Below are 72,089 nucleotides of genomic sequence, written 5' to 3' on the forward strand. Positions count from 1 at the left end.
ATATACTCGGGAACATCGACTCCCGGTTTAGAAATATGTTCACCTTTTATCCCCTATACTAAGGGTATACGCAACTACTTGCTTATTTCTAGCATAGGTATTATGCAACTATAAGCATTGAAATCAACAGATAGATAACCAGATTATGAAACAGACATGCATATATACCATATCAGCATGCTCCAATATATCGCAAAATTTGCTAATAACAATCATGCACTATCACAAGATAATGCATATACATATATTTACATCACAACAACAGTATATCGGGTAGAAAACTTGCCTGAGCGACTGGGGGTTACGAATGGCTCGGGAAGAGTCTGGTAACCTATAAGCAACAAGTAAGTTGGAATTAAACCAAAGTCACTTGTAAATCTATACTTTAACTAACTTAGACTCTAACTCTTGTTTTGCGCTTACTAATTCTCTTAAGTCACTCGGGTACCCTCGGCTCCACCATTTTTAATAATTTAACCTTTACGAGTTTTAAGGCGATTCCTTCGCGAGTGTCTTACTAACTTCCTAACACACTTACCATAAATGTTTCATACATTAATTAACCCTTTTTGGTCTTTAACCTATGTTTCAAAGTAAGGCGAGGGGAAAAGTTTCGTTCGCGAAACGCCGTTACTTGAAACGGTCGTTTCTCCTAAACTGTGCATCGGAATCGAACAAACTACATATCAAAACGAAGCTCGTAACACGAGCTATCTAGTCATGGAAATGGTCACAATCTAGCAGGGGGTTCTCGGGTCCTAATGTTATGCACAAAAACAGTCTAAAGAAAATCGGACGTTACGACTGCTATGTTTACGCGATTTCCTAATTTAAAACCATTCAAAACCAACCCAATTCAACCTCAAATCAAACATACAACCAACATCCATCCTTATCACATCATATCAGCACCAACCAATTCAATTTTAACATTCATACTTATGCCTAAGCTTGAATTTAACTATACTACAATCTTTTAACCAAAACAACAACATTTACCATTCCATTTCAATACCATTTCAATCCCAAACTCTAAATCACAAACATTAAGCTACAATATCACCATAATAACCAAAATCATCTAATAATACATAGGAATCTAGGGTTTGGAGATGATATACCTTCCTCGAAGTGGTGGGAGGAGCTAGGAAGCCTTAAGAAGCCTTGAGAAGTCTTAGGAATGCTTGGATCTTCAAGGAAATCAAGAAAAATTTCAAGTTAAAAACTTGAAAACACTATTCATTGTCTTCTTCATTGATTAAATGAAGAAGATTGAGAAGGAATTGATGGCTTAAACTCATGATATAGCCCTAACTAAGCATAAAGATGATTAGGGAATTAACTCACCAATTTAGGAGGCTTGGATCTTGAGTTTTGAATTTCTTGCCTTTTGCAATAGTAAAAAGCCGAGAGCTATGAAGAACAATGCCTTGGTTTTTTTTTGATTTTTTTTTTGATGAAGATGATATGCTTGGCTTGGTTGGTTTGATTTTGTGTTTGATTTAGTTAATTACCTATTTGCCCTTGATTTTGTGTGGTTAAAAAGCCACCACATCTCCTTCCTTCCCATGTCATGCCTATGTCATGTGGTGATGTCATCTTTCCCTCCTTATCCTCTTCTCATTGGTTGGGTGACATCACTCTCTCTAATCCCTTTGATTAACTTCCTAATTGTTTGCCTAATGACCGCTGATCTGTTATACGGTTCGCTTAACTTTCATTTTCGTTTATCGTTTGAGGGATCATACCCGGGATCTTATTACTTAGGTTCCCTTAACCATTCTCAATACATTATATTCCTTTTTATGATCCTCTATTATAATCCTTTAATTTAAATCCTTTTATCCTGTTACCTTATACTCAATTCTTTCTATATTTATTGGATTTCCGGGAAAATCAAAGTGTTCGGATTTGGATTCTGACGATCTTTACATACACTTATATCCCATATAAAGTACTAATAAAATCTCAGAATATCCATATCAGAACCCCTACATAGTGTGGCATGATAAGTTTTCTCATTCAGCATAGTCTGCATAATCACTGTTCATAAGGGTTTCAAAAATTTCCAAAAATTGGGTTTATTACACAATGAGGCTCTTGTCCAAGTTTGTTTTGCATATAGTGATTAATCCAAATTCTTGATCGTCAAAGGCGAGTCATTGAAAATGAGTATGTATCTATAGTAAGTACATTTGAAATCCTCGGGTAGAAGAGTCTACTTGAAAACCAGAGTCAGATATGCTTGGCAAATATCCTCACTTGTGTAATTAGATTAGATTCTGAGGACAGAATCTTTTTAAAGGGGGAAGGATATAACGACTCGTGTATTTTTTTTTGAATTATTTAAATATGTGAATATGGGAATTATTAAATAAATAAAATATTTGTATTGGTTTTGACCGCTATGTGTTGTTTGATTATTATTTATATGTGATTTATGATGTACCAGGTTGTCCGCGGGATTAATTATGGAGTCGTGTTGAATTATTTCTAATTTCAAAAGTGGATTTAGTGCAAATATATTTCCATAAATACTTGGAATTTCTCTAAAATTGTTTTTATGAGTTTATAATTACAATAATTATTTTTAGGATTTTATAAAATTGAGAAATCAATATTTTATTAATTATTTATCTTTAAATGATTTTCTGATTACTTTTATTTGTAAAATCCATATTTAATCATAGAATTCTTCAAAAATTATAAAACTTATATTTATTTAAGTTTAGAATATTCCGAGAATTTTAAAATTATTTTGGAAATTTTCGGGATTAATTTCACCCGCGCGTTATTTCGTTTAATTGATAAAAGCGGGTACAAATTGTGTTTCAGAAATTATCTTAAAATTTCAAAATTTATGTTTTCATAAACTTTGAGATATTCGTAACATTTTAAGACTATCTTCGTAATTTTATGAATTTATTTTAAGTGCAACTCAGCTCATTAATTGTGAAATGCGGGTATGAGTTGCGTTTCAAAAATACTCTAAAAATTATGAAAATTTTATTTTTAATAACTTTGAATTATTTGTGATATCTTAAAACTATTTTGATAATTTTTGGGTTTATTTTACGTGCAACATGGTTCGATAAATCGTGAATTTTCGGAACAGATTAGTAAGGCAGGACACGTGTTAATCAGAAATAGGGGTGTGGCAATGTGTTGTATACGTGCCATGTGTATATTTTTCCCCCCTTTTATTTTTCCTCTCCTGGGTTCAACATCAATCTCTTACTTCTCCTCTTGCATCTCTCGATTTCTCTGACTCTCTCTCTGTTCTCTCGCGAATCATCTCTCTCGTTTTCCTTCCTCTCCCTCCTGTTCTTACGCCTCTCGCGGTTGCTTGCCGTTATTTTCCGGCTGTCCCTTTTTCTGGTTGGTTCTGTGCCTCTCAGTTCAGTTTCATGTTTATATATATATGTGTGCTATGTGTGTAATGGTGTGTGAGTAAGTGTGTGATGTGTGCGTGCGTTGGTGTGTGTTAGTGTGTGCGGCGCGGCCGTGTTTCGACCGTGTTTCAGCTGTGTTTGTGGTTGTGCTTCACTTCTGTCTTCCCTGTTCTTTGTTGGGCTGTGATGTGAGGCCCGTTATTGGGCCTGGCAGCTGGGCCTCTAGTATTGAGGTCGATTATTGTACAGTTGATTTTGATGTGATTTATTTGATTTTATTTGCAGGAATATTGTTGACTGATTTCGTGAAATAAATTATTCGTGCGGGAAAAACGATTTCAATAATCAACGGAATTCGCGTTGGAAATCCAGATTTCATCAGGTACCCGTGAATTTTGCCGCCGTCGACGATGACCATCGGCGAGTCGACGGTGGACCGTGATGATTATATTCTGAGTCCTAATTTAATAAATAAATATAAAATGTGAATAATAATTAATAATAGTATTGGATTAGCGTTTGGGAAATTGTGAATGGTGGTTGTTGTGAAATGTTGTGGTGAAGTGATGTCGAATTGTTCGACATGTTAGTCCGATAAATAAAGGAGGTGCTGCCCGATTTCCGGGAAACTGAACTACGTAAATACGGGAACGTATCCGATGATTATCAAGACGTCGAGTGACTATATATATATGTGTGTGTTTTATACGAAACTTGATTTTACGATGTGATAAATATTTTGCCAAATCGATAACCCTGATTTCGTAAAATAAAGAGTATATGTATTTTCCAAAAACGAACACCGAACCGATTTCCGAGATTGTAAACCCTACTTGTTGCATGTGTTATTATGATATACATAATTACGAGTCGGGTTTGAATATCGTTGGGTAAAAATTAGTATCGAGAATATGTCAAGCGTACATAGACGTCTAATGTAGGGTATTTCGACCTTGTAGGTTATAATCGGGAACCTGAAAGTGGACGATGGACTAGAGATGACTTAGTAGTCAGTCAACGAGCTCAATAGAGTTTCAACAGAAAACCTGAGCGTCGGAGTCGAATCTAATGTGGTCTAGTGGTTGAACGTTAAAACCTGAGCGGCAGAGTCGGCTCAGAGTTGATCAGTAACAGTTGTAAAGCCCTGTGAGGCAAGTACTTCTAAACCTTTTTCAAGATATAATGCAAATGTTTCTAAATTCTCTCGTGAAATATTGTTAAGTATTCAAAATAGGTCTATTTTATACTGTAAGTACTTTGAATCATACAACCTTGAACCCGAATCACCTCATTTGATTCTTGAGCCATAAGCCTTAAGTTTTTCGTAAACCATTTTTTTTTTATTTTCAGATACCAAATCACACAAGTATGACACTACTCCCCAAATGTATAACTATCAAACACCAAACACTGGAACCAAATTGGTTGAAAACGCATAAACTTTTATACTCCAACCATTCTTTATAACATCAAAGAACTATACCTTGAAAAATCAGTATTCGCCTAATACCTGATCATTTTACAAACTGAAAACCGTTTCCTATACATACCCTGATACACCCTTGAGATATCCATGAGTTTCCTTACGTTTTTATTCAAATGTTTAACCATCATTGATTATGATCTTGTTTTATCGAATTATATTATTTATCATATTGAACTGCTTTAGGATTGGATAGTTTTATATATATGGACCAGATTCGTGGTCAGACCATACCAATGGTCAAGTTAGGCCAATGTGTGCATTGGATCCAGTAATTAGAGCAATGCTGTGTGCTTGCTCGGGGTTAGTGCGTGACTGATCAGCAGCCTAACCTTGGTTTCTAAAACTTAAAATGAATATCCAATTCTAATGATTGTTTAGCAATAAACTTGATTCTTTTGAATCATCTCGTTTGATCATTGATTAGCTTCAATTATTGTAATTGTGACTTGCTGAGCTAGTTAGCCCACCCTTGCGATTCTTTTTATATATTTTACAGTTGAAACAGATATGGATGATAGTAAAGTTCCTCAGTCCAAAGTTCGGGCTAAGGTTCCAGTTTGAGTCGGATCGAGCTAGCAAGGAGCTTCATACATTAGAGAGATAGTACGATTGTAAAAATAAATTTTATTATCAGTTGTAAGTTAAATTAGTTGGGATTTGGTACGTTGTAATAAAAGTTAAGGTTGTGGCTTGTTTTCATACTCTAACCTGTTGCGATCCGTGGTTATGTAAAGCAAGTCATTGAAAATAGTATTTCTTATATAGGTTTATATATTATGTATGTGTTGTGGACCCCAAACTTCTGACCCGGGTTTGGAGGGCGCCATACTATAGATGCAGAATCAATTACTTGTCTTTTCAGCAAAGCAAGCCAGATGAAAGTTGGCTATGGCACAAGAAGCTGTCCCATTTGAATTTCAAGACAATGAATGATCTAGTCAAAAAGGACTTAGTTAGAGGAATGCCTCTAGTGGAATTCTCAAGGGATGGACTGTGTGATGATTGTCAGAAGGGAAAGCAAAAGAGAGCATCATTCAGTAAGAAGCTTGAATCAGCAATTGATGAACCATTACAACTGCTACACATGGATCTTTTTGGACCAGTCAATGTATTGTCAATTTCAAGGAAAAGATTTTCCTAGTAATTGTAGATGATTTCTCAAAGTTTTCATGGACCTACTTTCTTGGATCAAAGGATGAAGCTAGTGAAATCATTATCAATCACATCAAGCAAGTCAACAATCATCCAGATTTCAAAGTAAGGAATATCAGGAGTGACAATGGAACTGAGTTCACGAATTCTACCATGAGGTTGTTCTGTGAAGAAAATGGGATCATGCATGAGTTCTCAGCTCCAAGGACTCCATAACAGAATGGTGTGGTGGAAAGGAAGAACAGATCACTAATTGAAGATGCAAGAACAATGCTTGAAGAGTCAAAACCCCCAACATATTTTTGGGCTGAGGCTGTTAACTGTGCATGTTACACTCAAAATATTTCTCTAATCAATCAGGCAAAAGGCATGACTCCCTATCAATTGTTCAAGAGAAGAAAACCAACTTTAAACTTTCTTCATGTCTTTGGTTGTAAATGCTACATTCTAAGGAATCAACCTGATCACAAAGGGAAGTTTGATGCAAAGGCTGATGAAGGAATATTTGTTGGTTATTCTGCTGGAAAATCATATAGGGTCTACAATCTAAGAACCAACATTGTCATGGAATCTGTGCATGTTGTGTTTGATGATAAAAAGATTGATGGACTAACAGATGAGGGACATCATGAAGGACTCAAATTTGACAACATTGAGATATATTGTGATGATAGTGAAGATGTGATGGAGAAGCACCTCGAAAAGGATTCAAAATCTGCCTTTGGATAATGCACAAAATGCTGCATCAGTTGAAAGTCATAATTCAGCATCCGTTGATAGAAGTAATGCAGCATCCGTTGAAAGACAAAGTGCATCATCCGTTGAAGTACATAATAAAGCATCCGTTGATCATAGTCCATCAACGGATAATCAATTTACTTCATCAGTTGATAGAACTCCCAGTTCCTTTCAAAGGATCAGTAACTCAGGGGGAGTTTCAACCAATCAACACTCTGTCTCATATCATGACAATACTGAGGCAACCTCATCTAGAGCTAATCTACCACCTCAAAGGAAATGGACCAAGAATCACCCTTTCGAATTGATCATTGGTGATGCAACATCTAAAGTGCAAACTAGAAGGGCTACTCAAGATGAATGTCTATATAGTAGTTTTCTATCACAGGAGGAACCTAAGAGAGTGGAAGAAGCTCTATTAGATCCATATTGGATTTTAGCAATGCAAGAGGAGCTAAACCAATTTGAGAGGAACAAGGTATGGAAGCTGGTACCCAAGCCAAAGAACAAGAGCTCTATTGACACAAAATGGGTATTCAAAAACAAGATGGATGAAAATGGCATTGTCATAAGGAATAAAGCTAGATTGGTTGCCAAGGGCTATTCTCAACAAGAGGGAATAGATTTTGATGAGACATTTGCTCCAGTTGCAAGACTTGAAGCCATCAGAATCTTTCTAGCGTATGCAGCCCATGCCAATTTCAAAGTCTATCAAATGGATGTTAAGAGTGCATTTCTGAATGGAGAATTGGAGGAAGAAGTTTATGTAAGCCAACTCCAGGATTTGAAGATCCAAATTTTCCAGACTATGTGTATTATCTGTTGAAAGCACTCTATGGACTGAAGCAAGCACCTAGAGCCTGGTATGAGACTTTGTCAAAATTTCTTCTAGATAATTACTTCATAAGAGGTACTGTTGACAAAACTCTTTTCTTTAGAAATGTTAATGGCTCTACAATACTTGTTCAAATCTATGTAGATGATATTATATTTGGCTCTACAGATGATAAGCTTTGTAAAAAGTTTGCTAAGTTAATGCAAAGTAAATATGAAATGAGCATGATGGGAGAGCTAACTTATTTTCTTGGTTTACAAGTTAAACAAGTTAGTGGTGGAATTTTCATTAGTCAAACTAAATATATTTATGATCTTTTAAAGAAGTTTGACTTAATGGATTGTTCATCTGTAAAAACTCCCATGGCCACTGCCACCAAGCTTGAATTAAACAAGGCTGAAAAGTTTGTGGACATTATAAGTTATAGAGGCATGGTTGGCTCAGTTCTATATTTAACTACTAGTAGACCTGATATAATGTTTTCTATATGTCTTTGTGCTAGATTTCAAGCTGGCCCTAAAGAATCTCATTTAGTGGATATTAAAAGAATTTTCAGATATCTCAAAGGGACTCCAAATCCAGGAATTTGGTACCCTAGAGAGTCTAGTTTTGATCTAATTGGCTACTCAGATGCAGATTATGCAGGTTGAAAAATAGACAGGAAAAGTACAACTGGCACCTGTCAATTTCTAGGGAATAAGCTTGTGTCATGGTTCAACAAGAAGCAAAATTCTGTTTCTACATCAACAGCTGAAGCTGAGTACATTGCTGCTGGTAGTTGCTGTGCACAGATACTGTGGATGAGGAATCAACTATTTGACCATGGGCTAAATGTTGACAAAATTCCAATATTCTGTGACAACACAAGTGCCATTGCCATTACTGAAAATCCAGTACAACACTCAAGAACCAAGCACATTGACATCAAGTACCACTTCATAAGGGAACATGTGATGAATGGTACAGTGGAACTCCATTTTGTTCCAAGTGAAAAGCAGATTGCAGATATATTTACCAAGCCACTTGATGAATCAACATTCACAAGATTAGTAAGTGATCTAGGTATGCTTAATTATTCATAAATTCATGTCCTTATTATAATCTGCATTGAAGCCTGAAATAAATTTGTTGCAAGAACAAAGTTGGCTTTAAGTAAAGATTATTCTATCAATGGATATTCCCTATCCGTTGAAAGCCAAAATTGTTCTATCAACGGATGTTCATTATCCGTTGAAAGACAAATACATTTCTGGTAATTTTATCCTTCAACGGATAAAACTGTGTTAATCTTCAACATATAACTATTTACCTCATCCGTTGAAGTGTCACATCAGTTGTTTTAAGTAAGTCACAACCGTTGATTCTTTTACATAACCGTTGATACATATATATATACACAGTTGTATGTATTTGTATTAAAGGCAGTTTTTAGAATTCATACAGTTTTCTTTATTCTCAAACGACTGTAATTTACTTAAAAATATTGTTGAATCATTCTCCTTACATTTTAATTTAAGAAAGTATAAAAACCCTCTGAATTCTTATTTTCAATTTATGCTTTCTTGCAATTTTTCAAAAGCTTTTACTCTCTTTCTCTCCCAAAACTCTCAACTTTTCTCTGCAACCTCTACCCACTACAATGGCACCAGTAGTAAAGATAATGTCCCAGTCTGGATTTGTCTATGAGAAAAACAATTTCGTAGCTTTGGTGGAAAAGAATGAAGCCCACTCAGATTATCACAAGATGATGGACTTCATCAAAAACTGCAAACTAAGCTATGCAATGCTGGAAGCCCCAACTATTTACTGTGAGGTAGTTGAGGAGATTTGGACAACTGCAGAGTTCAACCCCACTGATATGACCATCACTTTCTCTCTCAAAGGTAAAGATTATTGTATTAACTGTGATGATATACAGTCCTGTTTCAAACTACCTGAGAACAATGCCATGACACCACACACTAATAATGATGTATCTAGCATGTTAGATTCCATAGGCTATTCTTTTGATTCTGCTAGTTTAGGGAGTATTAGAAGAAAAGGCCTTAGGAAAGAATGGAGTTTTCTTGGTGATGCCTTTATCAAGGTTTTCTCTGGGAAAATTAGTAATTTTGATGCAATAACTTCATCTCTTGTTAATATGCTCTATATGCTAGTTTCTGATAGGTATTTTAATTTTAGCAACTATGTTATGCTAGAATTGGGTACCAGATTAGGTAACAAAACTAATAGACCTCATAACATCTACTATTCTAGATTCTTTATGTTATTGGCTAACCATGTTGCTGAAGGTTTGGTCATAACTAATGAGAGTAATAAACTCAAGTGCTGGGCACAAGAGAAAAGGGTTCTTGCAGACCTTTTGAGAATTAACCTCAACAATCAGGTGCCATTGGTATATTTACCAATAATGAATGCACCTCAGGTAAGTGAGGTAAATACTTCTTCAACTCCTACTACTTCCAACCCCATTATTTCTTTGTCTTCAAGTGTGGCCATGAAATCTGTGTCTTTGTCCCAACAGATTCCTACCACAGCCACCAAACCTAAAGTTTCAAGACCAAAGTCAAAGAAAGCCACCTCTGTTGTTTCTTAAAAGACAACAGTTGTAACAACTACCATAAACCCTGAGGGAGGTGAACAGGGTGTGAGTGGTGAGAGGAGGGGTGAACATCAAGAAACCCCCCAGGATAAGGTAGGAGAGGTGAGAGGTACCCCAGCTAGCCAAGCCACAGTTTCTCAAAAGACTGTGGTGGTTGAAAAGGATTCAAACTCATCCCTAGTTGCATCCTCCCAAAAGGGTGCAGCTATTGAAAACAGTCCCCAACCAGGGACACAGAACAAAAGAGGAAGGGACACTGAAGCCACACACTCACCTATAAAAGCTTTTACAAGAAGAAAGAGGGTCAAAACCTTAGTTTCCATACAGGGTGCACACACTGCACAGATACACCGACCTGTATCTATGCCTTCTCAAATTCAGCTTGATGTGACTCCAATAAATGTAGAGTCACAGCCCCATTCTCTCAAAATTGACACACATCAATCACCAAATTCTCCATCACCATCTCTGGATGTGGACATGATATTCACATCAATTCTTGATTCTCCCTCTTTACAACTCAGGGAGGAGCCCCAATCAAATACTGGTGATCATCATCTTTTAGATGATTTGTTGGATCATCAGCCAATTCTTTCAGACTTAGTTGAAGAATCTGTGTCATCTAAATTAAAATCAATCCACACAGATTTAATAATTATGTTAATTTCAATTTTTACTTCTTTTCCTTCTTCAACGGATATTCCTCATCCGTTGACAAGTGGTTTTTCTTCGACGGATAAGTTTACAGTAGTTATCCATTGATACCATCAGTTCCTACTTCAACAGATACTCCCTATCCGTTGATACTCTCTGCACAAATAACTGAATCAATTCCAAGTGTAGAATACATGGTTACTGTACAATCACTTCTAGGTTTGAGGGAAGGGAGTGAAAATTTGAGTGAGAGGTTGGGTTGCTCCCATGCAAAAGGAGAGCTTGAGAGTCTAAATATGCATGCTATTTCTTCCAGCATGGCAAAAGAAAGTGAGAGGAGTGCCACCTTAGTAGGTGAAGGTGAGGGTGTGAGGAGTGTGAGCCAGGGGGAGCCCCTGATGCAAGAAAAAAGAGAAATTGAGAGAAAAGCAGGTACAAAAGGTATAAGGGTGGATCCAGCCATTGCTAATGAGTCAATAATTGTGGATGATACTGAAAAGGAAAGACAATTTCAGCAATATTACAAAGCTGTAATTGATAACATTTCCTTGGATGCTGACACTTTTACTCATCTTGTGTCAGCCTATCAATTGTTGGCTACTCAGGGCAATTAGGAGGCAGAAAAGACTTTAAATCTAGTACATACTTCAGAATCTCTACAAAGAGATAAAGCTGCTGTCAACTTGATGCCTTCTACAGCTGGTGAGCCATCTGAAGAATTTGGAGTAAATTCTAATGATGATGACTCTGTTTCATTTGATGGAAGCATGAACTTAGGGGGAGATGTAGGCCCAAGTTCTATTCCAGATTTACCTGAATGGGCATCGACAAAGGAGTCAACACCAGGACAATTCAATGTCTCCTTAGTCAAACAAATCATGTCTATCCAAAAAGCCATTCAGAACACCTCCAATGCTGGTACCAAGGCTCTTCTTCAAGCCCACCTAGATTCTCTACATCTCATGAAGCTACAACAAATCAGACAGAATCTGAGTGTGGATGAACTCAAGAAGGATATAGCTGACTTGAAGTCCTACAATTCTGAAAAGCTGGATTCAGTCATGCCCTATGGTACCATGCAGGACTTGTTACTAAGACACAGAAGAGAATCAGATGCTGAAAAGAGGCTGACCAAATTGGAAGACAGGGTTCAAGTCATTGAAAATTATGTGGTCACCATTCTTCAAAATCAACAGTCTCAAACAAGTATACTCATGCAACTGGCTAAAACACAAGGCTTGACTCCTCTTCTTGATGATAACAAAAAGGGGGAGAATAAAGTGGAAGGGGGAGGGGAGCCATCTACATACATCCAAATATCCAAAGTGCTAGTTCCTGCCATCACTACTTCTCCAACACTTCAAATCAAAGGAAAACTTGATGGAATTGATCTAATCCAGCTAGCAGCAGCTGAGATGAAGGTGAAGGAGCAAAGAAAAAGAATTGATGAAAGGATGCAACAAGTGTTTGGCTCTACAACTTCAAAATCATTATCTGTGAAACATAGCACAAAGGTTGAGCCAATCATTATGGAGCACAAGCCAGTAAGGAGGAATAAGGTTGGAGAAACTTCCTTCAGGAATTCGAAACCCATGGTACTCAAGCCATCCACTAGATTCAACAGGGACTCTACAAAGAACCCTCTAAACTTTAGTCAATCAAAAGAAGTAGATTTTCCTCTTCCAAAACCTGATGAAGATAAAGTTTTGGGTGGCAGCATCATAAAGCACAAAGAGACCAATGATGTAGTGGAAAGAATGAATATGGCTATCATTTATAGAGAGGGAAAGAGTATCTGTGTGATGCAAGGACATCCCAAATTCTCTAAAGCCAAGAGGGAAGAAACCATGAGGTTAAAGGAAGAAGCTAAAAAGCTGAAGGCTGACAAAAGAGCACAAGCAAAGCTTGAAAAATAGCTAGAGTCAAGTCAGACTGAAGAAAGGAAGAAGATTGAAGACAAGAGTGAAGAAGACAAGATTGAAAGCAGAAATGTGGATATGGGGAATGTGGTTGGTGAGAGTGTGGAGGAAATAAAGGAATGGCAGAAAGGGAACAGAAAGAAGGCCAATGCAAAAAGGAAGAGTGGAGATGACACTGAAGAAACCCAATCAAAATCTAAACCACTACCTTCCATTCCTGAACCTTTTGTTGCTGATCCTAGTATAAATGTCCATGGTGAACCAATCATCCCTAAAGAGGAACCTATTTATTGGGACACCATCAACTTGCCTACCTTCCTAACTACCTCTCCACCATCAAAGAAACTGAAAAGAATATCCAAATCTACACCTCCCCTAACCTCAAGTAAATTCACTCAGAAATATAAACCTAAGCCTAAACCACAAGCCTCAAAGGATGATTATGTTCACATTTGTGATATAAAGGAGTTTACAGATATTGAACTCTATCTGGATGAGCTGGAGGAAATAAGGGGAATAAGTGCATACAAACAGCTCCCAGAAAGGCTAGTGTTCAAATATAAAGGAAGTGAGGAAAGGACTTGGCCTCTTCAAAGAATTCTGAATGAAGGCTATTCTACCTTAATTAGAGTCTACTCAGCTATCAAAAGGGATTCTGGCTTTACCAGGACTGCCAAAACTGAGATTCTCAACAAGATTGCCAGCATAAGGAAAACTTGGTGGGAGTCTAATTCCTTGCCTAGAACATTACTCATATCTGGGCATGAAATTACAATTCATAAATCACCTCATTGGTTGTTGGAGTTCAGAGACAATAAAGGAGTCAGAAGATTTTTCAGACTTGAAGACCAGCTTAAAATTTCCAGTAATGAAACTCTCAAGGACATGCAATCTAAGTTGGATATCAGTGAAGAAGATGAAACTGAATTCTACAGACAACTCCAACTCCAAGTAGAGGAAAATGACAGGAGGCCAGGGAAGAAAACAAGGGATCAAAGGAAAAGAAAATAATCTGCTCATCCTAAAGGAGCATCCTTGGAAATAATATAATTCTTCAATTCTATCTCATTACATACACTTTTACACCACTTTTGAATTTCTACTTGATTTCAATTCATATATTTGTTAAGTGTTTTGTTATCATCAAGTTAAACCCATATTTATGCCTACAATTCTAGTAGACATAAATAGGGGGAGATTGTTAGGAATATGTGTATTAGTTTGATGATAAGTTAAACAAAACACTTAAGTAGAAATCTAGTGTTTGTATCCTCAACGGATAAGACCATTCTGGCTATCCGTTGATGGAGTAGCTTTACTTAGAAATAAGTTTAGTGTTGTAGCACATTTCAGTTTCTGTATTTAAGTTATAATTCTTAGATGTTTTGGGAAATTATAAGTCATGTTGAATACTAGTGGATATGCAAATAGGAGGGCTAATTGTAAATATTTCATGCCTTGTAATTTTGTATAAATGAAGTAGTATCAACTGATAAATTAAAGGCCTTCAACGGATGAGAAATAAAGCTTTAACGGATGTCTCTAAAGCTTCAACGGATAACATCCATCAACGGATGAGTGCATCAACGGATAAAGCTTCAACTGCTAGTGCATCAACGAATAAAGCCATCAACGGATAAAAGCTTCAACTGCTAGTGCATCAACGGATAAAGCCATCAATAGATGAAAGCTTCAACGGATGCTAAGTTCCATAGCAGTTGACAGTGATAATTCATAAGCTGACAGATGCACATGGGTTGACAGAGACAATTGGAATATGGTAGCCTCTTGGAGGAATCAAGAAAATATATCATTTTCATTCTGGTGCAAACAAGGAAGTATTCAAAGATTCACAGATTATCCTAGATTGCGTTGGATAGAGAAATGAAGAAGAAACATGTGAAGAACCTTTTCAATTGTATTTGTACTTTTGTCTTCACTTATAAACTTGGTGATATATAAACCAAGTTGCAGCTAGTAATTAGAGTGTGAATTTTCCGGAGCTGTTTAGAAAAACATAGAGAGAAAATCATCTAGTTTGTACTAGGACGCAGCTGTGATCAATTCTTTGAATCACAGATTTTCTGAAATACACATCTCTGGTGGAACAACAAGATTTTCTAAGCCGTTGTGCAACTTGCTTGAGAAGGATGTGCCTTTCAAATTTGATGATGAATGCTTGACGGTATTCGAGACTCTCAAGAAGAGTTTGATAACCGCACCAGTTATTACAACACCTGATTGGACAGAGCCTTTTGAGATGATGTGTGATGCGAGTGATTATGCGGTGGGCGCAGTTCTTGGGCAGCGCATGAATAATCTCTTTCATGTGGTCTACTAGGCTAGTAAGACTCTAAATGGAGCTCAAATAAACTACACCACTACTGAGAAGGAGCTCTTGGCTATAGTCTTTGGTTTCAAAAAAATTCGATCTTATTTGCTTAGGACAAAGGTGACAGTGTTCACTGATCATGCGACCATTCGCTATTTGGTTTCCAAGAAGGATTCGAAGCCTAGACTCATTCGTTGGGTGCTCTTGCTACATGAATTTGAGTTAGAGATCAATGATCGAAAAGGTACTGAGAATCAAGTGGCTGACCATCTCTCTAGATTGGAGAATCCCGAGTCAACTTCATATGATAAGACATTGATCAACAAATCTTTTCCGGATGAGTAGTTGTTCTCAGTTCAGGAGGAAGAGCCATAGTTCGCAGATATTGTGAACTATCTTGTCAGCAATATAATGCCTCCTATTATGAATACAGCTCAAAAGAAGAAATTTCTGTATGAGGTGAAGTGGTATATGTGGGATGAACCGTATTTGTTTAGACAAGGAGCTGACCAAATCATCAGGAGATGTATCCTGTTCTGTGAGACGGAGGGGATATTACGAGACTGCCGCTCCACAGTTTATAGTGGACATTATGGTGGTGAGAAGACGGCAGCTCATATTTTGCAAGCAGGTTTTTTCTGGCCTACTTTGTTTAAGGATGCTCATCAGTTCATGTTAAGGTGTGATCGTTGCCAAAGAGTGGAGAATCTTACGAGGAAGAATGAGATGCCGTTAAATGTGATGCTTGAAGTCGAGGTCTTTGATGTTTGGGGAATCGATTTCATGGGACCATTTGTCTCATCCTGCAATAATCAGTACATCTTGCTGGTAGTCGATTATGTCTCAAAATGGGTAGAAGTCAAAGCTCTGCCGATGAATGATGCAAAGGTAGTGTTGAATTTTCTTCATAAGCAGATTTTCACAAGGTTTGGAACACCACGAGTAATCATAAGTGATGAGGGGTCGCAATTCTGCAACCGTAAGTTCACTTCTATGATGCAGCGCTACAATGTGAATCATCATGTTGCTACTGCCTATCATCCGCAAATGAATGTTCAAGCGGAAGTGTCTAATAGAGAGATCAAGCGCATTCTAGAGAAAGTTGTTTGTCCGTCAAGGAAGGATTGGTCTTTAAAGCTCGATGAAGCTGTGTGGGCTTACAGAACAACATACAAGACTCCACTTGGGATGTCCCCGTTTCAACTTGTGTATAGTAAGGGATGTCATTTACCTGCAGAGCTTGAGCATAAAGCCTATTGGGCGTTGAAGAAGTTGAACCTTGATCTAGATGCAGCTGGGAAGAAGCGAATGCTTCAGCTAAATGAAATTGATGAATTTCGACTCCAAGCGTACGAGAACAACAAAATGTACAAGGAAAAAGTGAAAAGGTGGCACGACAGGAAGCTATATCCTAAGTCATTTGTGCCGGGGCAGCAAGTTCTTTTATTCAACTCTCGTCTCTGACTTTTTCCTGGAAAGTTGAAATCAAGGTGGTCTGGACCTTTTATTGTCAAAAATGTGTTTCCACATGGAGTGGTGGAGATTTTTTAGAATGATCCGGGCCAAGCATTCAAGGTTAATGGTCAGCATTTGAAGCATTACTATGGGGACACGGCAAACCGGGAAGTGGTTAGTGCCGTTTTATTGTCAACTTGAGTAAGGTACGCTACGTCAAGGTAATGACGAAAAAGAAGCGCTTCTTGGGAGGCAACCCATGATTTGTTGTTACAGGAACCCTTAGAAGTTAGTAACCTATCCAAAACCAAAAAAAATCAAAGAAAAACCAGGGCAAGAAAATATTTTTCCAGAATGTCCCTGAGCGCCCGCCCAGCTTTGCTGAGCGACCGCTCAGGGCCCGACTTTTTGAATTTTTTTTAGCCTAATAAAAAAAACCAGAAAACATAAAAATACAAACACAGCCCCACTACCCACGAATTATCTTCCTATTACCCAAATTTTTAAACCTCAAACCCACTCCTAATCAAATTTTAACCTAATCTCTACCCTATATATACATACAACTATTCCATATTCTCCCCCATACACTTTCAACCCTTAAACTCTCTCCCATATTCAAAAACACAACTCTTAAGCACTTTTCTCAGTTTCGATGGCACCCAAGAGATCTAGGACCATTGATAGCAGCAGCACTGTTCCTACTGCTGATTCTTCAAGGGGTACTGCTGCGAGGCCTCGTTTGTTTGATAGGGCTGCTGAGGAGGAGTATACTAGGCTTCTGGGTAAGACGATCTTGAAGGAGAGGGGATTCTGACCATTGGGGAGGGATGGTGAGTTGTTGCCAATGATTGCTGAGAAGGGTTTGATCGCTTTCTGTGAGTCACCAGAGGCAGTTCCGATGAGCGTTGTTCGCGAGTTCTATGCGAATGCGAAGGCTGAAAAGAATGGGTTTTCTGTTGTGCGGGGGATGACGGTGGATTATCACCCTGAGGCGATTCGCTGTGTGATTGGGTAGCGACGGAGGAAGCCCACAGAGGAGAATTGGAATGAGAAGACTGCTAACGATTTTGACTTGGATTTGATTTGTGCTACTCTCTGTAGGCCGGGCACGGTTTGTACATTCAAGACTGGGACTAACGAGTATCGTCATTTTCCAGCGATTGCGATGAATAGGTATGCCCATGCATGGAATGCCTTTATTTTTGCTAATATTCTGCCTACTTCACATGCACATGAGGTTACAGTTGAGCGAGCATAGTTATTATGGGGTATTTTGAATGAGGGGTACTATGTGGACCTTGGTGAGTTCATCTACCAAGGAATTCTGAAGTTTTTGAGGGGAGCGAAGCACATGAACATCCCTTATGCATCCACGATTACAAAGCTTTACCGAGCAGTGGGAGTTCAGTGGCCCTTCTCATGAGCAGTTGTAGCTGCCGGCCGCTCCTATTGATTCGGGACTCTGAATGCGATGCAGGAGTGGACTGGTGGAGAGCCCGAGGAGCATGGGCTGGGTTATCGTCTTCCAGGAGGGCGTCCAGCACGCGGTTCTACCATAGCGAGACCAGGGCGTGATGAGGCAGGTTTTTCTAGAGCTCAGGAGGGTGCTGGGATGGCTGATGCCCAGTATAGGAGGCTGTCGAGGAGGATGGATGCTATGTACGAGACGCAGAGCAGGTTTGCTCAGGAGCTCACCCTTGCACTTGGGACTGCTTTTAGAGGCGACATCCAGTGGCCCGTTTTTTGTGAGGACTCTGCATATCCGCCTCCTGATACTCCACCCTCTGAGGGTGATGATGATGATGATCTCTCCGAGTAGGTATACCCTGTGTTCTTTTCTACTACCTTCACTGGGGACAGTGAAGATTTTAAGTTTGGGGGTGGTAGTTAAGGAATATTTTGTGTGTGTGTCATATAGTTGCATATTCCTGATAGTTTAGTTCATATAATTGCATATTTTTGTCATATAGTTTTTATTTTATTTTATTTTATTTTATTTTATAGCTTTATTTATCATGTCATGTAGCTCATGCATATACCATGATCCCTTTTGCGTTGCTTTACCAATTGATTTGTGATGTTGATGCGAGTGTAGTCATAGCGTTAAAGGATGTTGAGACTTGTAGATTGACGTGCATGCTAGAAACACTTGTAATTTCACTAAGTCTTAGAGAATTCTTAAGGACTAGATTGTTGTCATGGTTTGATGGTTTTCAAGGTTAATCTATTGATTATGCTTAAAATTTATAATAGGTTCTTAGTGATAAAAGACATGAAAAGAAAAATTGGAGTAAAAAGTGGAATTCATTGCTAATTGTGGCTAGGTGTCAAATGGCTAGTAGCCGGATCGTATTTTTATGCGAGTAGTCTGGGGTTGAGCAAGATGGAGCGAAACATACTTGCTCAGAAATTTTGAAAAAAATATAGAAAGAAAAAAAAAATAAAAAAAGAAGAATAAAATAAAAAGAAAAGAAAAGAAAAAAATAGAGAGTTAATGCATAATTGATCACGAGTGGGGTCTTTTGTATTCGAGTTATTAAATTCTTAGGGGACTTTGTGCCTAGTGACCTAAGGCTTTTAAAGTCTGGGATCCGCTAACCTAACGCTCGCTACATGGATGCCATTGTATAAGTCTTTTGTGGACCTCACTCATTGCACGGTTAAGTAAGCATTTGTTTATGTGTCAAATAAAAAGCATGATTCTGTAATAAGCTCCAGTAATCTTGAAGTGTTATAAGTCATTTTGTGCCGAAAATTTATTCTTCGTATAATCATGTGATTACCTTGAGGATAGTCAAGTTATGATAATTGATCTAGTTTCGAAGCATATCTATTAAGCATCCGCACACACAACGTTTCCGGCTGTATGTTAGTTTGCATGATTTGATTGATCTTTATTCGCCTAATTGCATTTGTTGAGATGTCGTAAGTTGGTTAGTTTGGTCGTAGTAAGGAGGATCACTGCATTTCATATAGATTGCATTCATGCATATTTTTGTTTTGTTTTTGAGTCTGTAACGCTTGAGGACAAGCATCGATTTAAGTTTGGGGGTGTGATAAGTGGCATTTTATACCACTTAGAACGTCTTATAATGGCTTAAATTGATGTCTTGAAATCAAGTATTTTGTGTATTTGATGCGTTTTTCTAGTGTTTGTGCATTTCAGGGTATTACTTGCATTTGTGGAGAGATTTCATCAAGAATAAGTCTTGGCATGTGTTTGGCATTGCAAGTGGGAAGATAGAAGCAGAATGCAGCAAAGAACGGGAGCAAAAACAGAGTTTTTTCCAGAAGGGGTCTGAGCGCCCGCTCAGCTCTGCTGAGCGACCACTCAGGAAGCTGAGCGCCCGCTCATGGACGGAAATTTAAATTATTATTTTTAGACTCCTAATTCTGTTGAGCTTCCAACTTCTGAGATAGCTGGGTTTTGTGGGACTCCTATATAAGTAGTTTTCAGAGACGTTTCACGTGTGTTGAATCGTAGTATTAATCAAGGAGCGAGGAGATAAGGAAGAAGACCGTTTTAGCACATCGCATCAAAGATTAAGCATATTTTCTTGTGATTCTTTATTTCGTTGTAACGTTGGATGCTAGTTTTCTTTACTTTGAACCTATTTACTCTTGTGACGTACTCCGATTTAATATAAGTAGTTTTAGTTATTATTCTCGTGTGTTATTATCATATTTTCGTATGAACCCATGGTGACGATGAGTTCAATCATGGGCTAATCATGATCATGGGGTCGTAACGGATTTGCTATGGAATTCTTTAGTTAGTTGTTTAAACCCTTAGTGTGTGATGATTGTATGATATCTAGTATTGGTTGTGCTTATTCGTCTTATGTGTGTCGCGAACATATAAAATAGGGTGTTAATCTCTTATGAAGCGATGGTGGATCTTGAGGTTTAGAACTTTCCATGCTAGCATAAGTTCATGTATGTGTATGCATAATTAGTGGGTATCTATAACCGTTTTACTTGCCCTGTGTAATCATAAGGAATAACTTGTGCTTAAATCGTTATATTGTCAAATTTTGTAGACATATAGGGTCTCAACATAATTGATGCCTATTCAACTTCTATCTTAATTGTGGATGCTTGGTAGAATGGTATTAGTACAATGAAAGTTGGCTTTTATCAGTTTAGTGTTGTTCGATTAATATCATCGCTGTTACATGCTAAGGGTAATAACAATAACTATTGAAGGAAGTAGTAATGAAGTTGTGATCTCATGTGTGTTTAATATTGTTAATTCAAGTGTCAATTAAGTGCTTAATTCTTATAGTTAATTGTAGTTAATAATTTGTTAATCAAATCTAAGTGTTATTGTCTTGACATTGAGAAGTAATTATACATTGGCGAGTGAGTGTTAATTGAACATAATTAGTCTGAGTCTCTGTGGGAACGAACTAGAAAGTATTCTATATTACTTGCGAAGGCGTATACTTGCGTGTATTATTAGCGCGTGTTTCCGCCCTAACAATGCTGAAACAAGATATATGTTTATTGGGATAGAGAGGCTAAGTTGTTTGCAAACGCTGCCTCATTTTGTTGTAAGCAAAGACAAAAACTGCCTCATTGGACAACTGGGAGGGTTGAAAAATCTTAGAGGTGAGCTTATACTCTATGACCTAAATGAGGTGGAAAATATTGAAGAAACAAGTAAAGCAAAACTTTGTGAGAAGTCCAATATTCAGAATTTATGATTGGAGTGGTGGAGCAATGGAGATGGAAGGGAAGACAGAGAATACAATGATGAGGATGTGATGGAAGGATTGGAAGCTCATACAAATTTAAAAGAATTGAGGATAAACAACTTTATGGGGAAGAAGTTTGCATCATGGATCAAAATGATGACCAATTTGGTTGAAATCACCATGAGAAATTGCAACATGTGTGAAGTATTTCCAGCACTGGGTCATCTTCCTAAACTGAGGAAAATGTGTATAGATGGGATGGAAAATGTGAGGGTTATGGGGAACAGTTTATGTGGAGGTGTAGACAGTGGTGTCCCGAAGGCAGTTAAAATAGCACTGTATCCATCATTGACAGAAGTCTCTTTGTCGAAAATGTCAAAGCTAGAAGAATGGGTGAAGACAGTTATGGGTAGAGGGGCTAATGGCCAGAGGGTATTCCCCAAACTTGAGAGTTTGAAAATCGAAGAATTCTCAATGCTGAGAAAGATCCCAAATTGTAGTTTTCCATGCTTGAAGAAGTTGGAAATCAGGGATATGGAGAGCAGCATGATACTGGAATCTGTGAGCACAAATGTAAGCTCACTCACCTCTCTAAAGCTTTATAGTATCGGTGATGGAGGAGAAGGGGGTTCACCTACATCATCATCATCATCATCATCATCATCATCGTGTTCGAACATGGAATGTAGAGGTGGTGGCGAGGAGTGAAAGCTACTAAAGGGGAGCAGTATGCAGATGCTTTAGAATGGCAGGGATTCAAGGAGGTATTCTATGATAAATACTTCTCTAATGCTGATAGAGAGGCTTATTTGAGGGAGTTTCATTCTATCATACAACACCATGATGAGAGCATTACTGATTATATGGCAAAATTTATAAGGCTGGCTGGATTTGCCGGGACAGTTGCAGGGACTGCTGCACAACAGACTGATAAATTTAAATGGGGGTTGAAGTCTTATCTGAGTGGCTCCATAATTTCTTTTAAATTTGATAACGTGGCAGAGGTGGCTGATGCAACAAAGGATGTTGAGAAGGAGCGCATAAATTTTAGGACTTCCAGCTCTAACAGTGGTAGTAAGAGGACTAGGGATGATCAGGGTTTTGCACAGGGTAGACAGTGGTATGGAGGTCAGAATGGTCAGCAGGGACAGTGGCACAGACAGAATTAGAATAGGGGTGGTCAGTCATTCCACAGCCGAAATTAGTATGTTGGTCAGAATCAAAATCAGCAGTTTCAGCGACATAAGCAGCCTAGGCAGTGGCAGAATCGTCAGCAGGGGCAGAGCCGTTACTCAGTGTATGGGGGAAACCCCAATATGATTCCAGTGGCTCCTTGTGCTACATGTGGTGGACATCATCCAGGTAGAGCTTATTACAGACAGACTGAGGCTTTTTTCTTATGTGGTAGCATGTCCCATAGAGCAAAGGATTGTACAGTGTTGCGCAAGACTGATGGATGAGGAGCTGGCGGTGGTAATGGCAGTCAGCAGAATTCTAAAGCTAGAGTGTTTGCATTGACTATAAATTAGGCAACAACTAATTCAGTTACCATTTCAGGAACACTTATTGTTGGTAGACGTGATGCTTATGTGTTATTTGATACTGGTTCGACTCATTCTGTTGTGTCTTTATCATTTGTTTATCATCTTTGCATTGTACCTTCATTATTATATCCTCATATGTCTATTGCTACCCCGATGGGGAATTATGTTATTATATCTGATGCATATCGAGAGTGTCTGATAGTTGTGGGAGATAGAAATTATAAGGTTAACTTGCTTCCAATGGAGATGCATGACTTTGAAATTATCTTGGGCATGGATTGGTTGAGTGAACATCGTGCCACAATTGATTGTCAAGGAAAAATGGCGATCTTTGGGGATGCAGATAAACCAGAATTTGTATACCAAGGGTCTCAGCCGAAAGGGAAGGTTAAATTAATTTCTGCTCTAAAGGCGAGTAAATTGTTGTCTAAGGGTTGTGATGGCTACCTTGCTTTCGTGAAGGATACATCGAATGATGAACCTCGCATCGAGGATTATCCAGTTGTCATGGAGAATGAAGATGTGTCCCCGATGAGCTACCAGGTTTGCCACCACATAGAGAGGTGGAGTTTACTATTGAACTTGTTCCAGATGTCGAGCCTATTTCTAAGGCGCCATATCGAATGACACCACTTGAGTTGCAAGAATTGAAGGAGCAGTTACAAGAGTTGCTGGATAGAGGATTTATCAAGCCAAGTGTGTCTCTGTGGGGCGCTCCTGTGCTGTTTGTGAAGAAGAAGGATGGTTCCATGAGGTTGTGCATTGACTACATGGAGTTGAATTAGGTGATTGTCAGAAACATGTATCCTTTGCCACGCATTGATGACTTTTTTGATCAGTTACAAGGGGCGAAGTACTTTTCGAAGATATATTTAAGATCTGGTTACCATCAGTTACGAGTAAGAGAAGAGGATATTTCGAAGACTGCATTTCGCACTCGTTATGGTCATTATGAGTTTCTCGTGATGCCCGTTGGGTTGACGAATGCACTAGCGGTATTTATGGATTAGATGAATCGGGTCTTTCATGATTATCTGGATAAATTTGTGGTGGTCTTCATCGATGATATCTTGATATACTCTAGGAGCATAGAGTAGCATGAGGATCATCTATGTACTGTACTTGAAATTTTGAGGGAGAAGAAGTTGTTTGCGAAATTTTCCAAGTGTGAATTCTGGTTGGAGGAAGTGGCATTCTTGGGGCATATTGTGTCTGGTAGGGGCATTGAGTTGGATCCTGCGAAAGTCGAGGCTATTACTAATTGGCCCAGACCTAGCAATATGACGGAGGTGAGGAGTTTCTTGGGTTTGGCAGGTTACTAGAGGCGTTTTGTGGAAGGTTTCTCTTCCATAGCTTTGCCATTGACTCAGCTAATAAGGAAGGGAATTAAATTTGAGTGGAATGATGATCGTGAGAAGAGCTTTCAAGAGTTGAATAAAAGGTTGATGTTAGCTCCAATACTCGTGTTGCCATCAGGAAGTGGAGGTTTTCAGGTTTATAGCGATGCTTCCAAGAGAGGATTGGGGTGTGTTCTTATGCATCATGGGAAAGTGATTTCTTACGCCTCAAGGAAACTTAAACCTTATGAGGTAAACTATCCTACCCATGACTTGGAATTAGCAGCTGTGGTTTTTTCTTTGAAGATCTGCAGACATTATTTGTATGGAGATACTTGTGACATCTTTACTGATCACAAGAGTCTCAAATACATCTTCACTCAAAAGGAGCTTAACATGAGGCAGTAGAGGTGGCTTGAACTTCTTAAGGATTATGATGCAAATATTCAGTACCATCCAGGGAAGACGAATGTAGTAGCGGACGCTCTTAGTAGGAAAAACTTTGGGAATGTTGCATCTCTCATTACTCAGCCGCACCTTATTTCAGATTTGGAGTGATTGGGTGTTGAGTTGTATGTTAGAGGGTAGGAAGGTAGCATTGCAAGTTTGAAAGTGGAACCGAATCTTATTTCAAGGGTTAAGAAAGCTCAGAAGAATGATAAAGGTTTGGATCTATTAGATCCGAGGTGGCAGGTGGAAAGCAAACACATTTTCGTGTTGATGAGGAATGTGTGATATGGTAGGGTGGAAAATTGTGCGTGCCTGCAGACCCGACGATTCGTGAAGAAATTTTGAAGGAGGCTCATAGTTCTTCATTCTCTATTCATCCAGGTTCCACTAAGATGTATAAAGATTTGAAGAAATACTTTTGGTGGAGTGGAATGAAGGGAGACATAGCAGAATTTGTGGGAAAATGTCTTACATGTCAATAAGTGAAGATAGACCATCAGAGGCCTAGTGGGTTGTTACAACAACTAGATATCCCAGTTTGGAAGTGGGAAAACATTACTATGAATTTTATGACTCATTTGCCGAGAACTTTCAAGAAGAATGATGTCATATGGGTGGTGGTTGATAGACTTACTAAGTCCGCTACTTTTTACCTATTAGAGAGACTACTCCTGTTTATGAGTTGGCAGAGATTTTTCAGCGAGATATTGTTAGACTTCATGGTGTGCCTGTATCGATAGTTTTTGAAAGGGATACGAGGTTTACATCGCATTTTTGGAAGGGGTTCCAGCAAGCTTGGGTTACGAGACTTAATTTTAGTATAACTTATCATCCATAGACCGATGGGCAGTCAGAAAGGACTATCTAGACGTTGGAGGATATGTTGAGGGCATGCGCTTTGGAGTGGACATGTGATTGGGATAAATATTTGTATTTGGTAGAGTTTACGTATAATAACAGTTGGCACGCGAGTATTGGTATGCCACCATTTGAGGCTTTGTATGGTAGAAGGTTTAGGGCACCATCTTGTTAGGATGACATTAGTGAGAGAATCATTGAAGGACCAGAGCTAGTTAGAATCACTAATTAGAAGGTAGAGAAAGTTAAAGAATGTTTGAAGGAAGCCCGATCACGTCAAAAGAGTTATGCGGATCAACACCAGAAGTTTGGTGGATTTGAGCCAGGTGATCATGTGTTTTTGAAGGTGTCTCCTTGTAAGGGTGTGAAGCGTTTTGCTATGAAGGGAAAGCTTAGTCCGAGATATGTTGGACCTTTTGATGTTATGGAGAAAGTTGGGGAAGTATCTTATAGAGTTGCGTTGCCGCCACAACTATCTCATGTGAATAATGTGTTTCATGTGTCTGTTTTGAGGGGCTATAAATATCATCCATTATACATAGTTCAATATCCATTGCATAAGATTAGAAATGATCTTTCTTGTGATGAAGAAGCTGAGACTATCTTAACTCGAGAGGAGCGAGTTTTGAGGAAGAACACCATTCCGTTTGTGAAAGTTTTGTGGAAAAATCATTCGGAGAGAGAGGCTACTTGGGGATTAGAATAATCTATTCGTGAGAAATATCCGCATTTGTTCGATTCAGGTACGAGTATATAGTTTCATTTGATTTCGGGGACGGAATCCGTTTTAAGGGGGTATATATGCAATATACGTGAATTTTATATATTTTAGATAAAGAAGTAATAATAATAATAATAATAATAAAAATAATAAAATCTATTTTAAAAGAGAGTTGGATATAAATTTAAATTTCTAATTAGAATAGAAATCGGTTTGTTATGACCAAGTCGTGCATATAAATATTATATCAACCCTAATGTTAAAACCATATTCGTGGGATTGTTATTAGAGCCGCGAAGAGAGAAAGCATAATAGAGAGAAGATGACATTAGAGATCATCTTTTCAGTTTAAAAATCAAGAAGGTATTCTTTAACTACTTATTTGTATGCATTGGTATGTTAGGTTAAAAATTAACATATATTATATATATTGCATGTGTTATTTGTGTCAAATACATTGATTTCATCTTTTGAGTTTTACATTCAAAATTTAGCCATACTTTGTTAATTGTTGCTCCCTTTTGTTATATAATATTTATATACATGATTCTTCTATGAAATAAAAAATTATAATATTTAACTGCATGATGGTATGCTAATTGTGTTAGTAACCCACATGAAGTCAACAATTACATATAAGTCTTATGTTATGTCGTATTGTGTGTTATTTACTTTTTTTTTTGAAAGAGTGTGTTATTTACTTTTAAAATTATGTTTACGATTTATTAATTTAAATTAGTTTGGTATTTTTATATGTTAGTTCTTAATATATTTTATTTACGTATGTGGTTAAGTATAATCCATCACTGGATTTAAGTTATGTATCACTAAATTCATGGTTTGTGTTTATAATTAAAATATCAATTACTAGTGTACTAGCTCTAGTAATCCCACTACATGTGATTATTGCTCTGTTTTCCTTGTTCATGACCATGTCTCTTAATTCCAACGTAATTTTGTTTTAATTCAATTTTTTAGACTTTAATCAAATTCACGTTTTTGACTTTAAGTTAATAAAATAAATAATATCTTTAGTTGCTCTACGTGATTAGTTAGGTTCAATTTTTTAGTGGTTCTACTCTCATGCTCTATAAGACTAAATAGATTAATATATATATATATATATATATATATTATGTGCATGCATATGGTCTCTGTATTTCACCTAATGTCAAGGTCATATTGAAGCCATGATGGACATCTAAAACTAGCTCCTATATTTTATTATATAATAATTTGTTATTATATAAATCTCAAAGCAATTGTTTATTGGTCAAAGTGAAGTTTATGGTCATGTGATGCATAACAGTCATTTTCTTAATTTGGTTGCTTATATTATACTAGAGCCTCAGATAGAAATATTAGTTGCAAAAATAAAACTTATAAATATTTAATAGTGAGGATTGCTCGTGGTGGCTGAATAAATTAAATGAATACATACCAATTAATATAATTAATTCTGTTATCTAGATCGGGGCCTGGGAATTTAGAGGATCGTGTCTCGATTTTATTAGTATTTTAGCTGCGATATTTAAGGCGTATCCTTCTGTTAGCTCTTGGGAGGAGCTTTTGCGTATTTGATATTTGTTCAGAATACGTGGTTGCACCCAGAGTTTAATTTGTGATTTGATTTATGGTGACGTTGTATATGCCGTACACGTTATCCATTCTGTTGCACACGTTAGGTACCCTATGATGTGTGTATTGTATCTGTTCTGATCTCACTATGAAATATCCTAATCCCTCCATGCCTGGTTTTAAAATTACTGTGTTATTATAATCTGTGAAATATTCATTTCTAATTTTCTGTTTTATAAATTGTATTCCAACAAATCCGTACCGGGCGTTTGGCTCACGCCGTATTATTTTTCTGGCTGGTGCTTAGGGGATCTGGAACTGTGTGATGGAGAGCTACCTCATTTATTGTTTAGGATTTCGGATTTTATCATTATCTAGACTTAATTATTTAATTAGAAATTTCTACATTTATATATTGGTTTAAAGATTTTGGAGATTTAATATTATTTTGGAGATTTTAGACTGTTAAATTATTGTTAGAAATATATTAGTATTTTGTTTACAGGTTTTTGGATTTTAAGTAATATCACCTTCAAAACATATTAATTATTTAGGAGTACTTTATGAATATGTATATTAATTATTTATTATTAAAATACATGATGTATATGTGCTCATATAACTACTCTGCTCTAAGTACATATTTAGGATATTTTTCACTGTTTATTATAAATGATTTAGGAGTACTTTAATCAAAATTTTGTGATGTTTAATGTTACTCTGTGAGTTTGTCTTTTGATAAGAGTCTAGATGATTGATACATTTTCTGGATTTTGTAAGACAAAAATCAATGGTCAAATATAGTGGTTCGTTTGTATTTATATTCTGGGCCCAACATCTCTTTCAAATAATGTACCAACAATAACTGTATGGTTTCTCTGAACTTCTGAAGTAATGCAGGACAAACATCGTATGGTTTCTTGTTTAGTTTGGTTGTTAAATGCACTTGTGAAAATATGACTTTGGTTACTTCAACTGTGTCTACGAAGTCTTTGAACAATGGACAACAAGTAGAGGGCAATCAAGGGTATGTACAGATCTATGGACTTTAAACAGAAACATGTAAATGTGCATTGCAGTTGCAGACATATAATTAGTTGACAACCAAAGGGTTTTATGAGCATTTCTTGATATTAATTTTCTTTTATTCTTCTTTTGATTTTGATCAAAATGAACATGATGGTGAATGCAACTCAACCTCTGCATGTATTTGTTGTCGTACTTTTTCTGCTATGCATGAAAACATGGCCCGTCGAGTCAGAATCCTTACCAAAAGTTGGCAAGATGGTGATGCAGACGGAGAGAAAAGCTTTGCTTGCTTTTAAACGAGACGTGGGTGTAGCAGATAAACTCGGTCTTGTTAATTCATGGAACAAGGAAGAAGATTGCTGCAAATGGAAAGCTGTTGGCTGCGATTATTTCACCGGTCATGTAACTCACCTTTATTTTTCTTCTCTTATAACAATATCTTCGAAAAATTCAACTGCCGGTATTAGTATCGGTAGTAGAATCAGTCATTTGTTGCTTGATTTACCATATTTAACATACTTGGACCTCAGTAGCAATTTTCTTGGAGGACTGATGATTAACGATTTTAATCTCACTCTCACAAAGTTAGTTCACCTTGATCTTTCAGATTCTTACATAGGGAGATACATTCCCTATCAGATTGGGAACCTCTCTAACTTGCAGTACTTAAATCTCAGCTACTGTGATTTTAGCGGTTCTATCCCAAAGTTTATTGGCTCACTCAACAGCTTAAGATACCTTGATATTTCCTCTAATAACTTTACAGGTGTTATTCCACATGAGCTTGAGAACCTATCCAAGTTGGAACATTTTGATCTTGCGTATAATTCTTTTCTAACAGGGGGAGGGAACTTTGAGTGGTTGTTCAATCTATCTTCTTTGAGACACCTTGATTTGAGTTTCATCAGCATTAATCAGTCCACTATTTGGCCAAGCTTTATCCAGCGGATTCCTTCTATATCAGTTCTGCGTCTAAATGGCTGCAATCTCTCAGCTCAATCAACCTTTAGCAATTTTTCTTCCTCTATCTCTGCCCTTCATCTTGGTGGAAATTACATCACTTCATCAATTTTTGATTGGCTTTCCCAATTGAATGGAAGTCTGATAAAACTTAATCTGCGCTATAACGTGTTAGAAGGTAGAATTCCAGAGTCTTTTCGTCATATGAATGCTCTTACCCATCTGGATCTCTATGCAAATCAATTTAATGGAGATCTTCCAAAATCAATCCGTAATTTGTCTAATTTGAAAGTTGTGGATTTCAGTTATAACTTTTTCACTGGGAACCTTGAAAATCTTATAGCCACACATTTTCCTCTTTTGCAAGAATTGTTGATACACGACAACCAATTTACTGGTTCGCTACCTGATTTCACAATACTATCATCTCTCAGAATCCTAAAAGTCAGCTATAATCAGTTAAATGGACATCTACCAACAGTCTTTGAACACCATTCAGCTCTACAATTCTTGGACTTGTCAAATAACCATCTTAGAGGCTCTTTACCAGATTTTACAGGATTTTCATCATTGAGATTTTTATATCTCTATAGTAATGAGTTTTCTGGGAGTCTTCCTGATTTTACTAAATGTTCATCTTTGCGAGTATTGTTCGTCAATGGGAATCAACTTACCAAATGGGAAGCTCAGTCCACCGGACTAGTCTCTAGCCTTGAGGAACTGGACCTTTCAAAGAATTCCATCCGCAGTACCATCTCTGAAGCACATTTGTCCAATCTTTCCAGGTTAGAGTACCTGCGCACATCATTTAATTTTCTGACATTTGAGTTCAGTTCTGACTGGCTTCCTTCTTTCCAGCTTCGGGAACTTTGTCTGGCATCATGCAAGTTGGGGCCAAAATTCCCAAATTGGATTCGAAATCAACGACATATCGATCACCTTGATCTCTCCAACAGCCAAATATTAGGTACTCTCCCTATATGGTTCTGGAGCTTCTCAAGAACACTGTATCATTTAAATCTCTCTTCCAACAAAATTACGGGCAAGTTTCATTCCAAAAGAGTTCACGTTCAAGAGATAGATTTGAGTTCAAATTATTTTGATGGACCACTACCACAAATTTCTGCAGAATGTTTGCAAATAAATCTATCTCAAAATAAGTTTTCAGGAACACTCTTTTCTTTATCTGCTGTTGATGACTTATCTTTAAGGTTTCTTGATATCTCACATAACCAGTTGTCTGGAGCACTTCCTGAAAATTGGATGCACTTTCAACTTCTAGTATATCTTAATCTAGGATCAAACAGATTTTCTGGTAGAATTCCAAGGTCAATAGGGCGTCTATCTAAGATCGAGACTCTGATTTTACGAAACAATAAACTCTATGGTGAGCTGCCTGAATCTCTAAGCAATTGCAGCAGCCTGGGTTTTATGGATTTTGGGTTGAATAAGCTATCAGGAATGGTTCCGTCATGGATTGGGGAAGACCTGCCATATTTGTATGCTCTAATCCTAAAATTCAATAGATTTTCTGGAAGCATTTCTGACGAAATATGTCACCTATCGAATCTTCATTTCCTAGACCTGTCCATGAACAGAATTTCTGGAACTATTCCTCCATGCTTTGATAATCTTACTTCCATCATCCAAAAAGATACTGAAGTCGCAGAACATAGCTACTTCTCATCAATAGCACCATCAACATCGCTTGGACCAAGCTATAGTTATTTCGATAATGCATTGGCAAGATGGAAAGGGCAGGAGTTAGTGTTTGGAAGAAATTTTGCATATCTCAAGGTAATTGATTTGTCAATTAATCAATTGACTGGAGAAATTCCTATAGGGCTAACCAGACTTAGTGAACTCAAGGGATTAAACTTGTCAGGAAATATGTTTTACGGAAATGTTCCACAGGAGATTGGAAAATTGAAAGTGTTAGAGAGCTTAGATTTGTCAACAAACATATTTTCAGGAGAAATTCCTTCAAGCATGTCTGGATTAAATTTTCTTGCATTTTTAAATCTCTCAAACAACAACTTTCTGGGAAGAATTCCATCTGGTACTCAACTGCAAGGATTTAGCAATTCCACATATCAGGGGAACAGTGGACTCTGTGGTAAGCCACTCACAAATATTTGTTCTGAAGATGAACCAGCTGATTACATCCGTCCTTCATCCATCGAGTATGCAGTTGATATAGACGACAGTGAATATGAAAGGTGGCTTTATATAAGTGTAGTGCTTGGTTTCAGTATTACTTTTTGGGGTATCATTGGAACTTTAGTCCTTTGTCGTCGTTGGAGACATGCATATTTCCTCTTTTTGGACCATTTAAAAGAGCAAACTTATGTTGCAATAGCCTGGCGCATTGCCAGATTTCAGGGAAAGGTTTGAAAATCTCAGCCGGTCTACTTGGTTGATCATGCTCTGCATAAATTTGGGGCTGAATTATGTAAATCTTTTTTCAATGAAGGTTAGTCACATTTGAATGATGAATTTCTTCGATACTCTTGCTTCATCTTGAAGTTGCGTTAGACTTGGAACTTACATGTTATGCTATTTTGATGATTACTTTACTGCAATATAAATAGAAGTAGAGAAGGCAATGAAGAATCGCCTAAATGCAATATGAACATTATGAATGAAGAATGCACTGTAACAAAGGCACACACACACGCACACCAGAATCAAAACAGAGATTTATTGTTCACGGATCCATACTAATACAGAAATTACACAATTACATGCAATTCAATTTAGTCTAACCAGAAATATCAATGGACTTGACCTCCATCTTGGTGACAGTAACAGTTAGAACTCCATTCTCCATTCCAGCTTTCACCTCATCCACCTTTGCATCCTCTGGCAGCCTCAATCTCCTGAGCTTCTTTCCATGTGATGCCACCTGTCATTTTTCTCCTCCTTTTCTTTGTTCCGCTCCCTGATTATCTGAAGAACCTTCCCTTCTTCTACCTTTTATCTTCACCTCTTCTTTCTCGAGGCCTGGAAGATCGGCTTTAAACATGTGAGCCTCCGGAGTCTCCTTCCAATCAATGCACGTGTTTGCAAATGCTGCTATCTCTTTCCCAAAATCAGAGGAAGTGAGTACAGGGGAAGTCTTGGATTGGATCCCAGACATCGAGAGAGAATGGGTCAAAAATGTTGCTTCTTCGGCTACCAAAAAAGCTAGGAATGATCGACATTGACTAAGAATAATCTGATTTATAAGACTGAAAAAAATCGATTGCTTACTTATGCTTTTGGTCTTTGATACTGCCTTTGAGGAGATTGGGTAGGGAGGTACTTATAGCCATATAAGGAACTTCAACAAGGCTGATAGTTTAGCATCAGGATTAATAACACAAACTTGTCTCAAGAATAAGGAAGGAGTTTTCTAAAAACCTTAAGAATAAGGATAATGCTATAGATATCAAAGTGGGTATAAAATTATTACAATATGATGTGTTGTTGGGAAATAATTAATCAGTATGTTGTAGGTAAATTTCTTTTATATCTAATTTAAGATCTCTGACATTCTTGTAAGAAGAATTTGTCCCAAGACAACTGGTAACACCACTATGCTTGTAAACATAATGTTGCTCTCTTCCTTGAAGAAGGTGAAAAAATATATATTGCTCTCTAAGGATGAAGTTGGCAAATCAGTTTAATAAAAGCAAGCTAGTAAGAAGTAACAACTTCCTCTCCGCTTCATGTTGACAATTGAAGCATTTCACAGACTTGACAAACTAAAGAGTATTCATGTGCAGTTTTTGTTGGTATTTATGCTTTCACTTGGCCTCTACATTTCGGTCAAAATTACCAAAATGACGCATGCAATTCATCCTCTGCTTTTGTAAGTTGTAATTTTCATGTTATGCACAAAAACTTATTAGTCGCTTCGATCAGAATCCTTATCCAAAGAGGGCAACCAGATCATCATATGTTTCCCTAAACGTTGTAGCTGAAAGACTATCCTAGCTTACCGCATATATGTAGGAGTTATTTTCAATCATTGAATAAGTTATAAACTAGTATAATTAATTAACAAGTTTCCAAATATTTAAGCTTTCATGAACTGTGATAACTGACCATGTGTTGAGACAAAATCGAGCCCAGAACTTGAACAATAGTATATTTTACCAAAACTAAATTTGTTAATCACAATTTTTGAAAATATTATTATACCAACAGTTAGCATCATACCGCCTGCAGAGGCAAAGAATCTTGGCAGTTACTGTCATATTGACTTGAAGAGTCCCACTGGACAAGTAAAGCATCAGTGTTCCAGTCACGAGTCAATCAAGTCTTTATACTCTATGATAACATTGAAGAAATGGCTATTGGCTTGGCGTGTTAGACTAATCAGGTCGGGTCCGAAATTGCAACGCGTATGTATTTTTGCTTGGAAGACAGGGCTGTTTCTTGTTTTTTGATGTTAAGTATGTGGACTCAATATGAGAGTTGATTATGTCAATGATATAATGAATGCAATCAAGACTGAACACAATGTGGTTAGGGTTCGTTTCACTGTTCTGCTTTCATATAGATTGCTGGACCTAACTATCAAATATGGAATGCAAGTATATAAACACTTGACTAACCAAAGGGTTATTACGTGATTAATTTTCTTTCGTTTCCCGTCTTGATGTTAGTTAACAATCCAGTGATGAAAACTGCAATTCATCCTCTGCATGTAGTAGTTGTTGTACTCTACCTGCTATGCATGAAAGCATCCTCAATCGGATCAGAATCCGTATCTAAAAATGCCAACTTGATGGGGTGCATGGAGAAGGAGAGAGAAGCTCTGCTGCTGTTTAAACAAAGCCTGGTAAATGAAACTCATCTTCTCGATTCATGGAACAAGGAACAAGAAGAAGATTGCTGCAAATGGAAAGGTGTTGGCTGTGATTATCTCACTGGCCATGTAACTCACCTTCAACTTTCATCTCTTATATCACCACTTCCCATTTATTTAGGCAGTGATATATATAGTCCTGTAGCTCCATATCGAATTTATTCGAATGAAACCAGGGTGAGTATCAGTCGTTGGTTGCTTGATTTACCATATCTTAACTATCTGGACCTCAGTAACAATGTCCTTGCAGCCATTCCTGAATTCATTGGTTCTCTCACAAAATTAGTTCATCTTGATTTTTCAGATACTTGGATAGAGGGATCAATTCCCTACCAGATTGGGAACTTATCCAACTTGCAGTATTTAAATCTCAGCTATAATTCTTTTTATGGTCCAATCCCAAAGTGCATTGGGTCACTCAAGAGATTAAGATACCTCGACCTTTCCAACAATTACTTTTCAGGAGTTATTCCACCTGAGCTTGGAAACCTATCCGAGTTGCAGCATCTTGACCTGGGTTATACTTTTCTGACACACCTTGCTAGTGGGAACTTTGGGTGGTTGTTCAATAAATCATCTTTGGCACACCTTGATTTAAGTGGCGTAAACCTTACTGCCCCCAATATTTTGGTAAGCTTTATACAAAGGCTACCTTCCATATCAGTTTTGCATCTAAATTACTGTAATCTCTCGGCCCCATCTTCTCATCTAGCCAATTTTTCGTCCTCTATTTCTGCCCTTCATCTTTTTGCAAATCACATCAATTCATCCTTCTTTAATTGGATTTCTCCCTTGAGTGGCAGTCTGGTAGACCTTGACCTTGGTCATAACGTCTTAGAAGGTAGAATTCCGCAGTCTGTTGGTCACATGACTGCTCTTACTCATCTTAATCTTGACAACAATCTCTTGAGTGGCCCAATTTCACAGTCTTTTAGTAATATGACTGCTCTTTTTCTTCTGAATCTTGGTAACAATCTCTTGAATGGCGCAATTCCACAGTTTTTTGGTAATATGACTGCTCTTTCTTATCTGATACTTGGAAACAACAGTTTGGATGGCCCAATTCCACTGTCTTTTGGTCATATGATTGCTCTTACTCATCTTGAGCTCTCTCAGAATCAACTTAATGGCATACTCCCAAAATCCATAGGTAATTTGTCCAGATTGCAAGTGGTAGACTGTAGTTCCAACAATTTCACCGGGAACCTTGGCGATCTTTTATCTGGATCTTTTCCTGTTTTGAGAGAATTGTGGGTACATGAAAATCAACTTACTGGTTCACTTCCTGATATTACGATACTCCCATCCCTCAGATACTTGGAAGTCAGGTACAATCAGTTGAATGGATATCTACCAAAAGTTTTTGAACACCAATCAGCTCTTCAGTTCTTGGATTTGTCCAACAACCATCTTAGAGGATCTTTACCAGATTTTACAGGATTTTCATCTTTGAAATCATTGTATCTTGATAATAATGAGCTTTGTGGGTTTCTTCCTAATTTTACAGGATTATCATCCTTGGTTGTTCTACTTCTATACAATAATGAGTTTTCTGGGAGTCTTCCTGACTTTACTGGATGTTCATCTTTGCAAGAATTGCGACTCGATGAGAATCGACTTACAGAATGGGGAGCTCAGTCAACCGGGAGCCTTTCCAGTCTTATAACGCTGGACCTTTCAAAAAATTTCATCCGAAGTACGATCTCTGAAGCACACTTGTCCAGTCTTTCCAGCTTAATGTATTTGAGCACATCACATAATTCTCTGACATTTGAATTCAGTTCTGACTGGCTTCCTCCTTTCCAACTTTGGAGACTTTCTTTGGCTTCATGCAAGTTGGGGCCAAAATTTCCTAACTGGATTCGGAATCAAGGAAAGATTGGTCATCTTGATATATCTAACAGCCAGATTTCAGATACCATCCCTATCTGGTTTGGGAACTTCTCAACCAATTTGATGTTGTTAAATCTCTCTTCCAACAAAATTAGGGGCAAGTTTTCTTGGAATTATGCTCACATTCAAGAGATAGATTTAAGTTCAAATAATTTTATTGGATCTCTACCATCAATTCCTGCAAAATGTTCAAAATTGAATCTATCTCAAAACAAGTTTTCAGGAACACTCATTTCTTTATTTGTTGTTGAACACTTACCTTTAACCTTTCTTGATATATCACATAACCAACTCTATGGTGCCCTTCCTGACAATTGGACGTACTTTCGAGGCCTAGTGTTTCTTAACTTGGGACACAACAATTTTTCCGGTAGAATCCCAATGTCAGTAGGGCTTCTAGTTTCTCTCCAGACACTGATTTTGCGAAACAATAAGTTTAACGGTGAACTGCCAGGGTCTCTTAGAAACTGCACAAGCATTGGTTTTGTAGATTTTGGGTTAAATAATCTATCAGGAGTGGTACCAGCATGGATTGGTGAAGACCTGCCACAGTTGTATGCTCTAATACTGAAATCTAATAGATTTAATGGAAGCATGCCATCTGCAATATGTCATCTATCAAATCTTCATTTCCTAGACCTATCCATGAATAAAATTTCTGGAAGTGTTCCTCAGTGCTTTGAAAATATTACTTCCATGATTAAAAAAGGAACTGAAGTTGCTGAGCATACCTACTCTTCAAATGATTTATCAGCTCCTCCAAGTCGGTATAGTTATTTTGATGATGTATTGGCAAGATGGAAAGGTCAGGAGTTTGAGTACGGAAGAAATTTTGCATATTTGAAGATGATCGATCTTTCAACAAATGAACTGACTGGGGAAATTCCCTTGGGCATCACCCGACTCTTAGACCTTAAAGGATTGAATTTGTCAAGAAATAGGTTTGATGGAAAAGTTCCAGCGGAGATCGGGCATTTAAAAGTGTTAGAATGCTTAGACTTGTCCACAAATAAATTTTCAGGTGAAATCCCACAAAGCATGTCTGGATTAAATTTTCTTGCATACTTAGATGTCTCAAACAACAATTTTTCGGGGAGAATTCCATCTGGTACTCAACTCCAAGGTTTCGATATTTGGACATATGAGGGGAACAGTGGACTTTGTGGCAAACCACTCACAAAGACTTGTCCTGGAGATGAACCAGATGATGACACCCATTCCTCATCCGGAAAGTACCAAGTTGATGGAGACGACAGTATATATGAATGGTGGCTGTACATAAGTGCAACACTTGGTTTTAGCACTTCCTTCTGGGGGTTTATTGGAACTTTAGTGTTAAACCGTCGCTGGAGACATGCATATTTCCTGTTCTTGTACAACTTGAAAGAGCGATTTTATGTTGCTATGGCAGTGCGCATTGCCAGATTGAAACAACGATTGTATCTTACTGGTTAAAGCTGTTGTATCATCTGTGCTTTTGCTTCGTGTTAATGTTTTCTTTAAGCCTTGGGATCTTGACAACCAAAATAAAAATATAATGATAAAAGTATGCATCGAATAACATATTAAATTTATGTTTAGCCTAACTTTTTAATTACCGTCATAACTTAGTGCAGAACTTGAAGTCAAATAAGCATATACTGAATTTTGATATCACCGTCAAGAGTAAAATTTGGTTATATAACTTTGCTTTTTTCGGTTTGTTCCTCAATAATTTTGGTGAAACAAAGAAAAAAATTGTGAATTTGTAAAGATTTTTTTTATTTTGGTCTCCATTTTTTTTTTTCTCATTTAAAAAAAAATTAGGATAGAAATGAAGATAAGCCAATTCTATTAACTTCTTTTTTATCCTAATTCGATACCACAACTATAAATTTGAGATTGACCGAAGCATGAACTTTCAGGTTTAAGAAGTGCACGTCTTGTATTCCTTGAATACCATGACTATTAACTTCTTGTTTTTACCTTGTTTTAAAAGTTTAGTTAGTTTTTTACTCATAAAAAATTGATTGACTCACTATATTTCCTAAAATTTCACTAATTGTCTTTTTTTTTTCTTTCTTGTGGAGCACTAATTGTCAAAATAAACTTTTACTAAAGTCAGCTTACTCCCCACAAAGAGGTAAACGTTGAAGCACGGCAGAGAAAATGAAATGCTATTCATGATTTTAAATTGACTCCCAAGTCATCTTCTAGCTGATGATCTGAACGCTGGAGATACGCAAAGCATGCATATGAAACTACTTGACAAACCAAAGGATGTTTATGTACAATTGTTGTAATTAATTTGCTTTCATTTTCCCACTTGATATCTCTTAAAATATTACCATATTAAACAATGACTGCAATTCATCCACTGCATGTATTGCTTTATATTTTTCTGCTATGCATGAATACATCACAGCTTGTTGTATCACAATCCTTATTAAAACACGGCAACATGACAAGGAGCATTGAGAGTGAGAGAAGAGCTTTGTTGGTATTTAAACAACATGGTCGTGTCTCCGACAAACCTAATCATCTCGGTTCATGGAACAAGGAAGAAGAAGATTGCTGCAAATGTAAAGGTGTTTAATGAAGCTGGTGTTAATTGTAGTGGTATATTTTTATTTATATATCGCAAAATAAGAAGTCATACTGCGTTATGTGGATAGACTAGTCACTCTTGTCATTCAGCAATGTAAGGGTGTAATGATATTTTCTCAAGTTGTTAGGTTGGTAGCTTAGTAGCCGGATAAAAGGACACAGGGGTGTATACTGTGGTCCTCAATGTGTTGTACGCACTGTTATTGTTATTTGTAGAGTTGCACACATTTTCTCACCGTTATTGAATAGTTATCTCTTGCTTTAATTCATAAAGTTTATATGGTATCAGAGCAAGCATAGATAACTTAGTTTTCAAATTAGTCTTGTGTGGTGAGAAATCAAAAGTTGTGTCAAAAGTGTGTGTTTGTGTTATCAAGATCTAGATAGGTGTTTAAAGTCTTGTCATTGTCGTACACCAATTATATTCTAGATTTATACATGGCTACTAGTAAACTTTCATATATAGACCTACAAAACCCTCTATTCCTGCACCCATCTGATAATCCATCCCCGATAAGTGTTTCAAAGCTACAAGGGGCTGGGGACTACAGGACGTGGAAGATGTCGTTTGAGATACAACTATCAGCAAAAAAGAAGTTAGGGTTTGTGGATGGAACAGTATTGAGGAGTGCAACAGATGCAGTTGAAGCGATCCAATGGGACACGTGCAACAATATGGTAATATCTTGGATTCATAATAACATCTCAGACAATATAAAATCATCTGTGTTATTTATCAACACTGCCTGTGATATTTGGAAACAACTCGAAAAACATTTTTCTTTGTTTAATGGGTCAAGAAAATATAAGTTGAACGGAGACTTGTTTAATCTCAAGCAAAGTGGTATGAAAATCAATGAGTACTTCACTTGTTTGAGCGGACTGTGGGATGAAATTGAATCTATGAACACATTGCCCAGTGTTACAATTGAAAGTTCAGAAGTGAAGGCCTTGCTGGGTACCATACAAACGATGAAGGAAGAGTCAAGATTGTTCCAGTTCTTGAATGGGCTTGACGACATATATTGCCGTATGTGGAAGTGGCGTGTTCAGCTGTGCAACAAGAGGAATCGCAAAAGGAAATCCTGATGCAAAATTCGATAAATGATTCAGATGTGTTGGCAATGTTCAGCAAATGAGGAGTGCATAAGGTCACAGCTTGCACAACCTGTGGCAGAAGGGGGCATGCCAGTGATAAATGTTGGGAAACCACTGGATACCCACCATAACACTACAAACATAAACCAGGGCAAAGGCAGGTGGTGAAAAAATGGACAGGAAATAAAAGAAGCGATGGATCAAGAGTAGCCAATAATGCACAAGGCAACTTCAACAATGAACAAGATGTAACAATGACTGCACAACAGCTAGAACAACTACTAAAACTCATTCCCAAGGGAGAAGCGTCAAAAGTGCAAGAATTGGAAACGGATGAAGAGCTGGATTACAACTTCTCGGGGATGGTAAACACGAGCTGCATCAAGGAAACTGGGTCGTTGGAGTGGATTATCAATTCCAGGGCGTCTGATCACATGACATCCTCGTTAAAAAATCGGGTGAATGTGAAATTGGCACCCTCTACCTTCACTATAACATTACCCATAGGAGATACGGCTTTCATAACACATGTAGGTGATGTAACACTTCCCAATGGAATGAAACTCAAGAATGTGCTTCACGTACCACAGTTCAATCATAATCTACTCTCAATCCACAAATTGGCTAAAGACAGTAAATGTGAGGTGATTTTTCATCCACAAAAGTGTATTATTGTGGAGTCTGTGAGCAGAAACATGGTTGGAACAGGAAAAATAAGAAAGGGATTGTACTATTTGCAGAATGAAAGAGAAGGCACAAGTAAGTCGGCAATGACAGGGCAGAGTTCAACAAGTCTAATGGATAATAAAGGAAAACAAGTTGAAACCACCAATGAGTATACAATCTGGCACCAAAGACTGGGGCACACACCAATCTCCAAACTGCAGCACATAGATCGAGTAAAACACTGCCGACACCAGCATAAACAACATGTATGCGTCACTTGCCCCATGGCTAAAATGACTAGACTTGCATTTCCTGTTAGTAATTCACATGCACAAAAAGGCTTTGATTTGATACATACGGATATTCGGGGGTCGTATAAGGTGCCCACTAGGGGGAAATACAGGTTCTTTCTCACCCTAGTTGATGATCACTCTAGGATGACTTGGGTCTATTTAGTTGAGAGAAAATCTGATTATCTGAGCACCTTGATTAGGTTTGAAGAATATGTCATGACTCAGTTTGGGAGAAAGTTAAAGGTTATAAGGTTAGATAATGCGTTGGAGTTCACGGATAAAGGTTGTGCAAAATACTTCATGAAGAAAGGGGTGGTGCATCAAACGACTTGCCCGTACACGCCGCAACAAAATGCACGTGCGGAAAGAAAATACAGACATGTCCTAGAAGTTGCGAGAGCACTTCGTTTTCAATCTGGACTATCTTTGAACCATTGGGGAGAATGCGTGTTGACAGCGGTGCATATCATAAAAAAGCTGCCCAGTTCTGCTATAAAGTTTGAAGTGCCCTATGAGAAACTGAAGAATGAGTCAGTGAATTATGATGAGTTGAAGACGTTTGGGTGCTTGGCTATGGCTTACAATGCAACACATGGTGGTGACAAGTTCGCTGCGAGAGGAATTCCATGTGTGTTCATTGGATACTAAGGGATAACCAAAGGGTATAGACTGTTGAATCTATGAACAAAGCAGATATTTCATCTCCAGACAGGTGACCTTCAATGAAGAAATTTTCCCTCTAAATGAACACACAAGCAAGGCATATATGCAACCCCTGCCTACATCTATGCCTGCACCAATAAATCAAGTTTATGATAACGAACTGGAAGTAATAGATGAGGATGGATATGTATCCGATGAAGAAGAAAAAGATGATGTGGAGGTGGCACAGGTCCCAAAACGTTCCACCTGATGGTGAGACTGTTCAACAAGAACCGAGGAGATCAACAAGGACTTCCAAACAGCCAACTTGGTTTAAGGACTTTGCCATTCCTTCCACGAATGTGGCTATTAGCGCTGCGGCTGTAATGACACAACCCATTAGCTCAAATTTCAACAGCTTCTTGGCCACTATAGCACCACAAGCAGATCCAACATTGTTTAGCTAGGCAGTGAAGTTCCCACATTGGGTAGATGTCATGAACCTCAAACTAGAGGCCTTGGAAACCAACCAAACTTGGGAAGTTACCACTCTTCCCACTGATAGAAGGGCAATCGAATGTAAATGGATTTACAAAACAAAGTTTAATGCAGATGGGTCGATCCATAAATACAAAGCTAGACTGGTAATACTTGGGTACAAACAAATATATGGCATCAATTTTGTGGATACGTTCGCACCGGTCACAAAAATGACTACCGTGAGAGCCTTACTAGCAGTGGCAGCCATGAAGGAGTGGCATGTTGATCAGCTAGATGTATCGAACGCCTTTCTCAATGACAATTTGGAGGAGACAGTCTACATGAAAATGCCACAAGGGTATGTGGGGCAAGGAAGCAGAATTGTGCAGGGTCAAGCAATGACAGAAACAAAAAATAAACAGCTGGTATGCAGGTTGAAGAACACACTATACGGATGGCGTCAAACATCAAGGCAATGGCACTTTAAATTATCCATTACCTTGGTATCCTCTAGGTTCAATCACTTGAAAGCGGACTACAGTTTATACTCCAAAGTTGAAGGGGAAGTCATCACATTAGTGCTGATTTATGTGGATGATATACTTGTGGCTGGAAACTGTAAACAGGCGATAGCAGAGCTCAAAACAGAGCTGTCAACTTACTTCCATATGAAAGATTTGGGACCCGTAAATTACTTCCTTGGGCCTGAAATCGAAAGAAATAATGCAGGTTTTTTATCTCACAAAGAAAGTACACTATGGACTTGATCAAAGAGTTTGGAATGCTGGGAACTACTCCGCTAAAATTGCCCATGAACTCACATGTACAACTCACATCAGACAAGGGGGAGCTTTTGAGTGATGCTCAGCCTTATCAGCGTTTGCTTGGGAAGCTGATATATTTGACGATCACCAGACCAGATTTGGCCTTCCCAGTGCATACACTTGCACAATATATGCAAAGGCCAATAAACATCCATATGCAAGCAACTAAGCGTATTCTAAGGTACCTCCTCGTAAACCCTGCACAAGGAATACTCCTGGCATTGTCTTCAACAGCCCAACTCACTAGATACTGCGACAGTGACTGGGCTAGATGTCCCACAACCAGAAAATCCACCTCAGGCTATTGTGTTTTGTTGGGAGCCTCACCGATTTTGTGGAAGACTAAGAAGCAGTCTGTTGTGGGAAGGTCAACTGCCGAAGCAGAATACCGTGCAATGGCACTCATGTGTTGCGAGGTTACTTGGCTGTCCTCTCTGCTCGGGGCTGTAAAATCTGCCTCCAACCATCATTAAGAGCGACAACCATGCAGCACTCTCAATTACAGCTAACCCGGTACTCCACGATCATACTAAACACATCGAGATAGATTGCCACTATATATGTGATCAAATTGTGGAGGGAAAGGTCATCACCAGTCACGTGCCTTCACATTTCCAGTTGGCAGACATACTTATGAAGCCTCTCACGGTCAAGCAACATAACCTTCTCCTTCGCAAGATTGGATCCTCGGTTGGCACCTCCTCTCCTCTTGAGGGGGAGTAATGAAGCTGGTGTTATTTGTAGTTGTTTATTTTTATTTATATGTCGCAAAATAAGAATTCATACTGCGTTATGTGGATAGACTAGTCATTCTTGTCATTTAGCAATGTTAGGGTGTAATGGTATTTTCTCAAGTTGTTAGGTTGGTAGCTTAGTTGCTGGATAAAAGGACACGGGGGTGTATACTGTGGTCCTCAATGTGTTGTATGCAGTGTTATTATTATTTGCAGAGTTGCACACATTCTCTCACCATTATTGAATAGTTATCTCTTGCTTTAATTCATAAAGTTTTTAGTGTTGCCTGCGATGATCTCACATGTCATCTAACTCACCTTCTTCTTTCTTCTCTTCTTCCAACAAAAATTTAAAATTAGTAATTCGTTGCTTTATTTACCATATCTTAAATACTTGGACTTCAGCAGCAACCAACTTGACTTTCCTCAAATTATTTGTTCTCTCACAACCTTAGTTCACCTTGATATTTCACATGGACATTATATAACTGGATCAGATATTGATTGCATTGGAAACCTTACCAACTTGCAGTATGTGAATCTCTGTTTCAATTTTTTGGATCCTATCTCAAAGTCTATTGGCTCACTCAGCCAATTGAGAGACCTTGATCTTTCCAACACCCTTGAAAGGTTAGATATTAATGACAATCGTTATTTTGCTATTCCAAATTTTATCGGCTCACTCAACAGCTTAAGATACCTTGATCTTTCTGGATATGGATTTGTAGGATTCATTCCACATGAGCTTGGAAAACTCTCCAACTTGAAATATCTGAATCTCAGTTCTAATTGTGTGTATGGTCCTATTCCAAAATTTATCGGTTCCCTCACCAGCTTAAGATACCTTGATCTTTCCAGCTGTCACTTTGAAGTAGTCATTCCACATGTGCTCGGAAACCTCTCTAAGTTAAAGTATCTGAATCTCAGCTGGGATATTTTTAACTTTTATGATGAGTATTATGATCATCTTTTGTCTGTCGGGATATCCGAGTGGCTGTTTAATCTCTCTTCTTTGACACACCTTGATTTGAGTGGTATTAAATTTAATTCTTCCAGTATTTGGGCAAGCTTATTTCAGAGGATCCCTTCCATGTTAGTTATGCGTCTAGAGAAATGTAACCTCTTGGTTCCATCTTCTACTCCAAATAATATTTCTTCCTCTCTTTCTAATCTTTATCTTCCACAAAATTACATCAGTTCAGCCGTTTTTAATTTTCTTTCCCACTTGAGTGGCAGTCTTGTAGAGCTTTGCCTTTACGACAATATGTTAAAAGGTAGAATTCCAGAGTCTTTTAGTAACAGGACTTCAGTTATCTGAATCTTGGCCATAACCTCTTAAATGGTCAACCTTCAGAGTCTTTTGGTCTTTTGACTGCTCTAACTTGTCTGAATATCTCTTCAGATCAACTTAATGGAGTGCTTCCCAAATTATTTAGTTTAGTTATCTAGCTTGCAAGTTGCAGATTTCAGTTCCAACAATCTCAGCGGTTCACTGCCTGACATTTCACTAATTTCATCCCTAAGAGTGTTGCAAGCAAGCTCCAATAAGCTAACTGGATTACATAGTTTTCTAGCACCACTCAGCTATAGAATTTTTGGATTTGTCCACTAACCATCTTCGAGGCTCTTTACCTGATTTTACAGGATTTATATCTTTGCAAATACTATATCTAAATAACAATGAGTTTTCTGAAAGTCTTCCTGATTTTACCAGATGTTCATCTGTGTTAGGATTGCGACTCAGTGAAAACCGACTTATAGAATGGAAAACTAAGTCAATCAGACTACTCTACGGTCTTCAAGAACTTGACCTTTCAAAAAACTCCGTCCAAAATATGAACATATCAATAATAATGACAGATGAACACCAAAATTTATACGTGGAAAACCCTCTTAAGATAAAGAGTTAAAAATCACGGGACCAACTCTGAATGTTTCCACTGTAATGATAATAATGGTTACAATATTCTATGTTAAGTTTATGAAGTAAAACATGATGTACAACTGAATAATAATACAACGATTCCCTATTCCTTCGGTACTGGACCGGATAACCCACTGGACTGGATAACCTGGACAGAACAGTCCCTTCGGTACTAGACCGGATAACCTGGAGAACCCCCTTGTTGCAGCCGCAACCCCTAGACGAACTCCTACCGCTGTAGACCCTGAAGGTTACAGCCCGACCAATTACTCACACTAACTTACCGAAAAGAAAGAAGAGAAAAGCACGAGGCCCCCTATTCTGACCTTTCTGAAACTACCGCAAGGTAAGTTTCCTACTAGACGGACTATCTAGCAGCTATACACTTAAGAAGTGAGGGAGAGAAGAGAGTAAGGTACATTTTGTGAAGTGGGGGGAGGAACGTATTTATAGGAAGAGCCAATAGTATGCTTGGGTAATTAATGGGTTAAGTAAAAATAGATAAGTAAGAGGGAAGGTGGGAGGAAAGTGGGATAAGATGAAGTGGTGTGTTTGGAAAGTTTAGTGGGGGGACCCACAACTAACAATATATTCTCTTTCCGAAGTCAGAACACTTCACTTGCATTCCATTCATGCGCCCCATTTGCACATCTCCAACTTTTCTCGCAGAACTACCTTGGTCATCATATCCGACGAATTCTTATCCATGTGTATCTTCTCTATCTGTATCACCTCATCTTCGACCTGTTCACGTAACCCATAGTAACGTATATTAATATGCTTAGTACGACTATGACAAGTAGCATTCTTTCTCAAGTCAATATCACTCTAACTATCACAGTATAACTCAAAGTTATCATCTTATTTCAGACCCAGTTCTTGGAGAAACCTCTTTAACAAAACCAGCTCCTCTCCTACTACACAAGCAGCAATATACTCTGATTCAGTTGTTGACAATGCAACACACTTTTACAACTTGGACTGCCATGCTACAGCCCCCCCCACAAAAGTGAAAAACATCCCTGATGTGGACTTCATCTCATCTGGATGTCCTGCCATGTCAGCATCTGTCAATCCTTCCAAGACCGATTCACCATTTCCGTACTTCAAGTATAACCCAGAAGTTCCCTTAAGATATCTGAGAATCCACTTGACTATTCTCAACATTAAGATGTTGCACCCCTATCAATGTGAATTGATAAATCCAATTTAGGGAAACGGAAATTCCTATTAGATATATATAATACTGAGTCAACAGGAGAACTACCCCTATTCCTACTTTGAACAGGCTTCTTTCTTTCTTTCTAGCCTGTTCGTTTTGGCCTCACTCTTTCATGGGGGGACCCCGATTAAAAAAAAAAGAACCTATAGGAAAACAAAGGGGCAACCTCTAGGGTTTTACAGTTCATGGCCTGTGTTCACACTCACGCATCATATGCGGGTGTGGTATGCAGCATGGAGGGTACGCCCTGGGGTGAAGTTCTTTGATTATGCTCTACTGGGCGATTACATTGTCATCGCGGATCCAGTAGTCGCGAAGTCATATCTTGAGGTTATGGAGGGATGTAAGGTGACCATATCAAAAGAAAAGTCCCTCATCTCTAACGTGAGTGCTCTAGAATTTGCTAAAAGATTTATGGTCTATTCTATAAGGTTACACTTTACTTTAGTCCTGTGTCCCTTCGGGTTCTCCGTACTCTCTCTTCTGGAGTTTCCACTTTCCTGTTTTCGGAACTGCGAGTAAATTTGCTGTGTTTGTACAGGTTACGCGGCGGATCTTATAAGGTCTACTCACGTCAAGGTCTTCCGGCATCTAAATGTTGGAAGCGCCATTATCTCTTAATGTTTTCGCCGACTGGCATACTGCTTACCGGTGCTTTCTTCCAGGATTTGATAAATATCTACTAATAACTCCAACAACATGAGCAATAACTGGCCTTGTACAAACCAATGCATATATAAAACTCCCCACTGCTGAAGAGTAGGGAACTTCTTCCATATCCTCCTTCTCCTTGTCTATTGACGGACATATTTTTTAATCCAGCTTGAAATGTCCTTCCAACGGTATGCTAACAAGTTTAGAATCATCTATATTGAACTTTTTCAGGACCCGTTCAATATAACCTTGTTATGACAACCGCAACTTCCGAGATGTCCTGTCACGAACAATCTTCATCCCTAGGATTTGTCTTGCTAGACCCAAGTATTTCATGTCAAAGAACTTGGACAAATCCTCTCTCAGCTTGCGGATCATGTTAGCATCTTGGCTCACCATTTACATATCGTCAACATATAGCAACAAGATAATGAAGTTACCGTTATGAATCCTTAACACATAAGCACAATGATCCGATGCAGTTATCTTGAACTTTTGATTCCTGATGATCTTCGTTCTCTCGTAGAACGTCGTGGCTGGGGCTGCAAACAAACAGAATTGAGCCAAGTTCCGAGCCAAGCAAGCATAATTTTTTTAAACGAGCCGAGTCGAGTTTAAAAATTGAGCCGAAAAAAATGTTCACGATCGGCTCATTTATAAACGAGTAGAGCCAAGTGTAATACGAGTTTGCTCACGAACAACCGAGCCTAGCCGAACTCGAGCTGAGTCGAGATGTCCACTAATAGTTCGCATATATTTTTTTAATCGACCAAGCTTAAGGTATATTTATAATTTTATAAGTTATTTAGAGATCAAATACTAGTTCAATCTTACAATTATATACGCACACTCACAAGTCGAGTTTCATCTACACTTGTTTCTTAATCCATATAATTTTATCAATTTATTTCACAAGTCGAGTTTTAAGAATAAAATCAATTTTATTTTAATAAATAGACTGTTTGTCCGTTTAACAAGAAATGAATGCGTCTAGACTCAGAAAAATATTTTGCTTCTATTAAAAATACTTCCGAGACATAAAATCTTCTGTTACGAAAGGTCGCTTGGTTTTGTAAATGTTTCTGAGTCGCGTAACTATCGAAAAGTCATATTTCGACCCGATTCAATTTTAAACACATCAAGTCGAATATTTTGACGAACTGAGTTATATGTTATATGAAATATGTGATACATGCCTTATGTGTTTACATGTTATGTAAATTGTGAGCCCACGTGTCTATTAAACATTATATGATTGAATGTAATCATTATCTGTTGTTATTTGGTGGGTAGACGATAAGGATAAACATATAAACTAGACAATTATTATAACGACTTGTGTATTTTAAAATTATTTAAATTATGTAATTATGGAAATTATTAAATAAATAAAATATGTGTATTGGTTTTGGACCGCTAAGTATTGTTTGATTATTGATGTGTGACTTACAATATACCGGGTTGTTCGTGTGGAAAATTATGGACTCGTATTGGATTGTTTTCATTTTCAAAAGTGGATTTGATGCAAATTTATTTGTATAAATACTTGGAATATCTCTAAAATTATTTTTATGATTTTATAATTACAATAATTATTTTTAGGATTTTATAAAATTGAGAAATCAATATTTTACTAATTATTTATTTTTAAATGATTTTCTGATTACTTTTATTTGTAAAATCTATATTTAATTCTAAAATTCTTCAAAAATTATGAAACTCATATTTATTTAAGTTTGGAATATTCTGAGAATTTTAAAATTATTTTGGAAATTTTCGGGATTAATTTTACCCGCGCGTTGTTTCGTTTATTTGAGAAAAGCGGGTATAAATTGCGTTTTAGAAGTTGTTTTAAAATTACGGAATTTATGTTTTATAAACTTCAGGATGTTTATAACTTTTTAAGACTACTTTCGTAATTTTCTGGCATTGTTTAAAGTGCAATTCGGTTCGTAAATTTGTGAGATTCGAAACAACCGGGTCTTAAAAGCTCGTAATTATCTTCTTAAAAACATGTCGGTTTAATAAGCAGGGGGACATGTGTTATAGCCTTCTTGCAGCATCTGTCAGCAAAATAAAAATAAAATAACAACACCCCCCTTATCTTTTGTTTCGTTTATTCTCGAACTCTCTCTAATATTTTTCTTCTCCCTGTTTCCTCTTCCCCGTTCCTCTCTGTTCGGGTGAGTTCCGGCCGCTGTTTTTCCGGCTATCCCTGCTTTGACTTTGCTGCCACCACCGCCCATCTCCGGTTGGTCAGGTTGCTTAGCTCTATTTTGCCTAATTGTATTCGTAAATATATACATACATATGTATGTATGTGTGTTCAGTTGGGTGTGTTCTTGTTGTGTCGCCTGCTATTCTGTTACATGCTATTGGGTTGCTTCTGTCTTTCTGATTGTTTTGGTTTCTGGTTGTCGCCGTTTGGATTCAGGCCAGGCGACCGGATGTGTGTGTATTCGGTGCGTGGCGTGTGCTGTTTTGGTTGAGATGTTTCTGCTCAGCTGTTACTCTGTTTTTCCCCGTTCGCTTATTTTGGTTGTTGTGCGAGTATTGATTTAGTTTTTAATTTTCTGCAGGAAAATTTATTGATTATTTTAATGAAGTAAATTCACTTTGTACAGATACTCGATATTTAATCGGTGGAATTCGTGACGGAAACCCGGAATAATCGGGCACCCGCGAATTTTACCGCCGTCGGCGATGAGTCTCGGCCAGCCGACGGTGGACCGTGATGATACGTTCTGAGTCCTAAACTTACAGAATAAATAAAATAGTTCGTATGATTATTTTCGGAACGAAAACTACTATTTGGTTTTAAAAGTCCTATTGAGCCGTGAATTGCGAATTGTGAATTATGAACTGTAATGATTGGATTGTTTGAGTGGTTGATTGTTGTGATAGACGTCGATGATGTTTCGACGAGTAGCCTGATAAACAAAGGGGACGCTGTCCGATTTCCGGGAAATCGGACTACGGAAATACGGGAAGCGTATCCGAGGATTATCGGGACGTCGAGAGAGTATAAGTAAATATATATACGTATGGTTTATATAAAACCTGATTGTATGTTATAGTGAAACATTTTGCCAAAACTCAATAACCCTAATTTCGTAAATGACGAATATACGTATTTTGTAAAAAAAATGAACACTGGATCGATTTCGAGAATGTGAACCCTAATTGTTGTCTGTGTTATTCTAATATGAATAATTACGAGTCAGGTTAGAATATTGTTGGGTGAGAATTAGTATCGAGGATATGTCAAGCATACCTAGACGTCTAACGTAGGGTATTTGGACCCTGTAGGTTATAGTCGGGAACCTGAAAGTGGACGATGGACTAAAGATAACCTAGTGGTCAGTCGACGAACTTAGTAGAGTTTCAACAGAAAGACCTGAGTGTCGAAGTCGAATCCAATGGGATCTAGTGGTTGGACGTTAAATCCTGAGCGACAGAGTTGGCTCAGAGTTGATCAGTAATAGTTATAAAGCCTTGTAAGGCAAGTTTTTCTGAACTTTTCTTCAAGATATATTACCAATGTTTTTGAACTATTTCATAACATGTCGCTATTAATCAAAATAACTCCTGTTTTATATTGCAAGTGCTTTAAACTATTAAACCTTGAACCCTGATTTTCTTGATCTTGAGCCGTAAGCCTTATTCTTTGTAAACCATCCTTTGTTGATCCTCAGATACAAATCACACAAATATGATACTACTTCCCAAATGTATAACTACCAAACACCAAACACTGAAATAAAATTGTTTGAAAATACAGAAACTTTTATACTTCAACCATTATTTAAAACCTCAAAGAACTATACCTTGAAAAACCATTATTTGTCTAATACCTGATCCTTTTACAGGTTGAAAACCGTTTCTCGTACATACCTTGATATACCCTTATGATACTCATGAAACACATTACGTTTTTGTACAAATGCTTTATCAATGTAGATTATGATCTTGTTTATTGAATTACATTGTTTATTACACTGAATTATTTTAGAATTGGATAGTTTTCTTATGTGGACCAGATTCGTGGTCAGACCAAATTCGTGGTCGAATTAGGCCAATGTGTGCCTTGGATCCGGTAACTAGAGCAATGCTGTGTGCTTTGCTCGGGGTTAGTGCGTGACTGATCAGCAGCCTAACCTTGGTTTTATAACTTAAAATGAATATCCAATCCTAATGATTAGTTAAAAAGAAACTTGATTCCTTTGAATTATCTCATTTGATCATTGTTTAACCTAAGTTATCGTGATCATGACTTGCTGAGCTAGTTAGCTCACTCTTGCGAATCTTTTTATATATGTTACAGTTGAAAAGGATATGGATGATAGTGAAGTTCCTCAGTCCAAAGTGCGGGCTAAGGTTCCAGTTGAGTTGGATCGAGCTAGCAGAAGCTTCATGGGATAGAAAGATAGTCAAATTGTAAGAATACTTTTATTATCAGTTGTAAGTTAAATTAAAGGGAAATTTGGTACGTTGTAATAAAAGTTAAGGATGTGGCTTGTTTTCATACTTTAACCTGTTGCGATCCGTGGTTATATAGAGCAGGGTCATTGCAATTAATATTTCATATACAGATTGAGATATTGTATTTGTGTTGTGGACCCCAAACTTCTGACTCGGGTTTGGAGGGCGCCACAGGTTGGTATCAGAGCTACAGGTTATAAGTCACTGAAACAAGCCTAGATTATCGGGATTGGGTAGAGGGTTAGGATTAGGAATAGGAAATAGAAAGATAAGACGTTGAGAGGTTGAGTGCGACTGTATAGTAGGTCTCCGACACGGTTTGTATTGCGATTCGGGATTTTTAACTTGCGACGTGATCTCCGGACAACGACAATGGTAGATCCTGATTTCCCTGTATCATCTGATCGTTTGGAGTTTTCCATTCATGGATCGTCATCTTCTATCAGATTTGATTTGTACCTTGTTCCTCCATCAGTATTAATGGTACTACCTTCCGTTATGATAGTTATATCTCTTCAAGCTATTCTACGTTATTTTACCACCTCTTGATATGAGACGACTTATTTAAGGACCTCCATCTGTTTAATTTTGTTTTACTGGATATTCATCTGAGGATGTATCTCTTTAGTTTACCCTACACCCTGTTCTATATCTTCGGTTTAAAACTTGTCCTATAAAGCAAATGTACCTATGAGGATGGATGTGGGAGTCAGAGTAAATGGTGAGTATTGAGATACAAGTAAAGGTGAGAAGAAGTTTGGAAAAAAAGATTCAAGTGTTTTGGAGGATACCTGTTACCTGGTTATAAGAAGCTATTAGTGATTAGGCCACCCATGACTAGCTTGTGAAATAGAGTAGATAAGTGTTAAAAATAGAGAGTTAGAGAAGATTATGGATCTGGAGATTTCTTGGAATTAGATAATGGTGTTATAATAATGTGATATATATTCTAACAAGATGATGTGACATTAGTCGACTTGTTGACTATTGGATAGCCTATTCTACTTAACTACTGCAACGATAATGTCGGGAATATTACCAGTATGAAAGCTTTGATGTGAAGCTATGAATACGATAACATGCAACGACAACTGAAGTGATCGTCGATTAAGGAAGGCAAATGGACCCAATAAAGGAGAGAAGATAGATTGAAGTGAATGGACCTTTATATGATCGTTCCTTTAATTTGGTACCTTGTTATAGGTCGGAAGGACAACAACCAACTCATATAGTAAGGACAACCAGGTTTGTGATTTTCCAAACTTTTTAAACAAGTTGTCGAAAAAGATTTCCCTTTATAAATTTCTAAAAGCCTTTTCGAATAAAATGATTTTTAAACATTGGTTGTCAAGTTACTACTTGAGTTTCTTGTTTGTTAGAAAGCCCGGATTACCTGGAAGGATGCTGTTTCAGACTTAGTATTGCTAATTTCGAGAACGAAGTAACCTATGATTATGAAGAAGTTGATAATTCCTAACAGTAAAGTGCAAGTATTGTTTGATAAAATTTACAACAGAATCAGCGTACAGAGTAACTATACATTCAATTACTAGGACTATCAGAGTTCGAATAATTCATTGATTTAACAAAAGCCGGAGCGTGATCGAAGAAGATTGGAAAGATTTCCAGACCTCTCTCAAAACAAAATATTATTAACAAAAGGATCGTTATGTCGAATGGTACGTGGTTATTCTAAATTAAAAGAGGAATCTCGAAATTACCTGGTAGGAACGCCATTATGATCGAATTGTTAAGGTATTATACGTGTAAGTGCGATGTTAAAGATGCAAAACTTAGCAAGTAAGAATTCATTATAATGCTTGGTTTGCGAAGACATTTCAGCGGACTTTCTAAAGTTGACATATGACACAATTGGGATATGATCGAACAAGCTCGAAAGATGAATACAAGTAAATGTGGATGGTAACCAATGGTATCGTTCTAGTTTTCAATATTACAACGTATATTCCTTCTCAATTCCTTAAAATGTATGAACTTCTTTCCTCAAATAAACTCTTTTCTATGATATCGAAAAGAAGGATATTCCATTCCTTTCAAATTTATTTGCTTCCCTCAAGTCTTGCTTTCTGATTGGGACAAACAGTGTTATGGTGAGACACTTTGTCGGGATAACGAAGAGTCGGGTGGGACACCACCTAATCATGTGCTGTATGCCATATGGTATGAAAGACTGGCCATCTTAAGTACCAATGTGGTTGTCTCATTCATATTCAAATCCTTGTTTCTTCTTTCTTTTCAACTCTAATTTTGTTGGACTTTGAATCCTTCTAGTCATTTCGTTGTACTGTCGTTCTTTACAAGAGGTTTTCAAACAGAATTCAATGTATCTTGAATTAAGCGGACGAAGTTCCATCTATGTCTTATGCAAGGGAAGGAAATAAGGGCACCTGGCGAGGATTGCAAATCACTAGTCCCAGTGAAGAATCCACTAAGAATCAAGGGAATCTACTCCAATAAGGAATACATTTTCGAGAACGAGAATATGCGATTTTCCTGTGAAATATGTTATTCAGAATACGGACGTGATGATATGGATGATGAGGGTGAATACCTTATGTGTTAAAGTATTAAAAGATGTGGAAGAAACTTAATTATTTGTCTCTCAAGGTTTTGTTGATAAAATAAATTACCCTGTTGAATTGATAAGATTGTGAATAAAGGACTAGCAAGTCAAGAATGTGTAATTGCTAAATAAGTAGGTACCAATGGGGGAATTGAGATTTCTGGCAATAAGTTGTGAAGAATTGATATTAGAAAAGATGAGAGGATTTGATATTATTCTAAGAAATGGATTAACTATTAAAGCGTGATGCCCAGACAGACCGTCGTGATGAAAAGATAGTTCCGAGGACGCCAAATGAGTAGGTGGTGAGGTTCAGAAGATGAAAGAAGGTAAAGAATTTGTTAACGATAACTTAAGCTAAGAGGTTACGGTGACCAAGAGGTAAGTACTATGGTGATTATGAGATAAATAAAAGTCAGAAGTAAAACAAAATTTGAAGATTTTATAGCAATTAAGGAATTTCAAGATATCTTCCAGATGAGTTATCGATATTCCTCCAGATAAAGAAATGAAGTTTGCGATTGACTTAGCACCTGAAATGAAGCCAGTGACCAAGGCCTTCCACAAAATGGCACTAGTTAAAATGAGGAAATTAGCAAAGCACATGCAAGAGATGTTAGAAGAAGGAGCGATTAGACCTAGTGTACCCCATAAGGTGTACCGTTATTAATTACTAGTAAGAAAGATGGAAGTAGGAGATTATGCGTCAACTAACAAAAGCTCAACAAGTTTACTATCAGGAGCAAGTATCTGTTACCTCGACCCAATGATTTGTTTGATCAAACGAAAGAAGCAAAGTACTTTTATAAGATTGACTTAAGACTTGATATTTCAACAATTGAAGATTAGACCTATGAATATATCAAAGATAATTTTCAAAACTAAGTACTGTTCTTGTATTGTCATTTGGATTAACCAATATACCAGTAATATTTGAACTTGATAGACAGAATCTTTAAGGAATATCTAGATGGGTGGTATTTGTGTTACTTAAAGTCAATGGAGGACTATGCAAAGCATTTAATGATAACTGAGAAGTTGGAGAAGAAAGAAGTTGTGTAAAATATAGTTCTTAGCATAAATAGTCAATGTGGGGAAGATCAAAGGAGATTCAGCAGAAATTAAAGTTGTTATGAATAAAAGAGAGACCAGAAACACCAACAAAAGTAAGAAGTTTTATCATGGGCCGATTACTATCGAAAAATTTGTGCAAGATTTCTTGAAAGTTACAATATCTTGGACGAAGCTAACCAGGAAAAACAAGAAGTTTATATGAAGTAGAAAAGGGTGAACAAAGTTTTATGGAGTTAAATGAAAGAATGGTTACAACACCTGATTTATCATTTTGAAAATATCAAGGAGATTTGGTAGTTATAGTGATGCTTCTCATAAGGAAGTAGGATGTGTGTTGATGCAGCACAATAAAGATATTGTATATGCACCCAGACAACCGAAACGTTATGAGCAGAAGTATCCTATTCATAATGGGGACTAATAGTAATAATATTTCTTTTGAAAGATTGGGAAACATGATATGTATGGAGAAAGGTGTAAGATCTATACAGACCATAAGAGTTGAAGTATGTATTCACGAGGAAAAGCAAAAATAGTGACAAGCGATAGGCAAAAAGGAGAGAACGAACATAGAGACTACACCAGAAGAATTAACTATAGGATTCTGGAAGTTGGATTTGGAAGTTAAAGTTCATAATCCAAAAGGAAGAAAGATGGATAATATGACCTTTCAGTTGAAGTTGTGAATGGAAAGATAAGATGTCAAGAGAAGATAATGGATCACGATGTTAGTAGTTAACAAAGGGAAATTTATGCGCCCAGGGGAAAGATCACGATATCTCCAGGTTTTCTTCCAGCACTTGGATGCTACAAGTAGAAGAATTAAGAAATGAGATCCCACAGGAAATTCACAATATTAAGTATTTAAGTTATTGAAGAAATACCAAGACATATGGAAGTTTAAAGAAAAATAGTGATAATCAGGTATAGGAAGCGAATTTTAAAATAGATTGGGAAGTGTTGGACATGCCAAAGAATTAAGGCAAAGTATCGGAGGCCTAATGAACAAGGCAGACCAAGGGGTGGTTTTACAATAAGCGAATCGTAAAATGTATCAGTGATGTTGTTGGAGAAAAGGAATACAATTATGAGATTATGTACTAATTAACGGGAGTTCAATAAAACAACGAATAAGAATAAATGACCCCTATGAGCAATGATTACTTATGAGACCTAATCTAAGAAGTGTGTTATGTCTCGATGATTAACTTAAAATCTGACCTGAGAAAATATCAGAGATTATGATTAAAGTGAATTAAGAGCATTGCAAGCTCTGGTGATATTATGTGAAATAACTAGTGTATCAGGTGGCTATAAGGAATTAAGGAACGTGGTGTATAAGGAGTATTTGGATAAGAAAATTTTATTTATGGATAACATCCTCAGCTACTCTCAAGGAATAAGAGAGTCTGCATGGGATGCCCAAGGATTTCTCTCCAAAGATCAGAAAGAAAACAACTATACGTTGAGTCTTCAAGAATGGAATTTTAATTAGGGTTAACAAAAGATTCTGAATTAATCCATTAACAATTACCTAAAGCAAAGCTGTATGGTAACAAATGCATTATGTCGACAGAGAAGAATTGGATGTAATTAAAACCACCGAGGAGTTAATAGATGAATTGGAAAGAGTGGAATCTGAAGTTCAAATACTTAAAGGTGATACTACGTGAATATATGAGACTACTTTTCAGTCTTAACTGATGAAAAATAGTAAGAGATGCTTGAACATTTAGAAACTAAGTTGGAAACGAGCACCGTCTAACATCCTTATGCGGAGAGTCAAAGTACGGAAATAATTTAGGAAATGTAGGATAGGTTGAGAGGTGAAGTTTTAAGGAAACACTGGAATGATCATTTATCAGCAATGTCATCTTTGGAATGCCATTTTACCAAGCTTTATGTGAACGCAAGTGTAGGTCCCCAATTTTTACTAAGATAAAGTGGGAGAAAGAAAATTGTTAAATTCTAAGTTAATCCAGCACACCAAGGGCGTAACGATATGGATTGAAGCAGCTCATAGTAAACAAAGGAAGAAGCGGAATTGTATTGAGGGAGAGTATGAATATAAAAATAGGACCAGTAGTATTAGTAAAAATGTCGTCTTGAAAGAGATTGGATAAGTTGAGTAGAAGGGGCATGTCAAGTCCTAAAATTAGTGAACCATTCAAGGTATGGATAAATATAGATAAAGTTGTTTATGAGTTAATGTTATCATCGCAACCGTGTGTACGTATAATGTGTTTGGCCTGTTAAGGTTAAAGCGATAAGTATTTGATTTGAACTAAGTAAGTAGGAGCCAACGGGCTCTTGTCCAAGTTTGTTTTGCAAAGAGTGATCAATCCAAACTCTTGATCGTTAAAGGCGAGTCATTGGAAATGAGTGTATATCTATAGTAAGTACGTTGAAAATCCTCGAGTAGAAGAGTCTACATGGAAACTAGAGTCAGATATGCTTGACAAATATCCTCACTCGTCTAGTTAGACCAGTTTCTGTGGACATAATCTTTTTAGGGGGGAGGATATAACGACTTGTGTATTTTTAAATTATTTAAATTATGTAATTATGGAAATTATTAAATAAATAAAATATGTGTATTGGTTTTGGACCGCTAAGTGTTGTTTAATTATTGATGTGTGACTTACAATATACCGGGTTGTTCGGTGGTTAATTATGGAATCGTATTGGATTATTTTCATTTTCAAAAGTCGATTTGATGCAAATTTATTCGTATAAATACTTGCAATGTCTCTAAAATTGTTTTTATGATTTTATAATTACAATAATTATTTTTAGGATTTTATATAATTGAGAAATCAATATTTTACAAATTATTTATTTTTGAATGATTTTCTGATTACTTTTATTTGTAAAATCTATATTTAATTCTATAATTCTTCAAAAATTATGAAACTCATATTTATTTAAGTTTGGAATATTCTGAGAATTTTAAAATTATTTTGGAAATTTTCGGGATTAATTTTACCCGTGCGTTGTTTCATTTATTTGAGAAAAGCGGGTATAAATTGCGTTTTAGAAGTTGTTTTAAAATTACGGAATTTATGTTTTATAAACTTCAGGATGTTTATAACTTTTTAAGACTACTTTCGTAATTTTCTGGCATTGTTTAAAGTGCAATTCGGTTCGTAAATTTGTGAGATTCGAAACAACCGGGTCTTAAAAGCTCGTAATTATCTTCTTAAAAACATATCGGTTTAATAAGCAGGGGGACACGTGTTATAGCCTTCTTGCAGCATCTGTTAGCAAAATAAAAATAAAATAACAATACCTCCCTTTTCTTTTGTTTCGTTCATTCTCGAACTCTCTCTAATTACATGCTATTGGGTTGCTTTTGTCTTCCTGATTGTTTTGGTTTCCGGTTGTCGCCGTTTGGATTCCGGCCAGGCGACCGGATGTGTGTGTATTCGGTGCGTGGCATGTGCTGTTTTGGTTGTGATGTTTCTGCTCAGCTGTTACTCTATTTTTCCCCGTTCGCTTATTTTGGTTGTTGTGCGAGTATTGATTTAGTTTTTAATTTTCTGCAGGAAAATTCATTGATTATTTTAATGAAATAAATTCACTTTGTACATATACTCGATATTTAATCGGTGGAATTAGTGACGGAAACCCGGAATAATCGGGCACCCGCGAATTTTACCGCCGTCGGCGATGAGCCTCGGCGAGCCGACGGTGGACCGTGATGATACGTTCTGATTCCTAAACTTACAGAATAAATAAAATAGTTCGTATGATTATTTTCGGAACGAAAACTACTATTTGGTTTTAAAAGTCCTATTGAGCCGTGAATTGCGAATTGTGAATTATGAACTGTAATGATTGGGTTGTTTGAGTGGTTGATTGTTGTGATAGACGTCGATGATGTTTCGACGGGTAGCCCGATAAACAAAGGGGACGGTGTCCGATTTCCGGGAAATCGGACTACGGAAATACGGGAAGCGTATCCGAGGATTATCGGGACGTCGAAAGAGTATAAGTAAATACATATACGTATGGTTTATATAAAACCTGATTGTATATTATAGTGAAACATTTTGCCAAAACTCAATAACCCTAATTTCGTAAATGGCGAATATACGTATTTTGTAAAAAAAAATGAACACTGGATCGATTTTGAGAATGTGAACCCTAATTGTTGTCTGTTTTATTCTAATATGAATAATTACGAGTCAGGTTTGAATATTGTTGGGTGAGAATTAGTATTGAGGATATGTCAAGCCTACCTAGACGTCTAACGTAGGGTATTTGGAACCTGTAGGTTATAGTCGGGAACCTGAAAGTGGACGATGGACTAAAGATAACCTAGTGGTCAGTCGACGAACTCAGTAGAGTTTCAACAGAAAGACCTGAGTGTCGAAGTCGAATCCAATGGGATCTAGTGGTTGGACGTTAAAGCCTGAGCGATAGAGTCGGCTCAGAGTTGATCAGTAATAGTTATAAAGCCTTGTAAGGCAAGTTTTTCTTAACTTTTCTTCAAGATGTATTACCAATGTTTTCGAACTATTTCATAACATGTCGCTATTAATCAAAATAACTCCTGTTTTATATTGCAAGTGCTTTAAACTATTAAACCTTGAACCCTGATTTTCTTGATCTTGAGCCATAAGCCTTATTCTTTGTAAACCATCCTTTGTTGATCCTCAGATACAAATCACACAAATATGATACTACTTCCCAAATGTATAACTACCAAACACCAAACACTGAAATAAAATTGTTTGAAAATACAGAAACTTTTATACTTCAACCATTATTTAAAACCTCAAAGAACTATACCGTGAAAAACCATTATTTGTCTAATACCTGATCCTTTTACAGGTTGAAAACCGTTTCTCGTACATACCTTGATATACCCTTATGATACTCATGAAACGCATTACATTTTTGTACAAATACTTTATCAATGTGGATTATGATCTTGCTTATTGAATTACATTGTTTATTACACTGAATTATTTTAGAATTGGATAGTTTTCTTATGTGGAACAGATTCGTGGTCAGACCAGATTCGTGGTCGAATTAGGCCAATGTGTGCCTTGGATCCAGTAACTAGAGCAGTGTTGTGTGCTTTGCTCGGGGTTAGTGCGTGACTGATCAGGAGCCTAACCTTGGTTTTATAACTTAAAATGAATATCCAATCCTAATGATTAGTTAAAAAGAAACTTGATTCCTTTGAATCATCTCATTTGATCATTGTTTAACCTCAGTTATCGTTATCATGACTTGCTGAGCTAGTTAGCTCACTCTTGCGAATCTTTTTATATATGTTACAGTTGAAAAGGATATGGATGATAGTGAAGTTCCTCAGTCCAAAGTGCGGGCTAAGGTTCCAGTTGAGTTGGATCGAGTTAGCAGAAGCTTCATGGGATATAAAGATAGTCAAATTGTAAGAATACTTTTATTATTAGTTGTAAGTTAAATTAAAGGGAAATTTGGTACGTTGTAATAAAAGTTAAGGTTGTGGCTTGTTTTCATACTTTAACCTGTTGCGATCCGTGGTTTATAGAGCAGGGTCATTGCAATTAATATTTCATATACAGATTGAGATATTGTATTTGTGTTGTGGACCCCAAACTTCTGACCCGGGTTTGGAGGGCGCCACAATTATATACTGTCGATTAATTAAAATAGTATCGTCTATGATATATACACATAGTTTGAGGCATTCAAAGCCGGACAGTGATAGTAAAAGTAAAGCCTGACTATGTATGATAAATGAGACGGGTGGATACATAATAGATAAAAACAAAGAATGATGATTGAAAGTTAGAAAGCGGATCAACTGAGGCAAGTATTTCTTCCCTATTCTAAATTCAGAATAGTTAAATGTTTTAAATTCTGCTGCAATAACTCTTGATTATGCAAGTATCCCATCGTCTTGTTCTTTTGTTATAATTTATGATCTCTTGAGCAAATACCCGTTGTTCTGGGTTATTTGCGAATCTTGAATCTTGATGTTTTAATCATAATTAGTTTTCAACAAAATACTCTACGGACTGGATGGTTACGATAAGAGCCTGAGATGGACTTGACCCTAATGGTCGGGAATGGACCGAACCCTTTATTTATCGAGGCTAGAATGGGCCTGGGTACCCGATATGATATGGGTCTATATGGATGGGCATAGGTTCATACTGTACCTGACTAATCATCATGTTATATGTTATTCCCAAACAATCTAACTAGAATTACAGAAGGGGGTTGAATGTAATTCTTGGTTTCTTCTCGATTTTAAGAACTTCTCACAAATATAAATATATCAGTGTTGAATATGCAAAAGTGCGGAATGAAAAATAACAAAGTATTCAAACACAATGTAATTAAATACAAGGATTATAAACTTTTTGGTGGATTGAACTTATCCATCAGAGATGTATATATATATTTCGAGAACTCTGTGATACAAAGATTGTACACACAGCTGCTTATAACTAGAATCACAAGGAATAAAAAAATTCTTCACAGATATAACTTTTTTTATTTATCTATTTGATTGCTTTTTTGCTTTTTTATTTTTTACTTGCTACCCTTGGTTTATATATCACCAAGTTACATGATAAAAAGACAAACTAATAAGACAAAAGTGTCTTAATCTAATTTCATGGTGCTTCATTTCTCCATCTAGCATCTTTGAGTATCTTCAAGTTAGCATAAAAATGGAAATGCTTCTTTGTTCTCTAAAACCTGATTACAGGCTGCCACTTTCCTTTTATGTGTAATCAACCCATGTGACTGTCAAATCACTATCAACTCCTGTTTAAAATTCGTCATCCGTCGAGACTCAGTTGGATCATCCGTCGAGACTCTATTGGATCATTCGTCGAAATGTGACTTGGATCATCCGTCGAAGCCTTGTGAAGAACATCCGTTGAAAGTGTTTCCATAGCAGTTGACTCAATTTCATTTATGTAAAATTACAAGGCATCTAATATATACAATTTTCCAACCTATTTTACACATCATTCTTGCAGTCAATATGACTTCGAATGTCCTACAACTTCTAATTCTTTAAGGAATTACAATATATAGGAATGTGCTACAAGATACTTATTAATACATAAGCTACTTTTTTAATGGATGACAGATAGAATCATCCGTCGGAAGCTACAATTACACTTAATCAAATCTACTACGGTATTTTTGTAGCATATCATAAAGTCTACAACATGTTCCTAACAATCTCCCCCAATTTATGTCTACTGGAATTGTAGGCATAAATTTAGAGGGACTTGATGATAACAAAACCCTTTTTACATTTAGATTATTCAACATTTGATAAAATTGATAAGTGCTGCAAATTTTATTGAAAGTTGTACAGAAGAAAGTTCATAGAAATCTCACAAGACATTATTCAAGATGCTCCTCTAGTCTGAGCAGATTAATCTTTAGTCCTTAATTGTCTAGTCTTCTTTCCAGCCTTTCATTGTTCTCTTCAATCTGGTGTTGGAGTTGTCTGTAGAATTCAAATTCATCTTCCTTAGATTGATCCAGCATCTCTTGCATTCTCATGAGAGTTCCATTGCTTGAAATCTTTAGTTGATCTTCTATTCTGAAAAATCTTCTGATATTCTTTTCATCCTTGAACTTCATTAACCAATACGGCCTTAAATACACTATATCCCCAATATAAGGAATGGTTAAGATTCTTGGGAGTGCATTTGGGTCTCTCCAACTTTGTCTTATCCTTTCAATCTGATTTAGTATTTGCTTCTTGGCAGCAATGTTAAAACCAAAATTTTTCTTGATTGAGGAGAAAATCTTCACTAAGACAGAAAAGCCTTCATTGAGAATTCTATGAAGAGGCCAAGTGATTTCCCTGCCATCCTTGTACTTGAACACCAATCTTTCTGGAAGTCTTTGATAAACATCAATAGCCCTAACTTCATCTAGCTCATCCAAGTAAAGATTGATGTCAGAGAACTCTTTAATGTCACAGATGAATAGTTGATCTCTTTTTTTGACAGTTAGGTTTGGGTTTGGATAGATTTTTGGATTTGGAAGGGACAGATTTGACTGGCTTGCTTAGGATGTTCTTTCTTCTTTTAGTTGAGGTAGTTGGAATTGGGATGTTTAGATCAAGAATAGGTAGGCTTTCCCAGTATATTGTTTCATCCTTAGGAATTGTTGGTTCACCATGAAAATTCATCTCAGGATTGACCTTGAATTCAGCTTGCTCAATTGTGGGCAAGGTTGGTTGATTTGAAGTAGTAGACTGGGTAGGCTCAGGTTCATCTTCTTTCTTTTCTTCTCCAAAATCCAGCTTCCTTTTGGCTGTTTCCTTTCTTATCCTTTTTCCAATTTTCTGCTTTGGTTCCTCTAGTTTCTCAGTTTCAGTGATAGTAGCAGGCTTCTCAGCTTCTGATTTGGTAGCAACCTTTTCAGCCTTTTTCTTAGCTTCTAAGGCAACCGGCTTTTTCTGATTCTTAAGTCTCAGCTTTTCTTCTCTTTTGGCTTCTGCAAATTGTGGATGTCTAGTCATCACACAAATTTCTTTACCATGTCTATAGACGTTGGCTATCCTCTTCTTTAAAACTGAATCTCTTGGATCTTTGATGTGAGTAATAGAATGACCAAGCAATTTCTTTTCATCTGGATGAGAAGTTGCATAGACTAGGTCCAAAGGATTCTTGGTAGAATGTTTTGAAGAAAGTTTCTTGGGCTTCAAGATCACATTGGCCTTTGGCTGTCTTATAGTAGAGGTTTGACCTCTCTCCATGTTCCTCAAGCTCATTTTAGTGATGGGGATTTGTCTCAATTGTGGGAAGTGTTTCACAGATTTATCTTGCTTTGCAATTGGACCAAAAATCTTTTCATTCTTCTCATCAATTTGCTTCATTTGTTTATTCAGCCTGAGCTCAACCGCTGTAATATTGATCAAGTCAATGCTGTCCAGAACTGGTGGCTTAGAGAAAGTAATTACTGGAACAATCACTTTTCTGACTTGAATATGAACATCCTTCTCCCCCTCACTACCTTGGGTAAGTGCATCTTTCTCCCCCTTACTGGATGGGACAGGTGCATCTTTCTCCCTATTTTTATTATCATCAACTAAGGCAGGGGTTCAAGTTTGAGCAGCCACCAATTTCTGAAGAAGGAGTGTCTGATGAACTTGGTTGATCTGGATCTTGGTGATTGAATTTTCTAGTGCTTTTAGCCTAGTGTACAAAGAATCAACCTTTCTACTTAAGTCAAAATCCTTCCTGAGTTTCCTGTTAATTTCTCTCATTGTAGTGTCGGGAAGTTTAGACTATCTTTTCAGTGGTGTCCTTCTTGACTTGTTCAATGTTTATCTTGATTTCATTCATATCTTGACTCTGTTTTAGAGATTGAATTTCGTGCAGTTGTAAGGACTCAAGATGTTCTTGGAGAAGACTTTTGGTGTTGGCATTTGTAGTGGCTTGAAGAGCAGTTTGAGTTCGATGGATAATATGGAATAAAGTTAATTTGAAATGATGTTCACTACAGTCTTTTCTAAACATCCATGCTGGAGTGCTTGTGCTTGAGCTAGGACCTGCATCTCCCCTATTTCCATGACGTTCTCTTCATCATTAGAAGCATCTCCAAATGTACCACTTGAAGCTATTGTATTCACCAAATTCAATGTCCTTTCAGCAACCTCATTACCCTGTTCAACTAGAATTTGATAAGCTGGAACAGGATGATTAAATGCCCCAGCTTCAAAAGAAACAGAGTCTAAGACAAATTGATATTTTTGCTGAAATAGCTGCTTTTTTCAGCTTCATTGACATCCATTAACTCACTAACAATGGGCTCTTCCCATTCTTCATTTATACCTGCATTTCTCTCATTTTCTCTCTTTTGTTGCATCAAGGGATCCACTTGGCTTCCCACCCTCACACCCTCACCTTCACCATCTAAGGTGGGACTCCTCTCACTCACTCTTTCCATACTGGAAGAAATAGCATGAATTTTGTCACTCATTTCCTCTTCTTTTACCTGAGAGAAACTCAGCCTCTCACTCAGTTCACTCCCTTCCCTCAATCCTAGTAGTGACTGAACTACTACTAAGTCATCTGCACTTATAACAATTGTGGAAATTTCAAGTGGTGCAGTGACATTCAACGGATGATGGACATCCGTCGAAATAGTAGTTGGGAAATTCAACGAATAATTGTTGTTAAGCACATCCGTCGAGAGACAATCACTAGTCGACGGATAAAGAATATCCGTCAAGAGAGTAGAAATGATAGAGTTTGGATTTGAAACTACTGTACAATCCGTGGTGTTTGATTTGAGATTATGCCCAGATTTCTCAGTAGAATCAGAAAGAAATGGCAAGTGAGCTAACAAATCATCCAAAAGATAATACTCACTTGCTTGAGATTTTGTCTTCTTTAAGAGAGTTAAAGATGGATAATCAGGAAATGATGTGTTTATTATGTCCACATCCAGTGAGTTTGTGAGAGAATTTTGTGTTTGAGGTGTTTCAATTAAAAGAGATTTTGGCTGTGACTACACATTTGTTGGAGCCACATCACTCTAACTTTGAGATGGTGTATTAACTGAGTCTTTTACTGCAGTTGGCACTGTGTGTGCACCCTGTGACTCCCCAATTGTTTTATATTTCTTCTTTTTAATATAAGTTTGAGGTTGGTTTATGTCCCTAACCCTTTTAGCTTGTGCTCTTGGCTGAGAGCCTATTTCAATAGTTACCTCCTTTTGGGAGGATGCAACTAGCAATGAGCTTAAATCCTTATTAATCATTACAGTCTATTGGGAGACTACAATGTGGCTGGTTTGGGGTTCACTTACCTCACTCTCTTATCCTTAGGGTTTCTTTGATTTTCACCCTGTCCCTTACCTAGCTCACCACCCTGCACACTCCCCTCTTGATGTTTGGTAGATTTTAAAACTAGTTTCTTTTGAGAGGAACTTGAGTGGGTTTTCTTTGACTTGGATTTGGAAAATTTTGATTTTGTGGCTTGGGTAGGCACCTGTTTGGACACTGAAATTTGAGGTTGGGTAGAGATTGGAGCAGAAGAAATTACCTCATTTACCTGTTGTGCCTCAAAGATTGGAAGATAGTTGAGAGGCACTCCATTATTGAGAATAATCCTGCTCAAATCTGCAAGAACTCTCTTTTCTTGAACCCAAAAATCAAGCTTGTTGGTTGGGTTCTCAATTACAAGATCCTCAAAAATAAAATTAGCTAGCAACATAAAAATCTAGCATAATAAATGTTCTTAGACCTTTTCTTGATGTCTCATAGTTTGTAGCCTAGCTCATGCATTACAGAATTACTGAAATTAAAATACTTATCATTCAGAAGCATGTAGTAACAACATCAAAATTACTAACTTTTCCAGAAAATGTCTTAACAAAAGAATCACATAGAAAGCTCCACTCTTTCCTAAGGCCCATTCTCCTAACCTCATCTAATTTGGCGGGATTGAGAGAATAACCCATAGAAGTAAGCATGTTGCTCACCGCTGTGTCTGTGTGTGGAACAAGAGTATTATTTTCAGGCAGTTTAAAGCATGCTTGTAGTGTATCACAGTTAATACAGTGGTCCTTACCTTAGATAGAGAAGGTAATGGTCTTATCTTTTGAATTTTACACGACAGTAGTCTAAATCTCCTCAACAACTTCACAATAGATGACCGGAGATTTAAGCATAACATAACTCAGTTTGCAGCCTCGGATGAAGTTTATCATTTTGTGATAGTCCTCAGAAGCAGCAATCTCCTTGTTCAACAATGCAAAAAAGTTGTTCTTCTCATATACAAACCCAGTTTGAGACATGATTTTGACTACTGGTTCCATTGCTGTGATTGAAAGTAGTTGTAGAAAGAGGGTTTTTGCTTTGGAGACGAAGAGAGTTAGTAGAAATTGCTTTGAGAAAGATAAAAGTAAAATAGAAAATGAAATGAGGCTTTTATACTTTCTCAGAAACAAACAAGTAAAAATTAAAAAGTAAAATAAAGTACTCAATGAAATTTTCCCAAAATAGTCGTTTAAAAATAAAATAAACTGTAGAAATTCTAAAGGTTATCCATCGAGATATACTTACAGACTGTGAGTAAATTCGACGGATAAGAAATAGAATTAACAATTATGATTAAAAGCAATTTGACGGATGAAGATTAAGTAGATATCCATCGAGATAAAAAATACCCGAAATAATGTTTGATTTTTCAATAGATAATAAATTTCAACGAATAATGAACATCCGTCGAGATGTAAATTTTTACTTGGCCAAAATTTCATCCTTGACAAGAAAAAGTAAAATTTTATTCTGGCTGCATTTCAAATTGCTTAGACATCAAAATAATTTAGGAGTAATTAAGCATACCTAACTCACTTACCAACCTAGTAAAGGTGGACTCATCAAGTGGTTTGGTAAAGATGTCTGCAAGTTGCTTCTCACTTGGAACAAAATGAAGTTCCACAGTACCATTCATGACATGTTCTTTAATGAAGTGGTACTTGATGTCAATGTGCTTTGTCCTTGAATGCCGCACAATATTTTCAGTAATGGCAATGGCACTTGTGTTGTCACAGAAGATTGGAATCTTGTCCACTTGTAGACCATAATCCAATAATTGATTTTTCATCCACAAAATCTGTGCACAACAACTTCCTGCAACAATATATTCAGTCCCAGCTGTAGAAGTAGAGACTGAATTTTGTTTCTTACTAAACCATTACACTAGCTTGTTTTCTAGAAATTGACAGGTTCCTATTGTACTTTTTCTATCAATTTTACAACCTGCATAATCTGCATCTGAATAACCAATTAGATCAAAACTAGAATCTCTAGGATACCAAATGCCAATTTTTTGTGTTCACTTGAGATATCTGAAAATTCTCTTAATAGCTACTAAATGAGATTCTATAGGATCAACTTGAAATCTAGCACAAAGACAAGTAGCAAACATTATATCTGGCCTACTAGCTGTTAAATATAGAAGTGAGCCAACCATGCCTCTATAACTTGAAATGTCCACAGACTTTTTAGTAGTGTTCAATTCAAGTTTAGTGGCAGTGGCCATGGAGTTTTTGCAGATATGCAATCCATCAAGTCAAACTTCTTTAAAGATCATAAATATATTTGGGTTGACTTATGAATATTCCATCACTAACTTGCTTAACTTGTAAACCAAGAAAGTAAGTTAGTTCTCCCATCATGCTCATTTCATATTTACTTTGCATCAATTTGGAAAACTTTTGGAAAGTTTCTCATCTGTAGAGCCAAATATAATATCATCTATATAAATCTGAACAAGTATGCTAGAGCCATTAACATTTCTAAAAAAAGAGTTTTATCAACGGTACCTATTATGAAGTGATTTTCTAAGAGGAGCTTTGACAAAGTATCATACCAGGCTCTAGGTGCTTGCTTCAAACCATAAAGTGATTTCAAAAGATAATAGACATAATCTGGAAAATTGGGGTCTTCAAAACCAAGAGGCTGACTGACATAGACTTCCTCCTCCAAATATCCATTCAGAAATGCACTTTTAACATCCATTTGATAGACCTTGAAGTTGGCATGGGCTGCATAGGCTAGAAAAATTCTGATGGCTTCAAGTCTTGCAACATGAGCAAATGTTTCATCAAAATCTATTCCTTCTTGTTGACAATAGCCCTTAGCAACCAATCTAGCTTTCTTCATGACTACTATATCATTTTCATCCATCTTATTTCTGAATACCCACTTGGTGTCAATAGAAATTTTGCCTTGAGGTTTAGGTACCAGCTTCCAAACTTTATTTCTTTCAAATTGGTTTAGCTCTTCCCATATATCTAAAATCCAATCAGGATCTAACAAAGCTTCTTCTACCTTCTTTGATTATTCCTGAGATAGGAAGCTGCTGTATAGATATTCTTCTTGAGTTGCTTTCCTAGTCTACACTATTTAAGTTGCATCACCAATAATAAGTTCAAATGGGTGATCTCTAGTCAATTTTCTTAGTTGTGGTAGATTCGCTCTAGATGAAGAGGCCTCATAGTTGTCTTGATGTGTGACTGAGTTTTGATTAGAAGAAACTCCCCCTGAGTGTGTGAATCTTTGACTTGAAGTTGGGGTCCTTTCTGATTGTGATCTGTATTGATTTTCAACTCCTATAGATGGCTCAACGGATGTTGATCTTTGCCTTTCGATGGATGATGTAGATTGTCTCTCAACCGATGATGCACTTGGTCTTTCGACGGATATTAAATTATGTGCTTTATTTGTTGCTGACTTTTCTGCATTGTCCTTAGAGATTATTTCTTGATCACCTTCATATTCACTATCATCACAAATCATCTCAACATTGTCAAATTTGAGGCTTTCATATAAACCTTCATCTTGTAGTCCTTCAATCTTCTTATCATCAAACACAACATGTACGGATTCCATAACAATGTTGGTTATGAGATTGTAGACTCTGTATGCTTTTCCAACTGCATACCCAACAAAAATACTTTCATCTGCTTTGGCATCAAACTTTCCATCTTGCTCAGTTTGATTCCTTAGAATATAGCATTTGCAGCCAAAGATATGAAGAAATTTTAGTATTGGCTTCCTATTCGTGAACAATTTGTAGGGAGTCATACATTTTGCTTGATTGATCAAAGAAATATTCTGAGTGTAGCATGCAGTATTTACAACTTCTGCCTAAAAGTATGTTGGTAACTTTGATTCTTCTAGCATTTTCCTTGCAGCTTCAATAAGAGACCTGTTCTTTCTCTCCACCACTCCATCTTGTTGTGGAGTTTTAGCTGCTAAAAATTCATGCATGATTCCATTTTCTTCATAAAATAACCTCATGATAGAATTTTTGAACTCAGTTTCATTGTCACTCCTGATTCTTCTAACTTTGAGATCAGGATGATTTTTGACTTATCATATATGTTTGATGATGATTTCACTAGCTTCATCTTTAGATTTGAGAAAATATGTCCAAGTGAACTTTGAGAAATCATTAACAATCACTAGGCAGTACCTTTTCTTTGAGATTAACAACACATTGACTGGTCCAAACAAATCTATATGCAGTAGTTGTAGAGGTTCTTCAATTATAGATTCAAGCTTCTTTTTGAATGATGCCTTGATCCGTTTTTCTTTTTGACAGGCATCACATAGTCCATCCTTTGATAACTTAACTTGAGGAATGCCCCTTAAAAGATATTTCCTGACTAATTCATTCATATTCTTAAAATTCAGATGGGACAACTTCTTGTGTCATAGCCAACTTTCATCTTGACTTGCTTTGCTGAAAAGACAAGTAAATAGAGTTTGCACTTGATGAGTTGAAGTCAGCTAAATACACATTTCCTTTTCTCACTCCAGTGAGAACCACTTTGTTGTCCTTTTTGTTTGTAACAACACAGGTTTCATAATTGAATGTTACTGAGTTGCCCTTATCACAAAGCTGCTGATACTCAAAAGATTATGTTTGAGTCCATCCACTAGAGCAACTTTATTGGTGAGACTGCGTAGCTTTATGAACAGTTACGTGATAACTCAACTTGAGAACAACACTAACACATGACAGGTTAATAATACGACGACTACACAAGAAATCAGAAGAATTGAAGACAAGGAAAATACAAAGAATTAAAAGATTAGAATAAGGCTTGAAGTCTATTTACAGGTCACTGAAAGAAGTTCATTAATATGATCATGCCTCAGTGAAGAATAAAGGTTAAAGACTTTCAGGGTTTCAGAAATGATGAAGATTCCGTGTATAAATGCTACTAGAAGATTTCAGTGTATTATCATTGATTGAAGATACACAGTGTTCGAAGCATAGGAATTTGAAGAATTGAAGACAGGGTATAGACAGAGGTTAAAGAAGAAAGTTGCAGTCTTGAAGTTATACTCACTGACAAGAGTTTCTTTATATGTTCAAGCGTCGGTGAAAAATAGTGAATGAAGTATTTAAGATTGTAGTAGCAATAAAGACATTGTCTAAAGTACCAGAAAGGATTACAGTGAAAGTACATTTGTTTATTGACAGTCAGTGTCTGAAGCGATAAAGTTGTTGCAAACTTAACAATGTAATCAAGGCTATAATACTAAGACCTGAATCGAAGTTAGTCGTCTGTGAACCAGACCAGTTGCACTAGGCGTCAACAACTCATGAAAAGAATCTGGATATTATTTTTAGAAAAATTGTTAAGTTGAGGAACGTACTTGGATTGAACATTTATCTATTAAACTACGAGAAGAGGTGCGCAGGGTATGCAGCTAAACAGCTAGAGGGAGTGGCCTAATTCAAAGTTTAATTGCTAAATTAAATAAATTTATTTAATGGACTTTAATATAATTTATTTAATAAACTTAAAATGATTTATTATATAAAATTTA

The 72,089-nt window shown here is 37.0% G+C and overlaps 3 protein-coding genes and 1 pseudogene across 3 annotated transcripts; 3 read left to right on the plus strand and 1 right to left on the minus strand.

Moving 5' to 3' along the window:
- Positions 1-22,128: 22,128 nt before the first annotated feature.
- LOC141701756 (uncharacterized) lies at positions 22,129-23,594 on the plus strand. The gene is made up of 3 exons (XM_074505400.1): positions 22,129-22,393; positions 22,811-23,352; positions 23,421-23,594. The coding sequence occupies exons 1-3, from the start codon at positions 22,129-22,131 to the stop codon at positions 23,592-23,594; spliced, it is 981 nt and encodes a 326-aa protein (XP_074361501.1).
- Positions 23,595-28,923: 5,329 nt separating this feature from the next.
- Positions 28,924-32,136, plus strand: LOC141701757 (receptor-like protein EIX2). The gene has a single exon (XM_074505401.1). The coding sequence runs from the start codon at positions 28,924-28,926 to the stop codon at positions 32,134-32,136; it is 3,213 nt and encodes a 1,070-aa protein (XP_074361502.1).
- A 321-nt stretch (positions 32,137-32,457) lies between these two features.
- Positions 32,458-33,109, minus strand: LOC141701758 (17.8 kDa class I heat shock protein-like; annotated as a pseudogene).
- Positions 33,110-34,251: 1,142 nt separating this feature from the next.
- LOC141701755 (receptor-like protein EIX2) lies at positions 34,252-38,042 on the plus strand. The gene has a single exon (XM_074505399.1). The coding sequence runs from the start codon at positions 34,388-34,390 to the stop codon at positions 37,943-37,945; it is 3,558 nt and encodes a 1,185-aa protein (XP_074361500.1). The 5' UTR covers positions 34,252-34,387; the 3' UTR covers positions 37,946-38,042.
- Positions 38,043-72,089: the final 34,047 nt, after the last annotated feature.

Source organism: Apium graveolens, unplaced genomic scaffold, assembly GCF_009905375.1.
Source record: "Apium graveolens cultivar Ventura unplaced genomic scaffold, ASM990537v1 ctg4346, whole genome shotgun sequence".
Taxonomy (NCBI): Eukaryota; Viridiplantae; Streptophyta; class Magnoliopsida; order Apiales; family Apiaceae; genus Apium; species Apium graveolens.

Coding starts and splice junctions, on each gene's coding strand:
- LOC141701756 (XM_074505400.1), top strand. CDS start 22,129: ATGGCAAAATTTATAAGGCTGGCTGGATTTGCCGGGACAGTTGCAGGG. Junction 22,394..22,810: donor GGGTAGACAGTGGTATGGAG/GTCAGAATGGTC, acceptor CAACTAATTCAG/TTACCATTTCAGGAACACTT. Junction 23,353..23,420: donor TGTCCCCGATGAGCTACCAG/GTTTGCCACCAC, acceptor CCTATTTCTAAG/GCGCCATATCGAATGACACC.
- LOC141701755 (XM_074505399.1), top strand. CDS start 34,388: ATGTTAGTTAACAATCCAGTGATGAAAACTGCAATTCATCCTCTGCAT.
- LOC141701757 (XM_074505401.1), top strand. CDS start 28,924: ATGAACATGATGGTGAATGCAACTCAACCTCTGCATGTATTTGTTGTC.